General features: G+C 43.9%; 5 protein-coding genes across 5 annotated transcripts in view; all 5 read left to right on the forward strand.

Moving 5' to 3' along the window:
• Positions 1-277, forward strand: part of LOC127214306 (trypsin V-A-like) — a 10,114-nt gene extending 9,837 nt beyond the window's left edge. Inside the window, 1 exon segment of the mRNA XM_051174697.1 lies at positions 128-277. Within this exon segment, the coding sequence (XP_051030654.1) occupies positions 128-277 (150 nt within the window).
• Positions 278-7,645: 7,368 nt separating this feature from the next.
• Positions 7,646-12,188, forward strand: LOC127214307 (trypsin-like). Its single transcript, XM_051174698.1, has 5 exons — positions 7,646-7,673; positions 7,757-7,982; positions 10,281-10,534; positions 11,059-11,195; positions 12,019-12,188. Exons 1-5 carry the CDS (start codon positions 7,646-7,648, stop codon positions 12,163-12,165), a joined length of 792 nt encoding a protein of 263 aa, XP_051030655.1. The 3' UTR covers positions 12,166-12,188.
• A 3,672-nt stretch (positions 12,189-15,860) lies between these two features.
• LOC127214308 (probable inactive serine protease 58) lies at positions 15,861-22,940 on the forward strand. Its single transcript, XM_051174699.1, has 5 exons — positions 15,861-15,900; positions 16,596-16,749; positions 18,800-19,050; positions 22,085-22,230; positions 22,693-22,940. The coding sequence occupies exons 1-5, from the start codon at positions 15,861-15,863 to the stop codon at positions 22,840-22,842; spliced, it is 741 nt and encodes a 246-aa protein (XP_051030656.1). The 3' UTR covers positions 22,843-22,940.
• A 3,365-nt stretch (positions 22,941-26,305) lies between these two features.
• Prss58 (serine protease 58) lies at positions 26,306-30,823 on the forward strand. Its single transcript, XM_051174618.1, has 5 exons — positions 26,306-26,366; positions 27,908-28,046; positions 28,247-28,503; positions 30,421-30,560; positions 30,645-30,823. Exons 1-5 carry the CDS (start codon positions 26,327-26,329, stop codon positions 30,792-30,794), a joined length of 726 nt encoding a protein of 241 aa, XP_051030575.1. The 5' UTR covers positions 26,306-26,326; the 3' UTR covers positions 30,795-30,823.
• Positions 30,824-42,587: 11,764 nt separating this feature from the next.
• On the forward strand, positions 42,588-51,192 carry LOC127214332 (DBH-like monooxygenase protein 2). The gene is made up of 13 exons (XM_051174735.1): positions 42,588-42,875; positions 43,971-44,117; positions 44,601-44,762; positions 44,997-45,080; positions 45,846-46,013; positions 46,211-46,313; positions 46,466-46,632; positions 47,486-47,577; positions 47,831-47,927; positions 48,063-48,122; positions 49,742-49,872; positions 50,575-50,692; positions 50,950-51,192. The coding sequence occupies exons 1-13, from the start codon at positions 42,588-42,590 to the stop codon at positions 51,190-51,192; spliced, it is 1,860 nt and encodes a 619-aa protein (XP_051030692.1).
• The last annotated feature ends 2,695 nt before the right edge of the window (positions 51,193-53,887 follow it).

Here is a 53,887-nt window from a genome sequence, read left to right on the forward strand (position 1 = left end):
AAGGATAGTCAGTGCTTTGTGGAGGGTCAGGGGACAATAGTACCCTGGGAACATGAAAGAACATCTCGAATCGGATTATTCCTCAAGGTATATACCCAAGTCTAAATATTTCATCTTTGTTGCTCAGTATGATTCTGGCGGCCCTGTGATCTGTGATGGACCACTCCAGGGTGTTGTTTCCTGGAGCGACGGCTGTGCTTCGAAAGGGAAACCTGGTGTCTATGCCGAGGTCTGCAACTACTTGAATTGGATTCACCAGACCATTGCTGAAAACTAAGTGCCTTTATCTCTTCAGGAATCACCCCCTGGTGACCTTCCTTCTCTCTCTCCAAACTATGTGGAAAAGAAAACACTTTCCTCTGCTCTGGGTCTTTTCAATCTTGATGCTAGAGTGAGAAATTGGGCGAGGTTGAGCAATAAAAGCAAGTTTGGGTGTTATTCAGTCATTCAATGCAGCCTTCTCAGACAATTTCATCGCCACCTGTTGTGTTCCAGACTCTGTGAGACAGTGAGCCCGAAACAGGGTTCCCTTCAATAAAATTACTCTTATTATATCAGACTAGTCAAGGGACAAGATTCTGTTACAGCACACATTGGGTCACAGTATAAATATAAACATTTATATGTGCTCATGACTTTCCAAAAAAGTAGAATTAAAATCTATTGCTAAATAGATTTTCCTGTTCCTACCTGCAGTGTGATATAATATTCACTTTGTCTTTCATCTTCAAACCAGCCAGTGTTTTGTGGAGATACCAGAAGCTAAAACTCAGGATTTGGAAATGTTTAGACAAGATTCTTGCATTTTCCGATTTCCCCTTCTCTTGGGTGTCAGTCCTCTGGGGTCCTCCTGTATACCAGTGCCCTCTGGAGAATTGTTGGTGACAGTTTTCCAGCTTTGCCTGTGGGTGATTTATCTAAGACATCACTGCACCACAGTGCTGTGGTTTGGTTTTTCTGGTCATTGGCTACTTAGATAGAGCTGTGCTTATTGTTGGTCCCACATCACTGGGATGTTATGAAGGACTGGGAGTCACTACTGTCTGCAATGTTTGAGCAGGCAAGAGATGCTAAAGGAGCTGTGTTCAGACGATGGGGAGTTCACTCAGGCCAAGGCTAATACAAACAGATACTTTCATGAGAGTTGCAAACCTACACTACATGAAAAATAAAACCGAAACTTTAGAGATCAACAAAAGGGTTCAGTTTTCACAGATTTAAATCAATGAACATTTATATCAAGCTTTTTCACAAAAACACCCAGATAATCAAAGAAAACCCAGCTTGTAAAACTGTTTAGTTCTATCAGAAAGCTACAAAGAAAATGGGTGTAGATACAAAGAAAATATGCAGTATGTAAGCAGGCTGAATGCACAGGCATAAATGTGTCAGATTCTAATGGATAACAAGCAATATATGCATGTATATTAATAATGAACTTATAAATATAGATCTGTGTATTTTCAAATTTCTGGGTCCCTCCAGAGATCCTAAGGTTACTTCTAGACCAAACATTATAGTTTCACACTTATCAAGTATATTAATGGCTTGAAATACAAATACGATCGCTTTAAAATAGAACAACGGCCATAAAACGTACTCATTTCTCTTCATACGACAGACACACAAGAGACCGCAGCATTGTGACTGTAACATTTATAACTTGAGTAGATGAGTTCCCCAGGTAAACCTTCACCTCATTTCCATACAGGAGATCAAAATTTAGTTTTGGAACCAGCATCATTGTACTTTCAAGAAATCATGGCCCAGAGAAGGATTAGACTGGGAAGTACCAGTTCAAAGCCAGTCCAGGTCATACTTAAGACTCTATTTCCAAAACAAACAAACAAACAGTTTTAAAAGTCCTTTTGTTATCTGTTCAGTTCCTACAAAAGCTTATCATTTTCACTAACCAATCACACAGAATCTTGAAGTTTTAATATTCTCAAAAGCATATTCATCGAGCTAGACATATTGCTCAGTGGTGAAGGGCATTTACTGCTCTGTGGGTTCCCAGAACCACAATTCCCGTTCCAGGGTATGTAAACACTCTGCTGACCTCTATGGGCACCCATACATGACTTCACATAGAGAAAGACATACATACACCTACTGAATCCATATATGTTCCCAAATGATAATTCTAATAATTAATTGCTACCAATAATAAATATACACATTCTTTAAGTGTTTCAATCTTTCATAGTTCATTTAAACTCTTATTGCATATTATATTTTTGCTTTTCTATTATGGTATCTCGGTGAATATAACTTTCTGAGAAGAGTCAAATCATCTGATTACTTAACATAATCCCATATCTTCAAGTTACTAAATATCTTTAAGTTGTTGAGGATTTTATTTGTGAATAGGCATTCTGTGTATATTCTGTGTATATTCATTAAATTTATCTCTTTGAAGCAATTCTGAACCCTAAATGAAACCTCTTAAGGCGTTAAATAAATCTAGGTGGTCATTGTCCAGGTATTTTGTTTGTTTTTCTGATTCTACTGTTTATTAAATAAATCTTTAAAATAAAAACCTATATGCACAATCATCAGTGATTGTTTTATTTCCATTTTGCAATCCTTACCTAATGTTCTGAGCCCATTGGCTTATGTTATATAAATTGTTTCAAATCTCTGAGGTAAACGCAAATAACATTTCCAAGTTAATTCCAGTTTCCTGCTGTTAAGCCTATGGACAAGAGATGATCTCTGGAATTCCAGACGCATCTCTTGTCTGTTACACTCATCATCAGAGGTGACCACACACTTCAGTTCCCTTTTTCTCCCGAGTCATCATTTCAACACAATCCTTACTGCTGCCAGATAAATGGATAAATGCCTGCCATCGCCTATATTTGCAGTCGTAGCCTGCAAATAGATTTAAAGTAGAAGTCACGCAGCAGCCGGGAAGAAATCCATGAAAGAAAGTAATTTCATGGCTACCTGTGTGGTAGCCTCTGCTGCCAAATTGATCGCTTCCCATGGGCGGGGCATCATAAAGCCGTCTGTGGTGAGAAGAGGAATCTCTCCTGCCTGTATTTGGTGGAATCTTGGTTTCTGGCTCAACCAAAAGAACACTCATTATTGTCGATTCCAGGCATTTGGTTGGCAACGTCGGCTGGAACCAACATCCGCTAGAATTCTCCTGTTACCTAGAGACTCTTCACAGAGACTCGGGGCACTGAGTAGGGAATCCGGGTCTTCAATGTCATCATAACCCAACCTTTCAACCTGTCTGGATTGCTGGGTTCACGTGGTGAGTGCACCGCACTGATGTCTACTCATCTAAAGAACCCCTACAGTGTGGAGGGTGGCGATTTGGGAAGATGGCTCCAGCTGGCAGTGGGTTCCTGAGCAGCTTCATGGAGCACAGGGAAGAAGCCATTTGGAGGTTCCAAACACACACTGCCATTGTTACAGCCACAAACTGTTGACATGGTCCTTCCAGGTCGTTCTTTCATCCGCGCAGCTGACCGGGGTGGGGACATAGGCTCTCCCGGACCAGTCCGTCCCCTCAGCCACAAAGTCCCCTAGGGAGATGGTCTTCCCTTCTTATCCGTCCCTTTTGCTGAAGCCATCATGCTGTGCAGGTATTTTTAAGGTCATCTCTTTAAATAAGAGCTCTACCACATTAAGTATATTGATCTAGTATAGCTACATTTTTTTTAATTAAGCCAATAGTATTAGAGAATGTACTCATTTAAGTTATTCTAAGTTATACAAACTTTGGAGAGCACTTTTTACATTTCCAATTACAGGTTTGTTTGTTTTGTTATTGTTGTTATTTTGTTTTGCTTTTAATCTTTAAGTCACTTAAGGCTATTTAAAACCTGTATGAATAACATTACTGATTTCGTGTTTTACCAAGATTCCTGATATTTTTCCAGGCTTGTGACTACTTAGAAAAGAAATTCTTACTTTGGAAGATTTTCAATTTTTTTTACACATATAAGTATTTTCCTGCATGTATGCCTGTGCACGATCTGTGTGTTTGATGCCCTCACAAGTTTGATAAGGCCTTGGTATTATCTGGCAATCAAACCTGGCTCCTCTTGCAAGAGTAGCAAGTGTCAAGCCACCCTTTCAGTCCCAGGAAATTAGTCTCAACATTGTGTTCATCAAAACATTAAAACATGTGAAGTCTTTTAAACAATAAATTTGTAAACAACCATGATTTTGCAGGATTCTTCCACATATCTACAACCAGATATATGCAGGTCTGATGTCTTAATTTTATTAAGTTTTAAATTTTTATTTATTAAAATATTACGCAAAGATTTGGGGAGTTCCAGGTACATGGGTTTCACTCATTCAAGTAGCAATGCTTGTTCTGCTCTGTGCAATGTAGACTCCATGTGGACCTTCAAAGTACAAAACGGCCACATGAAATATCTCTGACATTCTGACTTTGGAAATCTTATGTTTAAAATATTTAAACCTGATCTACATCTGTGTGCCTTGACTAAGCAACCCTTTCGTGGCTATCCATAAGAGTAGGAAATACGGTTGCACATCAGTGAGTCCTCTCTCTGCATTCACCAACACTGTTGCCTACACTCACGTGAAGTCTGTCTTAGTTACTTTCCTGATATCGTGATCGAAACACCCCAACAAGAACAGCTCAAGGGAGAATGGGTTACTCAGGCTCACAGTTCTAGCATGGACACAGTCCATCCTGGAAGGGAGATCAGCAGTCTGGAGGCAGAGAGAGGACAGGACCAGGCACTAAAACCTAGAAGGCCAACAACCCAGTGTAGGCTCCCATTCCTAAAGGTTGAACAACTTCACAAATGTCACCACCTCCTGGGTATCAAAGCGTTCAATCACTGCCTGTGGGGAATATTTCACATTCAAACAGCAACAAGGCTTCAGGCCTTGGTTTTTGTCAATGTGGGTGACCTCCTATTTTATACAGCCAGTGATTCTAAATTTCACTACAGATGTAGAAAAGTGTGTATGTGTGTACACATATATATATATATATGTGTGTGTGTGTGTGTATGTATGTATGTATGTATGTATGTATGTATATATATATTATCTCTATATAGCTGCCATGCTAATAATCTCTTATTGTTTATTAAATAAAAATATATGTGCTCTGTATATGGGCCTTCAAAAGTGAAATGCTTTGAAGAATACTTTAAGAGATTTTTGTACTCCAGACCGAACTTGGGAGTGGAGTGAGCCCTGTTCAGGTTCCCATTCTTGTGCCCTGAACTGCTTCAAAATAACTAGAAATGGCCAGGGATTGTATACTATGTGCAGTACTATTCAAATAATTAAAAGGGTTGGTCACTGAGAGAGGACAACTGTAAACAAATATAACTCGTTATACTTTATACATTTTTAATCTCTTAAAATGCAAACATGAAATCAGGGTTTATGTTTTATTGACAAATTACATCACCTTTTAAGCCCAAGCAAAAATGTAAATGCATTTATGAAGGGATAAAAAGAACAACTTGATCTTCAAAGTCTGTCACATCATTTGGAGCAGGGCCTAGGCCCTCTCCCGTGTGTCTAGGCTGAGAGAGTGTCCGTATACCACAGGTTTTATCAGTGATTTCTTCAGAGAAAGCTGTTCAAAGGGGAGATGTTATCATAAGGTGATGTCACACCGCCCATGGTGGCACACAGATGTAATCCGGACACTCAGAAACCAAAAACAGGACAATGGCACAAACTGGCTTTGAACTTGCTGTCTAGGCCAGTGTGATCTCTAATGCAGCCCCCCTAACAATGAAAAGAAAGCATGAATGTAAAGAATCAGAACTATCCTAAGTCTTTCAAATGAATGAATCAGCATTTAATTGTATACTTTGTGCCTAGAAAATCACCAACTGTGAAACAACCGTTAGCTCCATACCAAGTGTACAGGGTTTAACATAGTCCTTTGGGCAAAGGTTCACAACAAGAACCTTATATTGTTATCTGGGAATCCAGAAACATTCGGCTTTGTACTGTGAGCTAAATGCAATAATTCCCACCAGATTTGCAATTTCCATTCACATATCCTTCTAGGAAATCAGGAAATGCTTACAAGAAGTCCTGCATTATCTTTCATCGTTCACAGACTGTTTTATCTTTTTGTTTTTTTCCTTTTTCTTCACTTTACAGGGAAATCCCTTTTCTGGCACCTATGGCCCTGAGTGTCAATGACAAATCTGGAGGTATAAATAGCTGTGGGAAAAAAACCTTTATCCTGTTGCCCAGTGCAGAACGAGTGAGCAACCATGAAGACCTTACTCTTCCTCATTCTCATCGGAGCTACCGGTGAGTCCTTCAAAAGAAGGCACCAGAAGAGACACACGTTACGTTGCACATAGATGTGTGCTTTGTGTTTAGGAAATCAACAACGCTTGAAAGTAAAGTGGTTGAAAGGCAGGGAAATTAGTACGTAGCATCTGTGTTTACAAAAGACTAAACTTTTAAGAGAGGGATGTCATGGGGACTGTCCCATGTATGAGGCGTAGAGATGCATAATGAATTCTGGACTTCTGGGCATGCTCTCTAAATTATAGAAGAAAAAGAACAAGATGTCCGTGTAAAAGAAGTGTGGGTCCTCATCTGTAATAACAGAGTTACTGATAAGACTGATCTGTGTTCACCTATGAGTCTGTGAGCATGCAAGCCTGAGTTTCCTATAGACTGAAGGGCTGATCATTTACCACGCACAAGGGATATGACATGCCAAAAGTAGCTATCATGTCATAGCTAAAACCTTAACCTCTGTTTTGAAAAACATGAATCTTCATTGGTATAAAGCCTCAGGCCATTTGGTTGTGAGAAAAAAAAGAAAGAGGGAATAATCTATTTCAGTGTTAGTACTACCAAATTTTTGTCACTAAACATTAACTTTTCCTACATTGAACTTGTACAGTTTACTACAACTATCTATATGCTTAAAGACTCCCTTTCCAAAATTAAAACTTTAAATATTAGAGAGCAAAGCCCATTATTTCATAATCAAAGGCATTCATAGCTATGAGAGACCTTAACAAATGCACAGGTCATAATTTTCAATGTTACATGCAGTGATAAGCAGTAGAGAAATAAGCAGGACAACAGGAAAGATTTGGGGGCAGGCACTGTGATGTTCTGTAAAATGTTCAAAAAACACTGTAGGCTAAATCCAAAGAAAAAGTTGACAAAACAAAATTTCAAAGCAGTTACTTCCTTCAGAGCGAGAACATCCTCAAATGGTTACTGTAGACTCCATCTCTATTACCTGATAGAAACAGCAAGTCCACACCAACACTTTTCCAGTCATCATAAACATACACAGCCAGCAAGTCACTTACTTGCGTTGGTGCTGAGGCTGATTATACATTTGAGATGATATTTGTACCCTAACTAGTGGTTTTAGGACATTCATCTTCTGAGCCTCTGCTGTGTGTGAACGCCCTTACGTGTGTGTGTGTGTGTGTGTGTGTGTGTGTGTGTGTGAAAATGTGTATGTAAGAATGAAAGATTCATTGAACCTAAAGCAGTAGCTAATGGTGAATGTTTCCTGTGTAAGAAGATTCATAGGAAAGGCATAATACAACAAGTTATAAAAATATCTATATTGAAATAAATAAAATACAAAAAAAGAAAGCAAACAACTACCACCTAATGCCCAACATTTTCTGATTTGATGGCGACACAGGGCATGGTCACCTCGTGTGCGGTTAGTCTTTATATATTTCATGCATGGAATTTCATGACATATCTATGTAACAGAGTTTCTGTCTCTTTTCCCCAATAGCTGCCATCCCCACTAATGAGACGGATTACCCCATTAATGAGAATGATGAACTCACTAATACAGTTGATGACCTCACTAATGAGATTGATGGCATGACTATTAGAAGCTACACATGTAAGAACAACTCAGTCCCCTACCAAGTGTCCCTGAATGCTGGCTACAAGCTGTGTGGGGGGTCTCTTGTCAGTGACCAATGGGTACTGACTGCTGCTCACTGCTATAAGCCGTAAGTATCCAACATTCACACTCCTAAATCTAAGGCCATTTTCTCCCTTAGCCTGCAGAAGAATAAACAAGAAAAAGGCAGTTACCCTTAATGGCTAAAATAAATTTTGTATTTTTCATTTACTTTGGGGGAGTCACATGTGGCTGTCAGTGGACAAGTTCCAGAGTTGTTGGGTTTTATTTTTCTTCCACCCTGTGGGTCCCAGAAATCAAACGTAGGTCATAGGCTTGAGAGCATGCCCCTTTACCTACTCAGCAATTTTGCCAACCCACTTAAAAAAAGAAGAAAGAAAGAAAGGAAAAGAAAAGAAAAATCAGAAGCCAGATGTCTAAGTGGTCATAGGAATTTTATTAGTGATAACGAATGTTGCCCTTGGCCTTACAGATATTTTTCTAAATAATGAAGTAGTTTAAAAACCCAAAACCATATATGAGTGAGTACATACAATGTTCCTCTTTTCGTGGCTGGGTTACCTCATTCAGGATGGTTTCTTCAAGTTCCATCCACTTGCCTGCGAATTCATATATGGATTTTAGACCTAGAGGAAAGGATCGCCAGCCTATAATTCACACCGCCAGAGGAACTAGGATACAAGGAGGTTCCTAAGAGACTCACATAAGGTCCCTCACATAAGGGGGGAGGAACAAGCCCTCCAGAGCACATGGGGAGGGGGCAGTGAGTGGAGAGAACCTGGAAAAGAGAAGGGGAGGAGAGGAAAGCACGTGGGACCAGGAAGATTGACTCAGGGGAGGAAGGAATAGAAGACAGAAAAGAAAGAGAGAGGGAGAGAGAGAATACACAAAAGAGGGAGCCATTATAGGATTGAAGAGAAAACTAAACCTAAAGAAATGTCTAGAGACTTACAAGACTGATCCCAACTAACAATTTGAGCAACCGTGGAAAGGCTACCATAAATGCCCTTCCCTGATAATGAGATCAACAACTAACTTATCTACCATCATGGAGCCCTCATCTACTGTTGGGAACAGAAGCAGACACCCATAACTAAACACTGAGCCTACCTCCTGGAATCCAGATGCAGAGAGGGAGGACAAGACCACGCTGCAGAAACACACAGAGATAGCTGACTTTAACAAGGAGGAGCTAACGGCCCCCAGAGTGACAGCTGGGAATCCAACATGGGACGGACTCAGCCCCCCTGAACATGGGTCTCAGCTAGAAGGACTGAGCAGTCTAAGGGCCCTCATACAGTGGAACCAGGATGGATCCCTGGTGCACAAAAGGACCTTGCAGGCACATCCCCCATGGAGGGACACTCCCTTAGCCTAGAGACAGGAGAGAAGTCCTAGTCCCTACTTTAAATGACCTGACATATTTAGATGCCCTCCTGGATGGCATTGCTACATGTGGAGTGAGGGTGAAGGGAGGGGAGGGGAGGGTGGTCAGGGTGCATGTGAGGGGGGCAGAGAAGGAAAGAGAGTGGGAGGGAGGAAGGGAGGGAGAGGGAACTGGGATCAATATGTAAAATAAAAATAAAAATTAAAAAAATTATAAAAAAAACCCGAAACCATACACATAATCTCAGCAATTGTTTCTCAGCTGTGATCATAAAGATGTCATATGAAGTAATGCAATTTACCATATTTATATTACAACATGAAAAAGGAGAATTTGTTCTGTGCTCTAAATATTTTCTGTCTCCCTTCCTCGCTTCCCTAAACTTTGAGACCTCAAACAGAAAAGATATATTAATATTCCATCTTCCCCATTGAGTTCATTCACTCTTCCCCAACCCCATTTTCACCTCCGATGACTTTGTAGGAGGTACTTTCCCTATCTCCTGCCTTGGATCCCCGTGAGGTGGTGGGCTCTGGGTGTGCACTGGCCGTGAGGTGGTGGGCTCTGGGTGTGCACTGGCCGTGAGGTGGTGGGCTCTGGGTGTGCACTGGCCGTGAGGTGGTGGGCTCTGGGTGTGTACTGGCCGTGAGGTGGTGGGCTCTGGGTGTGCACTGGCCGTGAGGTGGTGGGCTCTGGGTGTGCACTGGCCGTGAGGTGGTGGGCTCTGGGTGTGCACTGGCCGTGAGGTGGTGGGCTCTGGGTGTGCACTGGCCGTGAGGTGGTGGGCTCTGGGTGTGCACTGGCCGTGAGGTGGTGGGCTCTGGGTGTGCACTGGCAGTGACGCATAAGGAACTCTCTAACTGTGGCTAGGACAGAAGTAACCGGGACTACCTAAAGCAAGAAGATAGGGTTTGTGTTTATGTTCTTGACCAAAGATTGGAGGAGGGGGAAGAGGTCCAAGAAGGACACTTAGAAAACTGTTGACCCTTGCAAATATAGCCAAATACAGGTTCGTCTGGGAGAATTCGACAGTCACGAAGCTGAGGGTAGTGAACAAATCATTAATGCGGCCAAGATCATCCCCCACCCCAAGTACAACAATGATACCACCGATAACGACATCATGCTGATTAAACTGAACTCGCCAGCCGCCATCAACTCTCAAGTGTCCACTGTCTCTCTGCCAAGCTCCTGCCCATCTGTTGGTACTGAGTGCCTTGTGTCAGGCTGGGGAGACACAGTGAGCATTGGAAGTAAGTGTCACCTAGGCCTTAAGTTGCGAATGTGAGGAAGCCTAGAAATGGAAGGCAGGTCAGTGTCACCTGGTCCAAATTCTCACTTTAAGACTCGGAATATGCTTTTCGGGGTTTAAAAGATTGTTTTGCTGACAGAGATCATGTAGAAGATGAAGTAAAATGTAACTATTAGAAAGACGTCGGTGAATTTTAGCATGATTGGTGATAACCACAGCGTTAGATACTGTGGGGGGAACATGGAACATTAGGAGATTCAGTTCAGCCTGGAGAACGAAACTTAGAAAAAGGAAGTCTCTGAACTTCAGATCTGACACCCTAGAATGCATGTCAAAGAAAGAACGTGTTGGTTAGAACTATTTGGAAAATCTTCTAGGAAGGACTAAAACAAATAAATAAGCCTCCCAAACTACGGCCTAGCCTAATTGAAAGACACAGGAAGTATTACGAGGGTGAAGAGAGGGTGGGGAGAAGTAACCCGGGACACTGTGGATGCTTTTGCATTCCTGCTCTTCACTCCACAGACATCATCTCTTCAGATCTCCGTTGTCTGAATATCCCCATCCTGTCGGACCCCGTTTGCCACACTGCCTACCCACATCGTATCACAAACAACATGTTCTGTGTTGGCTTCCTAGAAGAGGAAAAAGATACCTGTCAGGTGTGTTCCTTTCCCTCCCCTGTCCAGCCAGTCAGTCTCACGGCTGTCAACACATCTCTCCATAGGAAACGCAGAAGGCTGTAATGTAACTCTGTATCTTAGCACAGGCTCAGTGGACGAAGCACAGGGACCACTGTTGAAATTTTGATCCTCAGAATCCCTGCAAAAGCTGGCAGGCATAGCAGCTAACCTTGACACTGACACTTGAGAGGCAATGGCAGGGCTCTCCGGAGCAAGATGAATAGTAGAGTACCAGAAATCCACACGTTTAAGTGCAATGATAGACTCTTGTCTTGAGAAATAAAAATGGAGCACACACATGCATGTCCTTCCCTGTACACATACACTGACAAAAACACAGACGCACGTACGCATACACCCCATGTGCACATGCAAAATTAAAACTAATTATTTTTCCTGAGGTTGAATCTGGAAGTTGGGGAATAGCTTTAGCACGTACTGTAAGTTCTCTGTTTGTGATGGTTAAAAAAGATTGTCCAGACAATACGCACAGCCAGACTTCCGGGATGTGTTGCAGGGATCTCGTGTTGAAAGGGAAGAGCTGATGGGACACTCTTAGACCTCTCCAGTCTTCACCCTTTATAGCCTTCACAGGTCTGTGTCAGAAAGAAGTAACACAGTACAAAATCAAGTATGTTAGTGATGTGGTAACGATATCATGTGCTAGATTTCCAGGCGTAGAGTGGGTGCCATTTGAGGGACTTGAGGAATAACCCCAGGATAATGAAGAACCACATCAGCCCTCCCATTCTCTCCCCTAGGTATCAACAAGAACGCTGACTATCTTTTTCTTGTTGTTCAGTTTGATTCCGGTGGCCCTGTGGTCTGCAATGAAGAACTCCAAGGTATTGTCTCCTGGGGCACCAGTTGTGAGAAAGGGAAGCCTGCTGTATACACCAGGGTGTGCAACTACCTGGACTGGATACAACAGATCATTGAGGCTAACTAAGTATCTTTCCCGAGCCACCCTCCCATAGTGTAACTAAGTATCTTTCCTGAGCCACCCTCCCATAGTCAACTAAGTATCTTTCCCAAGCCACCCTCCCATAGTCTAACTAAGAATCTATCTTTCCGGAGCCACCCCCATAGTCAACTTCAATTTCCTACTGTGCCTGTGCCTGAGATGGGCACGGAAATAAAAACATTGTATTCTGCCACTTATTTGTCTACATATTGTCTTTGTTTGGTCATGATGAACTTTCTCTTCAAACTTGTGAAAGTAAGGTGCCATTTTCTTCAGCGTTGCAGCTACTGATAAACTGACCAGATTCCAGTAATCAATAAGTTCCTGTGCAGGGCAGCAACCATAATTAAGCTTAATGAGAAAAAACAAAACAAACAAACAAAAAAAAACCATAAGCAAGCTTTTTTTTTTTTTTTTTTTTTTTTTTGAAGAAGGTCCTCATCAGGATAAGAAAATCAAAAGATAATGGGGATGAAATTCAATTGTATCATACAGGATAAACAGGTTATATTCAAGAATATATATCTATAAAGATGTACATGTACGCATGCAATAACAATTAGCAAAAAGAGAAACCATGAACTTGAAGGAGAGTGATGAAGGGTAATAGGGACTGTTTGGAGGGAGAAAAGGGAAAAGAGAAATAAGTATATTACAATACTAAAATTAGAAAAAATAAAATATAAAAACATTAAACACATGTATAAAATGGTTAAAGAATAAAAACGTGTCAAAAGGAAAAAGAGAGTGAGCAGAAAGTTGAGCTATTTTATGGAATTTGAAGGATTCTTTCATCATTTACTTAGCATAATCAATAAAAAAAATCACTGATCACTTGACATATGGGAGACTATGAAATATTGCTGTTGTGAAAATGAGGAAGGTTACTATAACCATTACCTTTTTAAAAAACAATTATGTATTTCTTAATATATCAGAGAAATTGTGTTACTGTGATCATTTATGTTGTACCTGTCATGCAGCATAAGTTATAAAACTTAATGATGCCAAAATGTAGTTAAAAAGCCAATTGCCCAAGATGATTAATTTACAATAAAGATAGAACAAATCCCAGATTGGCCTCACCCCCAAAGCGTCGGTGCTTATATGACAGGGTTCTGTCGCTGCCTTTTTTATCAGTTTTTCTGTTTACTTAAGCCTCGCCCACCAGTATGTCCACATTCTCCAAGATCTTGCCTTCCAAAGGTGTATTACTACTTGACATGGCTTCAATGTTGGATGCTTGTTTGGTGAAATTTCAAGGGACTAAGGCCTAACTAAAGGAAATCTAATAGCATTGAAGGTGTATCTTTGTAGAATTTACGCCATCCCTACTCTAGTCTCTTTTCTACTGTTCCTGTCCACACTTAGGTGCCACATGCTCCCATTACCATGCTGCCTCACATGACCCAAAGAGAATGTAGCCCCAAACTGTTGACCTCTGAAACCATGAGCCACTATAAATTATTCAACAAATTACCTTAGGTATTGATCCAAATAATGGAAAGCTGATGATCACACTACTAGAGTAGCCATGGTCTCTGGTAATAATCTCTACCCCTATAACCTCGTCCCACCAAATCAGCCTAGATTATGTGCTAAATTAACTAAGGATAAAATTTTAAGTGGTGGATGCATATACATTTAAAATCTAGGTTCCTAAGGTGGTGGTTATCTGTGTGTTGAGTCCAGCCTAAAAATGGATATCTCTCTCGACCTCTCTCCTTTAACTCTTTCTCTCTCTCTCACACACACACTGTACACACACACACACACACACACACACACACACACACACATATATATATATACATCTTTAGTTCCTTATTGACTCTCAAGTATCATTCATTACCTCGCCAATCATTCAAAGAAAGGTCTGTTGTAAAACTACATGATTCCTGTGGACATCTAGAATGACTCAATGGAAAGGAAATCACCCTGGTGATAAGATGAAATTCTCGTTGATGATGATGATGCATAAGTCAGCTCATGGTAACCATCACAAAACACCAAAACCAAGGGGATTTTTTAAAAAGCACAAATATCTCACAGTTTTGGAAGCTGCTGAGCCCGCGATCAGGGCGGTGGAGCATCTTGGGAGGACTGGTGTCCCGACTTTCTGGTGTGCCCTCTTGCAACTGCATCCTCATGTGGTCCCATGAGCTACCTCGGATACTTTCACCTCGTACACACTCCATCGTGGGAGCTCCACATTCCCCGTCTAAATTAAGCATAATTACTTCTCAAGCCTCCTCCTTTTTTGTACCATCCTATCTGGGGTTAATATTTTAACATGCAATTATCAGAGGAATACAAGCATGCTGTCCACAGAAGACTCAGGATAGGTGGTGTGCAGGAAGATGATTACACCATTACTCGCAGTCTAAGCCTTTTTAAATTCTTGCCGATATTTGACTAGATAATCTCAGAGTTCAAGTGTAACATTATTATTGCCCCTAAGATGAAGCTAAAGAAATCTTAACTGTGGAGCCAACAGGCTGATACATTTACAATCACAACTAGCAACAGTATCATTTCCTCAGTTGTCACTAAACTACCTTTTTGTTTTATTGAGAGGAATGAGAGTTGGAAAGGAGAAATAGGGGGAGGTAGCTATGAACATATTTCCTTATATAAATGTATAAAACTCTCAATGAAAAGTAGAGAGGGTTTTAATAAATCGGGAAACTATGTCAGATTTTCTCATAAAAAATAAGATGGTTCATTCTAGAAAATTGCAATGGACAAAATAACAGAGTGAAAAGGTAAGGAAACTTTCTTCATTTACCCAATCAAGTAATGTCAGTAGGGTAGTTTTTGATCCAAATTTTTATTGGGGTGAGGAGGATTAAGAAAGTTTTTTTGATGGAAAAATCCAGAGTCATGGTTGTTTCACAATCAACAGAAAAACCCTAATTAGCTAAATAGGAACATGTTTAGATGGGTCATTTTAAGGGAATAAACTTTCTTTCCCCATTATTTATGATGAAAAATAGTTAGGAAGTTCTGAATGTATGTGGCCTGGCAAGAAGATAAAAGCTTAGGGATTCGTTGTAGGGGAACAGGGGAGTACACAAAGTCATGCTGAAGTGTGGATCCGTTTCCCAGTCACAGACCAGTGAGAGGTTTCCATAGTCTTTGCTAGGAGTCCAGCTCCCAGGTAAAGCACAATCTAGTCACAGGGAATCTGGAGAATTCACTGACTTCTGTAACAGCTACAGGCTCCTCAACCAACACAAACGTCCGGGAAGGAGTCTGAAGAGTACCGGTCGCTAAGTGTGTACATCAATGTTTTCAGGGCCTCTGGAGAAGGCAAGGAGACTCTGCGAAGGCAAAGGTAGCCAGGGAGGCAGGTTAAAGTTACTAGCCGGAGGCTGGAGAGACAACAAATAAAAGCCATGTCACAAAGAGGGGAGGGGAGAGGTGGGCAGGCACATCTGATCGGGGAGGGTTTTAGTATCACACTTCTCCCTCCTCTCTGCAGCCACATCAAAATCAGATCCTGGTGACTCCCATACGCCTTGATAGATTGGATCTTGAGAAAATAGTTAGAAGATTTTTATAAGACCTTTGCCTTTTCCTCCTACCAAAGTGTTTTTTCTTCAGCCATTCTGGTCAAGTTCCAAGGGACAATTTACAGTGTGGCCACCTCGCCTGCTGTGGTGAGATCATAGCTTGCCATGAAGATTTTTATCATCCTCACTCTCTTGGGTGCAGCAGGTGAGTTTCCAGTATAGTTTCTGCCTAGGGTGAAATCCAGATCAGTGTAGCAGTGGTTGAAAGGTAGAGTCCCTGCCCATACCTTATGGGATAGAGTGCTAAGTGGGGAATCGTTCCAAAGATAAAATTAGCTACTGAAGGAAATAAAAAAGGAAGACTCTTAGGTCATATGTTTTCCTGTCAATATATTCTCTGGGGCCCTGTGATGTCTTGGAGCATTTTGAGTACCCTGCCCATGAGACTTTACAGAGACATTCCCAGGAGCTCCTCAGTAGGCACTTGTGCGAGTCTATAAATTTGAATTTCTTTGCTCTTTCACTATCAAAGTCAAAAGTATTTCATTTATACCCCAATTATTGGCAGAAGTTAATGTTAAGAATCATTTTTAAAGTATTTATTTATTTTGTTCATATCCCTAATATACAGTACTCCCAGAATTTTTGATCAGCATCAGATGAGTCCATGTGTTAGTATTAGATAACTTTGCTATATAATTCCATCTCAACAAAGAACAGTCATTAGTTTCATAACATGTATAGTTTGTATGACACATTGTTTCGTATGAATTTTTTTAAATGTCAAAAATAAAAGCCTTGGTATCTTTGAAAAGTGTTGGTTAGACTAAACTACCCTAACCGACCCCAGCTTACTAAACTTTTTGGTTTTGTTCCCTCCCCCATCCCTAATCTTTCTAGAAGCCATTTTAGGAGAATACCAGGACTCAGAGGAAAACTTACCAGATGATTTTAACATTCCTTACATGGCCTATTTGCAATCCAGTCCAGAGCCTTGTGTGGGGACCCTGATTGACCCCCAATGGGTGCTTACCGCTGCTCACTGTTCCTTACCGTAAGTGGCTCCTTAGTCACGGGAGCTAGGAGGGATCTGTGCTATGGTCTGGGAAGCTACATGCCATGGAATTAGATAATCCAAGATGATTAAATCTCCTTCCATCTTACCCACTTCAGTGCAGAAATCAGTAAGCAGTCTTAGAAGGCGTATTTCAAATATTCATCTATAAGCCTTCACGACTCATTTATTAGGCTGTTTAGTATAAGCATTGAGGGAACAAGATAGAACCAAGTTTTCTTCACGGGGCTTACACTCTGATAGCAAGAAGTAATCCATAGCAGAGAGAAGTCATCAAAAATAAAGAATAAAACAGGACAGCAAGGCGTGGGCTGTGGGGACAATGTATGGATAGGATGTACAAAGAAGGCTCTCTAAAGATATGAGGCCAGCGTGGGGAAAAAAAGTCAGCTCAACAAACGAAGCCTAGAAATGTGCCAGGGCAAGGGAACTGCATTCAGCAGTGTCTGGTGTCACAGAGGAATGAGGGTTTTAGAACCCTGAGGAAGCAGGGTTGACTGAGGGTGTGGGATCCGGGAGGCGGTCATAGGAGGAAGCTGAAGACAGAGACCACACCCTGCAGGCAAAACAAGAGAAAGCAAGGATGGTCTGTATGACGTAATGCACCTCTTCTCGAAATGCACTTTTTCAGTCATCTTACCGCAGTGATGTCACAAACAAAATGATCACACAGATTAACGGTCACTCAAGCAAACGCTGCCCCATCCTAAACTCCACGTGTATCGATGAAACGTCTAAGCATTTAGAATGGCAGGGAGCTTCGCTTAGGGCTTTAGGGTTTCGTTATCAGTTACATTGTAAGTGCATACTTACAAGAAGGAAAAAAAAAAAAAAGTCCCGACAGAATGAGAAGAAAAAAAGTAGCTTTATGTCCTCTTTAACAACTGATGTGTCACTACACACTTCCTCATCTGCTACAATTCTTTCTTATTCTTCTTTCTAAATGTTATTCTATAACCAGGCATGCATTTGTTTACATGTATACATGTATGCCATGCAGGGTCCCCATACGAGGAGGAACGTTGTGTTATTCTGAGAATCTCGGGATATTTTGTTGTTGTTGTTGGATGTCAAGAATTCATTGAGGAGGTGGAGAGACAGCTCGCAGTCGGAAGGACTTGATTTGATCCCATAGCGCTCACATCACCACAGAGTTCACCAGCATCTGTAATTCGGGGTCCCAGGGGAATTTAGTGTCCTTTTCTGGCCCCCACAAACACTTTCACATGTGTAGTGCACATACACGCACACAGGCAAGGCACTCATACACACAAAATAAAAGAAAATATTTTAATTATTTTTAGGAAAAGAAAAGAGGACACATTTAGTGATGGGAGTCTGACCCAGAGCTTCAGCTTCATCTCACACATCACTCAGCCATCTGGTAGTTCAAGGCCAGTTTGACTCAACGGAGACTGGAGGCTTACCCTGTACGTTAGGACAGAAACACAGGAAACAAAAGCAGCTCACATGATGGCAGGGTTCACAATCAGACTTCCCATCACTACTGTGGATGGAACGGATTGCCTTTTGGTATGCTGCATGCCCAGCTTCCTTGTGACGGGCATCTGAATTTGCCTAGAGAGTATAACAGGAAATGATTTGTTATCGCTACAAAACTTCTCACGGGGATTCGGGGATCTAGGATCAATGTAGAAAATGCATGGGAAAAAAATAACTATCTAGTCTTGAGAGGAGCATTGGATAGGCTAAGAATGTTGGAAGCAGTAGTCACAGGTTCCAACCTGCCTGAGTAAATGCGGAGTATACAAAGAGCTATGGGCTGCTAGTTCAGGTTATCCAAATCTCAGAAGAGGAGCTATTGAGGATCCTGTTGATACCTGATCCCATGCTGGTCATTCCACATGCTTACTGATGACATAACAAGCGTGTAAGCTATTACTGTATACACAGTGTCTCACTTCAATTATGCAGCTGGACAGTAAAACTAAGTTGATTGGATCAGGTGACTTCCGACATCACGTGACTGTTTCCTCTTCCATCTCTCTGCCTTTTCCTTTTCCCCAAGAGCTAAAATCCGACTGGGAGTTTATCAACCCCACATCAAAAATGAAAGAGAACAGACGTACAGTTATGCGTTGACTGTAGTCCATCCTAATTTTGATGCGAATTTCCGGAGAAATGACCTGATGCTGATAAAACTCTCTTACCCTGCTACTATAAACATGCACGTGGGAACTATAGCCATAGCCATGGAAGCGATGACATTTAATGAAACCTGCTTTATACCAACATGGACCTGGAATAGTTACAAGAACTGTGAGTGTTTGACTATTCTCTCCATCTTGGGGAGGTCGGAGCTGGGAAAAGAGGTGGCTGACTATGCTTGATAGAAAGAGGAAATACAAAGTTCTTTTTTTTTTTAGGATCTATTTTTTATTTAAATTAGAAACCGCCTTATTATTTTATGTATCAATCCCAGTTCCCTCTCCTTCCCGTTCTCCCTGTCCCCACTGACCCCATCCCATCCCTCTTCTGTTCCATAGAAAGGGTGAGGCCTGCTATGGGGGGGGGGGGATCATCAAAGTCTGTCCCATCATTTGGGGCAGGACTGAGGCCCTCCTCCATGCATCAAGGCTGAGTATCCCTCTGTGGGGAGGGGGCTCCCATTGTCCATTCATACACTAGCTATAAATGTCCCATTACCAGGGTCCCCACAGACTGCCCAGGCCTACCACCTGTCACCCACATGCACGGGCTCTGGTTCCATCCTATGCTGGTTTCCAAGCTGTCAGTATAGTGATTGCCATCAAGCTTCTTGCTCATTAGATTGATACAGGGAAGCTACTCTGACAGCAACAAATAGGGTGGGCATTAATTGCCCCATCTCTAAAATATTTGAGAACTGGAGCTGGTAAACTAAGTACAAAGGAATTAGAGAGACCTGGGAGTCCCTACTGATAAAGATGGCATTGGAGGTGAAAGGCGGGCTTGCCAAAGCGTACCATGCATTTCTTAGGAAAAAGAGTAGAAAACGCAAAGCAGACCTTTCTTTTTGAGAAAGGATGAAGGATGCTTTCAACTTCTCTACCGCAGAATCCAGCCTGTGTCCAGTGGTCCCCGAATGACAAAGAAATGTTTGAAGGAGAAATGGACTCTCTTGCCAGTGCTGGTCCCTTACAGAGTGTAATTTTCATAACTTGCGTCAAAAGTGAACGTTCCTCACCTCTGGGTTAATTATTAGAGCATGCTTGCAGTTACGTCCCTAGAGAGACACTCCTCATGGGAATAATCACAGTCCATAGTGTAAGCACACATCCCTCTGCCTTACGGGACCAACTTGGGAAAAACAGAGTGAACTGATTGATATCTGAAGGAGTGTCTCTTCAAACGTGGCTTTCTTGTGTCCTTCCTGGCTGTATAGTGACTGCTTAGTTGTTATGCTTATTTTCGATTTTCTCAAATTTAGTCAGGTTTAAATCCAGCTTCCGGTGTCTACACCACAAAACAAAATGAGGACTTTCCAAATAAATGTATTTTTCACAACACGTAAAATACAAAAGTGTTGGGTTTTCAGTTTTTTGAAATGTTGTCCTTTAGAAACGAACTGATTAGGAATCTAAGTGTCTAAGCTTTCTAAAAAAAAAAGCAAACAAAAAGTACATTTCATGTGGGTTTTGTCATTGACTCCTTAAGCTTTGTTTGCAGTAATTCCATCACACTTTTAAAAAACTAATTTATTAAATACCATTTGATTGTTTGTTTTTGTTTTGTTTTGAGAGGGTTTCTCTGTAGCTTAGGGGACTGTCCTGTAGCTCTCTCTGTAATCCAGGCTGGCCTCAAACTCACAGAGATTCACCTGCCTCTGCCTCCCAAGTGCTGGGGCTAAAGGCATGAGCCACCACTGCCCAGCCTTAGGTACCATTTGAAACAAATGGAACTACACTACATGAAGATTTTATTTTGTCAGATCTGAGTATTAAAATAACCACAACAGACTATCTCTAAAAGACTTCTCCTACAAAGTTCCCACAATCTATAAGGAAATCTTTATTTCAAGTAACTCGAGTTGCTTTCACATAGCTTGTTAAAAATAAAATACACAAAACTGAGCATAACTTCTTTCTCCCTCTCTTCTGACTTAACATGTTTTGATCTATTCTACAGAACACTATCTTGCTAGATAAGCTATCAGCCTTTTAAGTACCATAGTGCTTAGCTTGGCAAATTGATGACTTTTTTTCTTACTACTCTTTAATAGAGATTAAAGTACCTAGTCCCTTGGTTAAGATCCCTGTACCCAGACATTACAATACAGTAGCAACTTCTGTGATGGAGACGAACAATATGAACAAACGTGTATGTGAATTTCTATATAGATACACATACACCAAAATAATCATTTACAAATGATCACTTTATAGCCAAGAACAGCATCGTAATGGCCATTCAGAGAATGAGGAGAGACATGTAATAGCATCTCCACAAAATTCGATTTGCAGCTTAAAAGTTCCTAATGACAGTACTCTACCAAACTTTTCTAGGCTCACTTATGTTTAGATACACAAGTCATTATCACTGTAGGACAATATCCACTGCAGTAACATGCTAAGCAGGATTATAACCTAGGAGGGAAAGATTAAAATACAGCTGAAATAGGTAGTGAGTGCTACCATCTAGATTTGTGTAGGTATATATCGTCTAGTGATACAATTCTCCGAACACATCCATCATTAAGTGAAGCATGACTGGACGTGGAAGCATGGCTGGTAGGATGACTTATCAGGTAAAGGCACTTGCCACCAAAACTGATGTCCTGCATTCAATCTCCAGAGCCTACATGGTGGAAGCGAGGATTGAATCCTACAAGTAGTCTTTTGACCTTCACAGGCCCACCATGGCATAAGCACATAGTTACACACACACACACACACACACACACACACACACACACACACAGTGAATAAATAATATATATTTTCTCAAGAGGTAAATACAAAGATGATGGAACAGATGCCCAACAAAGGGTTGTCGTAGGGATTTTGGAAGCCAAAGTCTTTGTTCTGTTTCTTTGTGGGCATTTATAACCTCCATACAATTGTTTCAAAATTTCTGGACTATGTACAGTAGATAGAACTATACTATACATCCAGTGATGGGAAGATGAAGAACTTTGGGATCTGTTTTTCCAACATGTAAATCCTGCCTGAGGAACTCTAGGAAGGATTTGGAGTGTCTACAGGTATCTGCATTGGATAGTTTCAGGGTTGAATTGATTCACAAACTAAGGACTTGTCCCAAGGCCCATTCATCAGAACAGCTCTGAATTTCATCTGTCTTTCCTTCCCCACAGTCAGTGACCCTGACATCCTGACGTGGACAAATCAGTACTCGCTTTCCCCAAATGACTGCTGGAACGTGCTCCAACAACAGAGACAAGAGACAAGGATGAACATCATGTGCATAGGACAGTCACCTAATGTCATAACTTCAATTAAGGTATCTTTCCTTTACCCGTGCGAGAAGACAGCACAGAATCTGTTAGAAGAAAGAGGTATGGTTGGTAACTGAAGCATCACATACCAAAAAGACCTCCCGCAGAGCGGAGGGCAGAGTGCTGAAGTCCCTCTCTCTGCTGCTCACTCTGCAATGTACTCCATTCCCCTCCCCATCTCGAGAGTGGAAGAGATCTGGGGTAGACCATTTGTCCTTCCCATCTCGAGAGTGAAAGAGATCTGGGGTAGACCATTTGTCCTTCCTCCTCTTTGCACTCAGGTTAGATAAAATCGGAACTACAAAGGGAGAATATACAGCAGACTGAAGCAAGAGTTATCCCCTCTCCCATGGAGCGAATGCATTCCCCCAGATGATGTTGCCACTGTTACCTGCCGTATCTTAGTATTTACTCTCCATCCACGGCAACAAAGTGACATTGACAACTTGTCCTCTTTTCCTGCTCAGGAGGTCTCTGCTGCTCCAGCCATCTGCAATGGGAGGCTTCATGGAATATTGTCCTGGGGGAAAGCAGGCATAACCAAGGGAAGTGAAGGCTTCTTCACCGAAATTCATCCCTATGCGAGATGGATCTTGAAAACGATGCATTCCCATTGAGAAGCCGTATCGCTCGGGGTAGAATAATGCAACCTCTACAAGGAATTAAAAACTCTTCAAAACCCAAAACAACCCAATAAAATGACACCAGAAATTTACGACTCCTGCTTTCTTTTTCATAATGTAAACTTTCAGAGTGATGAGAAATTTGGTAACAAACGATTTGTTCATTTATACAAAAAATGATCAGTCACCAGTTTTTCTAGTAGATTCTAAGCATGCTAAAGGGAAATGAAATGTGTGACTGTGTGACTATGAAGTGACAAATGCAAGAGGAGCCTACTGTTGTCAGGGTTTTGTTTGTTTAATTTTTGTTTTGTTTGCTAAATGGTCATGTCAAACTGCGTTCTACAATAGACTTGCACAGCTTTCAACCTCCGTCATACAAATTCCTTTTTTTGTCTTAAATGAGGCATTTGTCTCTCTCTCTCTCTCTCTCTCTCTCTCTCTCACACACACACACACACACACACACACACGAACAAAATCAAGTCAGTGAAAAATAAATGTGCTATAGTGATAACGATCTCATCATCAGACAATGAAAATTGGTACGTACACAATTAAATTCTCCTCCGCTGTGAAGAAGAGGGGCTGGGGTGTTGTGGTTTGAGTAGGAATGGCCCACACAGGCCCCTCATACACTTGAATGCTTGCTCACCAAGGGAGTGGGACTATTAGGAGGTGTGGCCTTGCTGGAGTGGGTAAATCTTAACACATGTCTCCCCTTCGTGCTGTGACCTAGGAGATCAAAACTTCATCTCTCTTCCCGCTAACTAACAAAAGCCCAACAAAGTATCATCGCATGGTATGTATTTGTACTATTTGTATGTTCATACCTCAGTTTCCCCAATTTCGCCAGTTCAGGCAGGCAGAACTGAGTGAGGCACTCTCCTCCGTTTCTGAGAAATCGTCAAAGGAAGCAACTATCCATTATGTAACCAAGCTCCCAGAAAAAATGCATCTCCTGTGCTTACACGTTACAGGTCCCTGGTTGTCTTCTTTGTTGCTGGCAGAACACTACAAGTCCTTACACCGTACTGATGAGGAAGGTTGGCGACAGCTGGACTTTGCCTACATCATTTCTTTGCCTGTAGGTTTCACAAAATTGCTAACACCTGTGGGTGTAGCAAAACTTAGAGATCAGACAATTTATCCTTACACATTAACATTGTCTTGTTATGGAATCTCTCCTTAAGCATTACCATCACCACCCTGCTATACACAGTCACTCCCGGGCTGTTCTGTTAGAAGGCACTGCCCATGCTCAAAGAAAGAGGATCACAGAGAGTAGAGACATGGAACTTAGAATGTGCACGCTACAAGAGTCAACGGATTTGTGTTAAGTACTGAAGTGTCTCGGCTCCTCTTTCCTAGATGATGAATACAGAAACAACTTTTTAATTTAAATAAAAAACAATCTTATTTTACATACCAATCCCAGTTATTTTCCCTTTCTATCACCCCATTCCCCATATTATCTCCCCACCCCGCCCCTATCCATTCCTCAGAGAGGGTGAGGCCTCCCATCTGGGAATCAGCAAAGTCTGTCACATCATTTGGGGCAAGACTGAGACCCTCCCCACTGTATTAGGCTGAGCAAGGTGTCCCTCTATAGGGAATGGGCTTCAAAAAGCCAGTTTATGTACTAGGGATAAATACTGGTTCCACTGCCAGAGGCCCCATAGTCTGCCCAAGCCCCCCGCCCCCCAACTGACGCCCACATTCAGAGGGTTTAGTTCTGTCTTATGCAGGTTCCGCAGCTGTCAGTCTGGAGTCCCTGAGCTCTCCTTGCTCAGGTCAGCAGTTTCTGTGTGTTTTCCCAACATGGTCTTCACCCCTCTGCTCATCACTCCTCCCTCTCTACAACTGGATTCCAGGACTTCGGCTCAGTGCTTAGGTGTAAACCCTTGCTTCTGCTTCCATCAGCTACTGGATGAAGGCTCTAGGATGGCACATAAGGTAGTCATCACTCTCAACAGAGGGGAAGGGCATTTAAGGTAGCCTCTCCACTATTGCTTAGATTGTTAGTTGGGGTCATCCTTGTAGATCTCTGGACACTTCCCTGGTGCCAGATTTGTCCTTAAACCTATAATGGCTCCCTATATCAAGGTATGTCTTTCCTTGCTCTCTTTCTCTGTCCTTCCTCCAACTCAACCTTCCTGATCCCTCATGGTCTCCTCCCTTTCCCCCTCTCTCCTTCTCTCTCTCCCAACTCCGTCTCCCTTCTCTGCATGCTCCAAATTTCCCAGGAGATCTTGTCCCTTTCCCCTTCTCAGGGGGACCATGTGTGTCTCTCTTAGGGCTCCTCCTTGTTTCCTAGCTTCTCCGGGGTTGTGAATTATAGGCTGGTTATGCTTTGCTCTATGCCTAATAGCCATATATGAGTGGGTCTGTCTTTCTGTGTCTGGGTTACCTCCCTCAGGATGGTTTCCTCTAGTTCCACCCATTTGTCTGGAAATTTCAAGATATCACCGAGTAGTACTCCATTGGGTATATGTACCACATTTTCTTTATCCATTATTTGGTTGAGGGATATCTAGTTTGCTTTCAGGTTCTGGCTATTACAAATAATGCTGCTATGAACATAGTTGAACATACATCCTTTGGATCTATGCCCAAGAGTGGAGTTGCTGGGTCTTGAGGTAGATTGGACAAAAGCCTGTGATACTGTGATATTTGAAGGAGCCTATGAGACCCCTTTCCTCACATTTATCTGAATACAGATGTTTTAGCACATGTGTGTTACAAATATTATTACCTAGCCTATACCGTACACCACTTCCTTCTAGCTCTGAATACTTTTGTTAATACCCATTTTTTTCACTACCCATCACTTCTCTCAGCTTGGGAGCTCTTTGAAGGCAGAAATGGAAACTTTGAAAGTATGTATCTCCAACAAAAACAAAACCAACCAACCAAAAAAAAAAAAAAAAAAAACACTTTCCAGTTCTGGTGAGGTCTATGCTGTTTAAAACCATGGCTTCTTGTTTAAAAATACTCCAATTAGGGATATCATGATAGCTCAAGGATGGCAAAGAGACATTGCGTACGCTGCAAGGGCTTGCAGTACCAGCGTGCAAATGAATACCAGTGTCACAAAAATGGCCTAGCATCATAGAGACAGGAGGGGTCTGTATCACACACAGAGCTCAGAGAGCAGCCTACCTGCCCAAGTCAGAGAGCAGGGGCCTGTGGAGGCATCGTGAACAACTCTCTTGAATTAAGTAAGTTTTTCAGAAGGTCAAAACTCAGATCTAGAGAGTGTGAGAGACCAAGTTCAGAGTTAGTTGTTCCTTCCCTCCGATACCACTCTGTACTCTAACGGGATTACCAGCGCTGCCGTGGAAATCATTCATCGATTTCCTTTTCTCTCCTAGATATCTCTCTTGGTTTGTCACTGATATTTCATATCCTTCTCTCTTCTTTATGTTTTACAGAGACACTTAGCTAGATGCCATCTCATAAAGAGGCTTTCGACATCATGATGTTTGTCTTCTTCTGCGTTCTTTCAACCCTGCTTGGTGAGTACCTGCGCACCTGTCTCTATTTCCCGGAGAGGAGTCCTTGGGAAGGCATGGAAGACAGAAAAATGTCAGAGGCATCTTTTCAGACGTAGTGGATGACTGCTTCTCTCTGCCTCTTGGCATTACCGCTGTGCCTACCCAGTTTCGTCACCCGCTGTGACAACACCTGCCTTCTGCACTTCAAGTTGATTGCTTATGTACTCTGGGGGAGACATAGACATTGGCACATCTACATGAGGTCCATTCCACTGTAGGGGTTATAGACTGGGGATATGGGAGGAGGGACATGGGGTGGAAACTTGAGGGAGCAGGTTGGGTGGGTTGGGTGCTGGAGGCTCAGTGGGAGGTAGGACAGAAGGAGCGGCGATGAAAGACACGTCTTTGATAGGGGAACAGTTTTGGGGTTAGGGAGAAACCTGAACTAGGGAAACCCCTAGAAATCCATTAGGATGACCCCCAGTTAAGACTCTTAGCAATAGTGGAGAGGATCTCTAAACTGGCCGTCTACTGCAATCAGATTGGTGATTACTCTGCCATCAGAGGAACTCTATCCAGTAACGGATGGAAGCAGATGCACAGATCTACAGTGACTGGGGCACTGGACTGAGCTCCAGGGACTCTGCTGAAGAACGGGAGGAGGGATTGTTCAAGCCAGAGGGTTCATGATGGGAGAACCCTCAGGGGCTGCTGACCTGGGCTCATGAACCAACAGTTGGGAGGGCTCCGTGGGACCAACGTCGGCCCTCTGCATGGGTGTGACAGTTGTGTAGTTTGATCTCTTTGTGGCGCTTCTAGCAGGGAGGTCAGGAATTGTCACTGGAGTTGGCTGCCTTTTGGAAACCTGTTCCCCATGCCCAGCCTTGACACAAGGGAGGAGCTCCATCCTGCCTCAACTTGATGTGCCATGCTTTGTTCAAGCCCATGGGAGGCCTGTGTCTTTCTGAATGGAAATGGAGTGGAAGGGAGAGGGAGTTAGATGGGGAGCAGAGAGGGGTAGGGTGTGGTGGGTGAGGGAAGGTCGGGGTGGGGGGGTGAACATCTGGGAGGAGGGAGGGGAAACTGTGGTCAGTATGTAAAACGAATGAAAGTTATTTAAACAAAATGTCTGAAAAGGGCGAGGAGCCCACGTGCTGTGGTAAATGTGAGAGAGTCAGGGGACTAGCTTGTGGGGAGGGCGCTCGCCTGGCATCTTTACCTGTGTGCTTGCTCTAGGGGAACCAAACCCAGGCTGTCAGGCTTCCTCAGCAAGTGCCCTCTCCACTGAGCTTCCTTACAGACCAAGGAAACTCACATTTCAAACTGAGGATTATCTATTTACAACTCAAATGGCGAACGATATTTCATTTTTAAAGTAGGTGTTTCTATCCCTTGTCAATTTCTCCTGAACAAAACAAGTCACTTCCTTAGGAAATTTGATTTATACATTTAAATGCGCTTGAAGAGGAGGGTGCGATAACTTGGTCTTTGCTTTGAGCTTAATTTTGTCTTCAGGTGTTTCCTTAGTGATTCATGAAAATACCCTCCCCCTCTCTTTCCAGGTGCCTTTGCCTATAACCCAGACCACATAGCTGGGGCCACTCCCCCCTACCTGGTCTACCTGAAGTCTGAATACTTGCCCTGCACTGGAGTCCTGGTCCATCCTCTTTGGGTGCTCACAGCTGCGCACTGCAATCTACCGTGAGTGATAAAAACCCCAGACCATTGCTGCTGTAAGAGTCCTCAGGTTAGATATGGACCCAGCCACCAGCATATGACTTTCAGTGAACGGGACGTAGAATACCTCCGGGGAACGTTCACTGGGGAAGGCTGATCAAGGTCCATATGATTGATTGCAGAAGCGTTGATAAGTGCTTTCATGGGCATCCCTATCATTCTAGGAAGCTCCGGGTGTTTCTTGGGATCACAAACCCAGCAGACATCTCCGAAAAGAACGTGGAGGTGACCGGCTACGAGAAAATGATCCATCATCCGTACTTCACAGTCTCGTCTGTTTCATATGACCTCATGTTAATCAAACTGGAGAGAATAGTTAAACTCAGTAACCACATAAAAACGGTCGAATTGCCGCAGCACATCGTCCCTGTGAATACCATGTGTTCCGTCTCCACCTGGGCCTACAATCTGTGTGATAGCAGTGAGTTCTAGGCGCTGAATGATGAATGATGACTTCCGGCTTTGCTGGGATTCTCTCACAGCCGGGCTTCCTTTTACCTCCTTTTACCTCCATTACCTTTTACCTCCATTCTTTCATGGGTTTGTTTGTTTGTTTGTTTCAAGCTTATGCAACCCCTTTTCCTCCTCCTCACCGGAAGACTTCCAAGCCTTCCCTCAGCTCTACCTTTCTATCTTATAAATTAATGTTTACTTGTAACTATGAAAGAAGTAATTTTAGTGAGAATACATTTATACGTCTAGGCCTGGCTCGATGTGTAGCAGAACTTCCCATTGTCTGTCTCAGGGACTCGATCTTCTTCCCTCTAAAATGAAACACAGCACTTTATCAAAAGTTTTCATGCCATTTCAGGCGATGAGTGAGCTCAAATCCTTGAAACCTGAAACTCGTAAATATCAAATATAAGATAAATCCATAATATCGTGGCAAGTCGACAGAGCACTACTAGGTATGCTTGAAAAAAACAAATACCTGAAGACTAGGGAGAAAGAGAATGGGAAGAAGCTTATCGCTAGATACATAGCCGCGTGTTTGAGTGTAGAGAAACCATAATAAATAACAATATAGTATGTACTTGAAAAACAAAAAAATTCCTAGAAAAAAACAAGTTTTGAATGTCGGCATATCAGCACCAGGAAATGGCAACGAGAGTTATATTTGCTAGGTATAAAAGAGAAAAATGACTTCCCCGCAAAAGAAGTTGGACCTTATTTTCGTTCCTCAGAAAAAAAGCATGGGGCTGTAAAAGTTCTGTTATACTAGAAAGCAAAGCAAAGGAGCTCAGTGTTTGTTTTGAAAATTAGAGTCATTTTCAAATAAACATTTAGCAGTAAACACACATTCAAATTAAGAAAAGTAAAATCTCAAAATATGGAACATTCCCCCAAGAATCCCTTAGCAGAGCACCTGTAGATAGATTTATAGTTTCATTATTCTCATTCTATACCAGATTATAAATAGGTTCTTTTTGTTTTGGGTTTTTGTTTGTTTGGGGGAGGTTGTTCTGTTTTGTTTTATTCTTTCTTTCTTTCTTTCTTTCTTTCTTTCTTTCTTTATTTTACATCCTAACTAAAGTTTCCCCCTCCTTCTGTTCCCAGTCCATCCTCCAATTCCCCCTCTGACTCTCTTCCACTACCCACCCTCCCCCTTAGAAACCCTTTCTTTCTCTGTGCACCATTAGAGGCTGACCTGGAACTCACTCTGTAGACCAGGCTGGCCTCGAACTCACAAAGGTCCACCCAACTCTGCCTCCTGAGTGTGGGGATTAAAGGCGTGCTCCATCACCTTCTGGCCCAGAAACACTTTCTGATGGGTATGCATGACTGGCAATGCTTGTGAGACTTTGATGTGAAAGAAACTACTTGAATTAGAAACCAGAATACAAGGTGTTAAATCCTACTATACCACCTAGTCTGGTTGGTTTTCCTTTTCTTTTTCTAGTGTCTTGGGTAATATTTTTAATTCATTATTATGATTATTATATTACTTACTTATCAGATAATTATTTTAGCCACCTGACAAATAAGAAATTAGACTCTGCATTTCTAAATTCCTTCAAGCTCTAAAACTTGTGTAACAAAAGACACTCTCCAAATGTTTAAATTTCCAGACAAATGTTAAAGCGATTTGTTCTGTTTCGTTGCAGGGATGTCTCACATGTACAAATCACCCTCCTGAGGAGAGGGACATTTGCATGACAGCAAACTTTTAATTAGATATCTCCTGTGTGCTTAGTGTCTAAACTCCCCGGTTCTCATTTCTCAGAGTTTGGACTCTTTTCCCTAATAATAGAGCAAGTGTTGACAAAGGAGGAAAGCAAAAGGAAGCTTTGGTACTTAGGAGAGCTGATGTCACCTAAGACTTCTCTCTTCCCTCTAGCCAAGGATCCTGACTCACTGCAGACAGTGAACATCTCTGTCATCTCCAAGGCTGAGTGCAGCAATGGCTACAAAGCCTACGACATCAAAGAAAACATGATCTGTGTGGGCATCGTGCCAGGGCGGAGGCTACCCTGCAAGGTAAGGTATTCTCGATGCCTCGTTTTCATCATTCAGTTTCTAGTCTTCTCCAGAAAAATGACCTGGTTCTTTCTTTCCTGGCAGGAAGTGTCCGCTGCCCCAGCGGTATGCAATGGCGTACTTTATGGGATCCTGTCTTATGCAGATGGCTGTGTTCTGAGAGCTGATGTTGGTATCTATACTAGCATCTTTCACCTGATGCCCTGGATTGAAGACACCATAAAAAATAACTGAGCTCCCACAACAGGAAGAACTCGCAGAACTACGTGGAGAAAAAAAAAAACTTGTGCCCACATCTGACCTCACAATTAAACAAATGGGCTCCTTGGGCGGTGATGAGCACTCCAGGTTCTACTTTAGCACACTCAGTGACTTAGCAGTTACTCACACAGCCCTTTCTCTCTCTCTGTCCCATCACCGGAAATGGGAAACTCAAGGGTTACCATTTCTCAAGCCAGCTGGTAATAGAGTTATTGAAATGGGGGGCCAATTTACGATGATTTGGGAATATCAGACTCTACTTCTACCACCACCAAAATTAGGTGTTTTCAGAGAGTTAACACATCATTTGGGAAAAGGTCGTCTCACAGTGAATGAGATAACAGAGGAATCGATCAGAGTAAGGCCTTAAAGACAGGACTGTGAGAGTCACTGCATTAAGTCCCATAGCCACACAACTCCTTTTTAATTTATTCATTATTTTACATCCTGGCTACAACCCCCCCCCCCCCCCCGTCCTCTCAGCTTCAATGCAATCCTCCTCCTCCGCATATGCTCAGAAAGGGACATCAGCAAAGAATGGTACATCAAACTGCGGTAAGATCAAACACGTTCTCCTGTATTCAGGGTGGACAGGGTGATCCAGAAAGAAGAGTAGGTCCCCAAGAGCCACACAAAGCACCGAGGACAGCCCCTGCCCCCATTGCCAGGAGACCCACAAATAAACCGAGCTATGCAACTGATACACATATGCAGAGGGCTTAGGTTGGCCCCATGCAGGCTCCCTGGTTGTCGGTTCAGACCCTGTGAGTTCCCATGAGTCTAGTAATCAGTTTCTGGTTTCTGTGGGTTTTCCTGTGATGCCACTGACACTACCACACCCCCCCTGCTCCCCCCCCCCCAAGCTCCGACAATCCCTCTCCTCAACAGGACTCCCCAAGCTCAAGTTGGGCCTAATGACCACACAACTCTTAGTACCAGACTTGGATAAAGTTCAGTCACTCATTTGGAATGTCTACTTGCAATGAAAGAGGTTAAAGTTCTAAGATCACTGGAGCTTAGAACAGAGTCAACTTTGCTGGCATAGATTTGCCTCTTGGTGTTTTGAGGCGAGTTATTCAGGGTAAAGGGGTTCCGTGGCAGCGTCCTGCATCCGGGTCATTACATGTTGCTCTCATGCATTGGCTGCGTCGGCTGCCTCATTCTCATGCACTGACTGCCTCAGGAGCTCTGCTTCATCCAGGTTGTCCTCAGCTCACTTCCACAGCTCCAGCCTTGGCCACAGAGTTCCAACTGGCAGGTTTTCGTGGGGGAGTTCTGTTCGGCCAGTTGAAAAGCAGAAGCAAAGAGGATCTGTAGCCACTACAAGTAGACCATCGGCGCCTTTCAGTACAGAAAGCTCTGAGGCTAAACTCCTCCTCTCGGGGGTAGTAAAACCTCCGAACTGAGAGTTCCTGGAACTAAAACTGTGTGTGAATTCCTAAATGCAAATGTGAGAGCGTCGCCACCATATATGTCTTACCAAGCGAGATTTTAGTTACGGAGAAAACAAGAAGAACTGATCTCATGACATCTTACCATGCAGAAATGTTCTTCAGCTTAAACAACTACCAATACTGCTGCAGAGGTGTCTGGATTTCACAGGTCTGGGTGTCATCCGCCTGTCTTACCATAGGCTCTATAAACTCATTGACTTCCTCTATTGGAGATAAGTTTGGTGAGAAGGGATGTAGATTGCCTAAGTCATGAAGGCAATTCAATAGTGGTATTGATTAAGGGTGGAAAAATACAAACCCTCAACATACTTCTCTGGCCCTATGTTTTACTATGGTTTAAGATGAGACCAGGAACACTTCTGGGTTGGGAAAACGAAGACTAAAGCCATGCAGACTAACTAGTATTAACACACTGAAGGCACTCAGATCTCTGTCAAGGACAGGATGGGAATACATATTACATTTCCTTGTATCCATTGTCTTAATTCACTTAGCAGTTGGGTTTTTTTTTTTTTTTTTTTTTTTTTTTTTTTTTTGTGGGACAGGAAACAAACTTTCAACTTATATAGATGTCTGGTATTGAACTTTTTTCTACATCCTCAAATGGTAGAATGCACAATGATAAAAAAAAACATAAAAAATAAAGGACCCATTTAGTTCCTTGGAGCCCCTCTATAAGATGCTACTCACATCCATGCAGATGTAACACTACCACACTTCAGGTGAGAGTCAACAAAAATCTTGGGGAAGACACAAATATTCAAATATAGCACTTGACCAGAGGAGAGATTATTTTAAACTACACAAAATCAGAACCACAGAGCCAATGGATATTATATAATTAGGCTAAATATGCTCTGGTTTCATTTGATGCAGAATGATAGAAGAGTCCCTAAATGTAAAAAGAGAGGGATTGTTGCTTCAACTAAGGACTGAGCTAAGAAAATTACAAAGCAAATAGTTTGTCTTTGAAGCTACCTTTAACCTTCTTGGTTACCATCTTCATGGAAATATGTTCAACAGTTCTCCAGTTCCCACTGGATACCAATGGTCTCTTGTTGAACCAGAGACTGACCTCATTCTAAAAATGTATTTCCTCAATTTCCTTACATCTCTGATTAATCATCTTAATGTTCACTCTCTTAAGGATGCAGCCTTCACATAGCAGCATGTGAGGTGGTTCTCAAGTGCCACCTACCTCAGTGATGTAGAATTATTTCTTCAGAAATAGTTCTGATTCCTTAGATGTTGGAGCCCAAAGGAAAAATAATGGATTTTGGGGGGGTGGGGAGAGGAAAGAAATAGAGTTGATGGGAGATGTCATTCTGTAATATGTTTCTCTTATTCATGAATAAAGCACTGTTGCCCAATAGGAAAACAAAATGGGGGACTAGGACACAAGGAGGATTTGAGGAAGTAGTAAGGAGGATTCAAGATGGAGGACAGAGAGAACAGAACACCCGTCTCTTTCTGGTAAGATGAGACCACGTGGAAATACTTAGATTAATAGAAATGGGTTAATATTTAAGACAGAACTAGCCGATAAGAAACTAGTAACTGGCCAACAGCTTTAAATCAAATACAGAGGTCTCAGGGTGTTAATTGGGGCTGGCTTGGCAGTGGGAAAAACCTGCTCATCACATAATGATTTTGAAGATGTGTTTCAGAGGATCACCTTACTCATGGCGGTGAAGGTCCGTTTGTAGTGAGATATTCACTTTGTCTCCCTCTGTGGCACTGACCACGCCCATTGGGGGTGGAGCCAGGTGTAGTGAGGTAGTCCTTCTGTAGCACTGACCACGCCCATTGGGGGGTGGAGCTATGGGCGGAGGTGACCTGAGGAAGGAGGTCGGAGGGGGCCAGGAAGGTGCTCTTTTTCTGGCGTGACTTGGACAGGAGAGGATCGGGTTGAATTTCCTGGTGTTCATCTGTCTAGGTTGTAAGTTATTTCTCCCTGAATAAACATCTATTCGGCCTATTTGTTTATCCTGATCCTTATTTACCGCAATAGCCAGGGGCGGAAGTGACCTGTGGAAGGAGGTCTGAGGAAGATCCAGGGAACGCTCTCTTGCTGGAAGGACTCGGACAGGAGAGCATCCGGTGGAACTTGCTAGTGTTCATCTGTCTAGGTTGTAAGTTATTTCTCCCTGAATAAACATCTATTCGGCCTATTTGTTTATCCTGATCCTTATTTAACCGCAATATCTGTTTATGCCTAATATGGATCCCCTTATACCCAGAGCTCAGTCACTTTTTCTCAGGCATCTATGAAGCATGGAACAGCTTGTTGGGTGATTATCTTGGCCTCTTCTCCCCTCTACAATGCAGGACACACACCTGATCTACTTAAGCTGCAAAGTGTGATCTTCACATGGTCTCTGGCCTCACCTGCTTTTCCTGGTACATCCCCAACCATGTTAACAGGTGCTGCCTCTCAGGAAAGAGGCAAAATTGTTCCCAAGGATGTCTTCCTGCCTGCTCCCATCATCCTGGCAGAGACAATGCAATGAAGGACTGATAATATTGTATTTAAAGTCAGAATTGCTTTGTTATGTGCAAATAACTAACAAGTGTGCAAAAAAGATATTCAGCTCCTCAGCATTGCTAATCATAAAGGAAATATAAATCACACCATGATGAGATACTTCTTCATCCCGGGAAGAAAGGCTCTGGTCAAAAGGAAACTAGATAACAAATGCCAGTAAGAGTGTGGAGAAACAGGACCCCTGTAAACTACTGATGCATCTGTAAATTTATAAAGCCACTACTCAGAAAAATATGGAAGCTTCTCAAAATTTTTCAAATCAAAGTATCATATGGGACAACTATACTGCTCTTGAGCATGGATCAAGAGGAACTGGGGCCAGCTTGACAAAGAGACATCTGAACTACCTTTTTTTTTTTTTTTTAACATCATTATTGCTATAGCCAAGAACTAAAAATTGGGTTTCAATAAAGTGAATGGATCAAAATGTATAGCACATACACACAACATAACACCATTCAGCCACACAAAGAATGAAATGATGGTTACCAGGGGCTGGGAAAGTAAGAACGAAGGAGAGGAAGGAAGATGCGGACCTGTGAGAGCTCTGTTCATATAGGAGGAAGCCCCATTGTGTTATTGCAACGCACGGTATCAGCACTGTGCGTCTCAAAACCCTCAAAGAAAGAACTTGGATGATTTTACTATAAATGATATAAGTAATTCAGGATATAGATATAGTTAACTTTTAAACCTCTCAGAATGTATATGAGCATTGAGTCAGTACCTCATTCACATAAGTTTAATGGTTTCAAAAGACAATTTTCTAATATATAAGCACAAATGTATAATCAATATATAAGCACAAATTTATAATCCCAGCACTGGGGCAGGGGGAGGGGAGAGAGGGAGCTGAAACAGGATGAAGAGGAAGTCAAGGGCAGCCTCAGGCTGCATGAGGTTAGCCTGGGTTACGTGAGACCCTGTCTTTAAAGCTTTAAAATCAAAAGAAACATGTGTTTTTTGGGCACTCTGCTGGCAGCGTACCAGTCTAGGATCAGAACCTGCACAGGTTCAGTGCTGTGGTCAGCTGTAAGGTTTCATGTTCGGAATCTATGGTTGTACTAAGAAAACACTAGGGAAGGGATCCGTACCAACGCCTTCAGGGACACGAACTATCAGAAGGCTTTTGCTCACAGGCATCCCAGTCTCTCGTTGGAGCTGCAAGTCTTCCAACTCCAAGTGTCCCATCTGTGGTTCGTCTTTACCTCACATGCCTGTCCCTTCCTAGACACAAGCACCTAACTAGCTCCTGCTATCTGAGCCCCCTCCCTTCCGTCCTTTAGTTATTTAGATAGATAACTGAATCTATCTAGGACCGTGGCTCTGATTTTTATCCCGATCTGATCTACCTGTCCTAAATTTCCCTCCTGATTTTGGACGCAGAACATGTGGAACGTGGGTGTGAAGTCAAGTCATCCCGTCACCAGGCACACATTTCGGTCGTCATTTCCATCTGCTGCTGCGTGTGAGTGTGAACACGTGTGTGAAAGAAAGCACTGGGGTGTGGAGATTGAGTCCAGACCACAATCACAGGAAAGCAGTGAAAGCCACTGTGAAAGTCGGAGCTGCAAAACAGTCCTCCAAGTGTAGCTGGCACCGCATCTGGGGGAAAAGCTTCTGTTTCCACCACAGACAACATTCTAGAAAGAATGCCAAGGAGTCTCATTAAAAGTGCCCTTCTCAGGACTGGAGAGATGGCTCCGTGGTTAAGAAGGCTAACTGGTCTTCAGAGGTCCTGAGTTCAAGTCCTAACAACTATGTGATGGCTCACAACCATCTGTAATAAGATCTAGTGCCCTCTTCTGGAACACTGTGTGCATAATAAATAAATAAATCTTTAAAGAAAAAAGTAGGGAAAGAAGGAAAGGAAGGAAGGAAGGAAGAAAGAAAAAGGAAGAAGGAAGGAAGGAAGAAAGAGTTCTCAACAGCACAGTTTTAGGACATGGCCAGGACTCGGAGGTTGAGTTAGCCTGCCAGCTCCAGCATGAGGTGAGTTAATGTCTCAGGCAGAAAGATCTAAAGGGACAGATGAAAGGGCCAGATTTTGGAGCAAGGGAACCCTGCTGGGTCTACCAAATAAACTTCAGCACCATGAAGAATTATGGGTAAAGGGTGCCCTCTGGTGGAATTATCCCTTTGTTCTCCACAGAGCAGGGAAACCTGGACTATCAAAGAGGTAGCATTAATTTTTCTTGGTGATTCCTCCTGGGCATAGCTCCTAGATGCCCACAGCCTACCTCAACTCGATCCTAGGCTCATGTTAGCTCACTCTAGGTCCTCTCTCTCTCTCTCTCTCTCTCTCTCTCTCTCTCTCTCTCTCTCTCTCTCTCTCATTCTTCCGCCCCCTTTCCCTTTCTTTCCCTCCCTTTCTTTTTCTCTCCTCTCCCTTCCCCCTCCACCAGCCAGCCAGCCTTGCTCTGTGAGTCTGAACTTCCTCTTGCTATGGCTATTTGACTGGCTTGACCTGCTCTTTGCTCTGTAGATAACTTTGCTTAGGTTGCAAATCCAGTTCAAACTTGGGCTTTCGAGTCCAACACTGACTGAACTCTAAACTCTAGACCCTTATATTTTTCTGAGAGGCTTATTTTCTAAAGGATGAGTTCAAATTAGCTCAATGTGAATATATCTCTGACTTAGAGTAAGTGGTAATCAGTATATATCTCTATCTCTCTGTCCCCTGCCCCCCCTCTCTGTGTGTGTGTGTGTGTGTGTGTGTGTGTGTGTGTGTGTGTGTGTGTGTTCGCATGTGTGTGTGTTAACCAGAGTGTGGATTTTGGATATTGAACCTATGTCCTCAGGGTTTCAGGCTTACAAGACAGATAGATACTTTGCCAACTAAGCTATTACACCAGCTCAATGTGATTTGTTGTTTTGTTTTGTTTTTAATATTTTCTTTAGGCAGAGTCTTTATCAGTTTTTGGTGTTGTTTTGTTTTGGTTTGTTTGTTTGTTTGTTTAACTGTTTTGACTAAACTGCTACTTTGCAAGGGAAACAATCTGGATTTAGTAGTTTCCCAGCTGGAAAGTCTGACATGGGAAGGAGATTTTAGTTTTCTTTTGTAATTACTTGCTATGTTAAATGGCAGGTGAAACAATATTTTCCTTAAAATAGCATAATTAGTACAAAATAAATTAGTCTAATAAAAGGATCCAAAGAACTTTAAGATTGGGTTTGTAAGGTCAGAGTGGGTGTAATAAGAACCTGGGCATCATAGAAACAAGGGTCTTCGTTTTCAGGGTGTGGTCCAGCGTTTCTCAACAGTCCTAATGCTGACACCCTTTAATGCAATGCCTCATCCACTGCTACTTTATAACTATACTTCTGCTACTGTTGTGAATCATAGTGTAAAAATCTGTTCTTTCCAATGGTCTTAGGGGACCCCTGTGAGAAAAGCGTTTGACCCCAGAGGATTAGCAATCAATGTTAGGAACCACGGGTGCAGTCGGAGATGCCTTTCCTTCAGTTCAACCAGTGTCGATCTGAGGAATTTCTCTGGGTTTTAAGTCAAGTCCGCATTGGGAACAGACACTGGTATCACCTGCGGCCTGCCTTACGCTATGCACACGGGGGGATGGGGGAGCTAACGCCTAGCCAGTATTTCGGTGATGATCTGCACCCACGCCACACTGAAGACTCCTCCCGGACTGCGTTACACAGTTCTCACAGCTGCCTTCTGGAATTGCTGCCTACATCCAACAGAGTCGGAAACGGAAGTGCAGAAGATAAAAGACATCTTCCAAGCTCACAAGCGAAGACCCAAAGTCTGCGCTCTGAGCTCGCCAAAACCTGAGGTTAAGTGACTGTGTAGCTCAGGCAGAGAAAGAACAAGCGGTAAATCGGGAAGAGCCCATTTCTCCCCAGGGCAATGGGATGGGGACTGAGTCTGGTTAGAAAGGAAGAAGCAAGCGTTGGAAGGCAGCGTGGTCTGTGTATGGGGTTTTTGTTCCAAAGCCCCAGCAGAACTTACCACTGTGTCTGTACTGCAGGTGCAGTACAAGGTTCTGCCGTGGGTCATGTTGGCCACTTGGAGCCTCAGCTCTGTATCACTGACTCGTGTGGCCAGGTAGTCAGCACCGGGGACAGATTTGACTTCTTTGTCCCCAGAACTCCCCAGAGTGACCAGCCACTGTAGTTGCTGTTGAAGATCCTGCTGGAACCAGCTCATCCAGGGGTACTGGGAATCCTTCAAGATACAGCGCAGGGTCACAGCTTGACCACGTCGTACCAGACCCCACCTAGGCTTCTGCTCCAGCAAAGTCACTGCGGAGTCTGAAACACAGACAGGCCAAGATGAGAATAGGCAGACTGGAAAACCCCAAGTGTAGCCAACTGAGCTAAATCCAGAAGGAAAGCCGGGAGTTGTGCAAACACAAAGCGGCTGAGAGCAGAAGCCCTGACCACGGAGAGAGGCTGTGCCAGATGACAGTCTTACAGGAGTTAGGGGCAGCTTCTCTGCTAGCCAAGCTAAAGTGGCCTCCCTTCCTCTCCCTCCACCCTCTGGCTTCCTCGGTTACCCTCTGACCTGTAGCCACAGAAGCCGTGAGTACAGAGAGGCAAAGAATGGAAACCCTCCACATCTCTGACCCGGCATGCTCTCTCCAGCAGGGCATCAGGAAAGAGAGGAGAGTCCAAATCAGTACGGTGGCAACCAAAAGCTTAAGTGCTGGGACTGGAGTTCCAAGGGCTTGACTTCCTCAGGAAACTGACTGCAGTAGCTCATCTGCACGGTGCAAACCACATTCTGAAGCCTGCACGCTTTCCTGTCGTCTGAGCTTGACTATGCCCTCTCTCCCACACCCCCCTGGCACACCGCACACCCACGAAGTAACTCAGCGAGTCACTGGTCCCTGAGCCCTCTCAGTTGTGACTGAGTGGAAGTGCAGGGTTACATTAGGCAGTGTGACAGTGGACGCTCATCTATCTCCAATTGTCTGCCTGACTCCAGAAATGCAGATGCAAAATGAAAATAGGAGCTTTGTCCGGAGTAAAGGAAAAGATGCCCCTTTTTGTAACTGACCTAGCAGAAATAAAGGTGTTATAAGAAGCACCTGTGTCTTCCAATCTATCGGGCTATTGAAAAAAGGACCCCAAAGAAGTGGGAATTTACCCAGGAATCACATTCTGGCAGAAGGAAAAGGTACCAGCCAGAGCAGAAACTTGTCTTTCCTGGAAAGATATTTCACACAGCTCAACAAGCCTAAGGAACGATGGGCCAAAGTTGGGCAGGACCACAGTTTGACCTAGACTGCTTATCCTTGGCTTCCTAAACGTTAATCTCGATTCAGAATACCAAAGGACTTGAGGGGCGTGTTCACTGGCTATCTTTTTCTCTTTTCTCCATTGTGTCCATACTAAGTAAGTCTTTTTTTCTACTTTTCACTACTGACTTGGCTCTTTTAATTGGCTTGTTAAGGACAGGTGGACAAAGCCAACTTGGGGTGATAGCTTGTTAGGTCTCAAACCCAGCACAAATGGCTAACTGAGGTGCCTATTTAACAAACACAGACCTGGCCTCCAGATTCTCCCAGCATCCTTTGGTCCCTATCTGTTACTGAGCATGACTGGCGTTTCACACCCCCTACCCGAAACTTCTCTAGCCCAGGGACTGGGCTGTCCTTCCCCAGCTACCCTGTATACTCCAGACATTTCCCTCCGGGGCTTTTCCCCTTCACCCTCCTCACTTCCCCTCTCCTCACATGGCCGGGCTCAGGGTCACGCTCACTCTGGACTCTCCTGGGTGCCTCTGGCTGTGATTTCCCTCATATCTATAACAAAAGACTGCTCCATACTGTGGGAAAAGCCATGGCCCCGTAATATTTTATCGTTTAGCTTTGACTCTCCCCTTCATTTTTCTACAGCCTTTACTTCACAAAGAGTGAGTGCTTCAAGCCTCTATAAACCTCCCTCTCTCCCTCTCTCCCTCTCTCTCTCTCTCTCTGTCTCTCTCTCTCCAGATAAGCTCCCTGTGTTCCATAAGAGCCAGGAAGAAGAGGGTGGAGAAGAGATCCCTGGGTCTGAAGTCACTGGCTCCTAGCTCTTCTCAGAGAGCTGTTTCTTTCCTAAGGCCAGCCAAGCAGACTGCAGGATAAGAGACCCTGGGACCTTCTCGGTTTACTGAGCTGTATGCCATGCTTCCCCCCCCCCCACTGACCCTTCTTCAGCTTAATCCTCTGAGATTGGAATCAGAGCGGCTCCTATGCTCCTGTTATCTGCCTGTGTAACCTTCCTGCCTCCCAAGGTCAGTCCCTCCAGGGCTCTGCTTGTCCTCTCTTATCTTGCCCAGCTTGCAGCGCTGAGCCAGGTTAAGCCTCTTGCTTCCAGATCAGATGGCTAGCTAGCTCTTCCTGGCCTCTGCCGAACCAGTGTTGGAGGTCATGGTTGCCTCCTAGGGCCTTTTCTCCACCACCACCAACTACATCTTAATTGCTACTCAAGTGCACACACAATAGCCAATAGCTTTAGCAGTTTTTTTGAGCTCAATAGGCAATTCAAAGACTTTTCATGCACGTAGTGAAGATATCTCCAGCTCAGAGAGCATCTTCTCATCCTTCTTTGGACTGAACTTCTGTGTGTAGATGTGTGGTCTCACTAAGGGTATATGTCTTCACTGTCGTCCAGTGAAGGTAGGCAGTGAGGGTCTGATGAAAGGATTTATCTCCCCGAGTCAGTTATATAACACACCAGGAGACGTTAAATCTTGCAAAGTACAGATGTCTCTTCCTCCCTGAGAAGCAACCAGCAGATGACAATAACTCCTTCCACTATGGGGCAGGGTCACAGCAAAGCACTCAAGAGTCTACTGTCCTGTGAATGTCCCCGTGGCTTGAGAAAATCATGGAAAGTGTGACAAACAGGCAGGAGTCCTTGTAGTCTCTCCATTCACCCCCACTGCTGACAGGGTGTGTGGCCATGCCCTGCTTCATACCCCCACCGACTTATCTGAAAATTAAATGGACTGGAATTGTTACACAATTAAGAAAACCTGGCGTTTCATTCGGCTCTGTTATTCAAACATTCCCTTTGGGTGGAGACTCGGCTAAGGCGGAAAGCAGCTCATGCCTGTGGTACACAGAAGGGTGAAGCACAATGTGTCCCACAGACAAATTCATACTCGCTTCTCATGCTTTCTCCCCCCCCCCCCACTCGCTGCTCTTCTGCATGAATTCCTGAAATCATAGCTGCCCCAGGCTTGTGCACACAGGATGAATAGTGCAGGTCCCTGCAGGAGACGGAAACCATAGCTCCCCCCCACACACACACACACCAAGACCTCCCTCCTGTACTGTCCCAGAAAGCCGAAAGGATATGCTTACGTTCCTCTTTACCCGTTATACACGTAGACGCACACGACGGGCAAAGGACATAAGAGGAGGTGTAGACCTGAAGACTATTGTTTACTGAGGGTATTAGCGGGGTTGACATGGAGGAATGGGGGGAGTGAGGCAGAGAGCCGCCTGGACTCTACAGGTTCTCACTGGACGTGACCCTGCCGTGGAGTTGCTATGGAGGACCGCGTGACTCTCTTGATAACTTTGCATTAGGTTCCTGACTTAAGATGAGACAATCCCACTCTGAGTCCTCCCTGGATCCTTCTGACTCGGGTCATGTAAGTGACACCACTCCGTACACAGTAGATAATCAGATCAGAAGGGGCCTGGCCTGTCCCTCCCCCATGGCACCGTGCCTGACACAAGTTGAGATGCATATAAGCCCAGAGCTCTTGAGTGTCCATCTGCAAGAAGGATGTTCCGGGCTCTGGGAGCCATGGCCTGTGTTCTGTCCTTCAGACTGATCTCATTTTCAGTGCTGGCAGCTTTTTCCCAAGGCAAGCGCCTGGGCCCTACATCTCCTCTCCGCTATTCCAGGTTCTTAGACCCTTCCCACGCTGTTTTCCTGCGCTGGGACTTCGATTATGAGGCTGAGGTCATCACATTTGAGATCCAAGTCCAAACAACTGGCTGGGTCGGCCTGGGCATCACGAATCGCTACACCTTTGTGGGAAGTGACCTAGTAGTTGGAGGAGTCCTTCCTGATGGCAATGTCTACTTTTCGGTAAGTCTGGGAATGGCCAACTTCTGGGGATAAGTCCTTGTGTTGGGCTGAGGATGGCTCCATGTCCTTAGTCTCCAGCTTCCACCCCAAAGATGAGTTCCTTCTCTGGGTTGAGGAAGGCCGTGTGTAGGAAAGCATTTCATTCTCCAAACACACCCAAGCACACTCAACTCTAGTTGGCTGTTTCTCTCTCCCTACAGAGATGCTCCAGTGTTGTCTGTTAAGACTTTTAAGAAACAGGAAGTCTTATCCTGTAAGAGTCTAAATTACCACTAACCTGCTAGAAGCAGAATAAACTCAGGTCACTGCAGAAAATTCAAAGCTATTAGAGATAGTCTATACTCAATATCCTTTAGACCCACTCAGGAGGACCTCAGTATGGAACTGTCTAATAATAGCAAGAGAAACAATATCACCATTGTTCTGAATTCTCTTCATTTTACATCCCATAGCACCTCTGAAGTAGATTACTATAATATAGTGGTTCTCAACTTCACTAACCCTGCTGACCTTTAATAGGTTTCCTTGTGTTGAGGTGACCCCCCCACCATAAAATTACCTTTGTTGCTACTTCAAAGCTGTGCTTGCTACTATTGTAAATTTTAATGTAAATATCTGCTATGCAGGATATTTGATATGTGGTCCCTGTGAAAGGGCCGTGCCATGCCCAAATGGGTCACAACCCACGGGTTGAGAACTGCTGCTATAATCTGCCTTTTCACTTAGACACTTAGATTGTGTCTAAGCTCACAATCACTGTCCTTATCTGCGCTTATCACACTATCGCAGCACATTAAAATGCATAATGAGAGCTTCGTGAGAAAGGATGATGAATGGTACACATCCTTCAGAGAACTAGTTAGCTTCCAAAGGCCTCAATGAAGGGTTATTAGAACTCATGAAGCTAATATTTGAAATGAGAATAGTAAAGCCAGGTGATGAAACTCCAGCACACATGCTCTGCCCACTCTGAAAACATGCCCATTTGTGCAATGGAAGTAGCTGGTGTCTGCCATTTTAGCATACACCTGCTGTCCCAAAGCCTGATTGTTTGGGATTCTGATTCTTGGTTCTTAATGATCACTGCTGACCCAGGATCAGCACCTTCTGGATGAAGACACCTTAGAACAGGATGGGAGCCAGGATGCTGAACTCCTAAAGCTCACAGAAGATTCTATCTCAACCACCATGCGCTTTTCCAGGCCCTTCCGATCCTGTGATCCACACGACCGTGACATTACGGTAATATGTGGAAAAGAGAAAATAAATAGTTAGCCACAACCAGCTTCTCCAAAGAAAGTATAGCCACCTCAATCCATGCAGCCAGTCACAAATTTATGAAACTACTTCCCTTTAGTCTTCCTGGGTGGCTGACCAACTGAATCACCTCTTGAAAACTCCAACCGTTAATTGGCACGGCCCAACCCAATGGCTAAATGCCCATTCTATTATCCCCCTCTTAAAGGACTCTAACCAATTCCACTGAACACCAGTGTTCAAATTTCAAGTCTGGCTCAATCTTCTTATTCTTCATGTGTAAAATAGCCAAAAAGGAAGAATGCTCGACAAACGAGTAATCTCGTAGACAGAACTGAAGCCAAACTAATCTTGTGTGGAGTTACTCTCATTCCACTGAGTAGATAGGTGGCATGTGTAGAACCCTGGATGTGGGTATACCCAAGGTGCTTTTGAGAACCAAGTCCGCAATGCCCATGGTACCCGCAGAGTGACACCATAAGGATCCTGGCTGCCTATGGCCTAGATGACATACCGAAGATGAATCGGGAGCATACCTTTGTCAAGTCCATCTTCTTGCTACAAATGCTACAATATGATGGTCAAGATGCCCCTGAAGACACCATCATCCATGACTTGGCGATCAGCAATGTAAGACCCCCCACCACACCGCCCATCCGCCTCTGCCTATTTCCATCTCTCTGCTCATTCCAGACCCCTCACATTACACCCAGTACCCACACATTCTCTCAAGTGAGTTACCATGAATGAGTTCCTTTGGCTGTGAGGAGCACCAACCTAGCTCCCTAGCCTGTCCTCTCCCCTGCTTGGGGGCGGGGGGGTCTTCACTCCCATTCCACTCAATTTTTGTGCACCTTTACCCAGTTCCTCATTCCAGAGGATGACACCACATATGCCTGTACCTTTCTCCCGCTCCCCATTGTCAGCAAGAAGCACCACATCTACAAGGTACGTGAAGCAGGTGGTGAAGTCTGCCAAGGCAGGGAAGGCACTGGTGCGAAGTGATGGGCGTGCTGGAGTCTGGTGATTGAAAAGGTTGCTGTGAGGAGATAGCAGGGAAGGAGATGTGGGGTGGGGCCAGGTGGGGCCACATAATTTTCTGGGGCCAAAACTATATTATTTAGGTGGAGGGGAGTCTAACAGAGGACAGTAATTAATAAGTTTTTTTTTTTTTAAAGAACAATTTCAAGTTCCATCATGACCCAGAATTGTTCCCTTTTAGCAAAGGAGTGGTCAAAGTAAGGAAGGGATGTGGCCAAGCGCAGTCAGAAAGTAGGAAAATTCAAGCCAGGGTGAACTCAAACTTGGTAATACAAATTGCACTTGAGTGTTTTCAATTTTAATTTAAGTCAAGCACAAAAAAATATGACTTTATAAGTTCAAAAGAACTGATTTCTAAAGGCTGTGGATACGTATATGCAAACTGTGGCTTGGCTGAGTTCACTAAAGAAAGTCAGAACCCTTGGAAAGCCATTGGTGAATTAGCACTGCGTTGTGCTCCCAAGAAATGGATTTAAAGAGATGGGATGGGGTAGAGAGAAGAGTCTAGTAGAGCTTAGGAGAGATGATAGGTTTTGGGGAGAGAAACAGATTAGAAGGAGAAACTCAGAGAAGTGAAGAATGGCACAGCTTTTGGAGGGGCAGAGGAGGAAGGGGGAGAATAAGAATTGACAGAAAACCTTAACCATTGTGTACCCTCTCTTCTCTGCTCAGTTTGAACCCTTGCTGGTGGAACGCAATGAGACGATGGTGCATCACATCCTCGTCTATGCATGTGGCAATGCAAGCGTGCTTCCCACAGGCATCGGTGAATGCTATGGGTCGGACCCCGCCTTCTCCCTCTGCTCACATGTGATCGCAGGCTGGGCTGTCGGGGGCCTTGTGAGTCCTGACGCGGCGGTGTTTCATGACAAAGGGGTGCATGCTGTTAGGCAGTGGGCTGGCTGATGGAAGAAGACCTGGGGGGCATAGACGTTCTGAAAGTGAGGACAGGAAACCGGGGAAGAGCCACAGGCTGGACTGACGCATGCCGCGTCTAGGCTTTTTCCCATCACCCCTTTGTTTTCCTCGCTGCGCAGAGCTATCAGTTCCCAGATGATGTAGGCATCTCTATTGGAACCCCCTTGGACCCTCAGTGGATTCGACTGGAGGTTCACTACAGCAATTTTCAAAACCTTCCTGGTGAGTGTCCAAGGGACTTACTGGTGGGGCTGACTGCTCTGCATTTGGCGATATGTGGCACACATGCCAGATCCTTGTGGTCACAGCCCGTCCCAGCTCCCCCGAACACCGCGATCCACTCTCAGTGAGTAGAGTGTGTCTTTCTACTCTAGGTATACGTGATACCTCGGGGATGCGACTGTACTACACCTCACACCTTCGCAAATATGACATGGGAGTCCTGCAGCTGGGCATCTCGGTTTTCCCTATTCACTTTATACCCCCGGGCGCTGAGGCTTTCTTGTCCTATGGGCTGTGCAAGACAGAGAAGTTTGAAGAGGTGAAGCTGGGAGATGTACGGTCTTTGAGGTTCCTTGCTCTCCAGCAGAGTTCCTGTCTAATCCCTAAACTCACGATCCTGAGCTACAAATTTGAAGCGTGATTAAAGCCTGGTGCTCAGAAAAGTGACGAGCACGGATTGTGCGAGAGGGGGGCGAGTCAGTGCTTTAGGGGCAATAAGGACAGGATGGCTCAATGGAAATAAGGGAGTGGGTGGGAACATCTGGAAAAGGGGGGCAGGGCATCAGAGGGCAGGGTAAGGCGCTGGAAATGCTGTGTCTGGGCACGGCAGAACCAATGTAGCCATGACTTCAGAGCAGCAGTGGACGCCTGCAATGAGCCAACTCAGGATTGGTCCTCTCAACTGTCAGTCATGGATCAGGGTTTATGGGGCGGGGCCTACCTTTCCCTGCTAAATTATTGACTACTGATGGATCAGGGGAGAAAGATAGCCAGTCATTGTGCATTCACTGAAGAGCCCGGCTGTATCCAACAGACGGTTCCAAACCCATGGTCTCACAGGTGATACTAGTTAAACTCAATGAGTAGCCCACAAAAAAAAAAAAAAAAAATGTGAATATGAGAGGGGGATTGTGGGGAAGAGGATGGATAAGGGTAATAAAGGTAGCAAAGAGATTAAAGGGGGAGATGTAGTTATCAGAATATATGTCATACACGAAGCTGTCAAAAACAATAAAATTTAAAGACAAAAAAAATTGAGAGCAATGGAAAGTGCTCATAAGTGCAATTTCCAAATAGTGCAAGAAAAAGATGATATCAAGAATCAAGAGAAGAAAAATAAAGCTAGAGGTCAGAGTTCTTGGCCAATCAGGTGTGTCTTCTCCTTGCTGCAGATGAATGGGGCCCCAGTATCTGACATATATGTATATGGCTACTTGATCCACACCCACTTAGCTGGCCGCTCCCTGCAAGCTGTGCAATACAGGTAACAGAAAAACTAAAACATCCCCCTCCTGTGTATGGGCGTAGCTACAGATTCTGCAAGGTGTTACATCTGCTTGAGAATGGGGAGGTAGACTGGAAATGAGGGGAACTGGCTATGAACGAAGGATCTTTTACGTTCATTTCATGGGATATTTGCATTCACAGGATGAACCCACATAGTGCATCGTTGTTGGCCAGGGCCTCCCTGCGCTTCATCTTCTCATTTCTGTCTGTATGCTCTTTCCTACCTCTAGAAATGGAACCCAAGTCCAAATAATATGCAAAGACTATTCTTATGACTTCAATCTGCAAGAGACGCGAGACTTACCTCATCCTGCAGTGATCAAGCCGGTGAGACTGAGAGAGAGCAACAGTTGGAGCAAGGGGGAGAGCAGCAGGATCGTATTCATTGTTAGTCCAGAAAGTTCTAAGACCGCACCAGCCCCCTTTGACTTACTCTCCACTCTCATGTTCCACTGTGAATAGGGGGATGAGCTGCTGATAGAATGTAACTACCAGACGCTGGATCGTGACTCCATGACTTTTGTAAGTGTCTTTCTGCACAATGGTGTCAATGACTGTGGTCTGAGAGCTGCACCCTAGCTTTAACTGTCTAATAACTCTGTTCCAGCGTATGCCTTCCTCTTTTTTGTGAGACTTTTCACATTCTTACACTTCCATGCATCTAAGATAGGGAAAGATTGCCTACACTTCCTGTCAATGACCCACAAAGACCATAAAAGAGTATGTTACGGCATCTCTGTCTCTCTCCTCCTCTAGGGAGGAGAACTTAGAGTCCTTACTGCCCTGGGTTTAATGTCAGTATAACCATTTAGCAGTTTTATAATGTAGACAGAGTATTCAAAATCTTGACTATATTCTAAATCCATAAAGAAAGAACAATAAAACTTGCTCATAAGATTGTTGTGATATGCTGGGCAGTGGTGGCACACGCCTTTAATCCCAGCACTCCAGACACAGAGGCAGGTGGATCTCTATGAGTTCGAGGCCAGCCTAGTCTACAGAGCTAGTTCCAGGATAGGACAGGCAAGGTTACCGGGTAATGCAGTCTTGAAAAAGACAAAAAGTATCACTATGATAATTGGTTAACATGTGTAGAAAAATGGGATCATCATGTCTCTTGTAATAAGTAGAAGTAAGTATACATTCACTTAGTGCTAACTATTGTCACCATGATTAGGAGGAACTGCAACAGTTTCATACAGGGATAAGTTCCATGCTTCAGAAAGGGTTGCATGCTCTTTAGGAAAGAAACACAGTCATACACATCATTGTAAAAAACAAGGTAGAAGACATCAAAATGGAAAAATAGGTATTAAAGTGCAGGGATATCTCAGGGAGCATAAGATGATATACGGATCATGTGGTATCAGTAAGTTGGTCCTGCTCTAGACACATGGCAATGTAGAGTTCTGGAGAAGGACAGAAATGAGAAAGCCATCCATCATCAGGAATGCAGGAAGTGTGCGTGGAGAATGATGAGTATGGCTACAGGTTAAGCAGTGAAGTAACTGAATGAGGCTGAATGATTTGACGCACAGAAGACGCTGCAAACTCTCAGACAGCAGGCTCAAACTGCCAAATCATTTGCCAGACCAATAATGGAAGAGAATAGATAGGCTGCGATTTGTTATATGCAATCAACTCATTTGCCATCAAATAAATTATCATAAAGACAGTAAGAGGTCACTGGAGTTCTTTGACTAACTAGGCAGATGAGAGGGTACAGGATCCAGGGTATATTATGCTTATTACATTATACCATACACAAATGATATGGTGCAGTAGAGAAAGAGATTGCAATGCAGGCAGGTGGGTGACTGACACTAAGTGCAAAGCAGGGAGTCAACCTCAAAACCTCAACCCGGGTTGGAGGGGAAGAAGGGTAGCAGTGGAAATGTAGAGAGTGAGGGAGAGAGGTGGGTTTTTCTTTTATAAATAATATCGATCCTTGTGCAGTGACTGGAAACAGAAGGGAGGAAAGGGAGAGGCGTGCGAGGGCACCGGGCGGGCAGTGCATTCTGTGTTTGGGAAGGCAAAGGGCTCTCCGGGTGAGGGACAGCGTTTGCAGTGTGTTGCTTGCCTTTCGCTTCTGTGCATGTCTTTGCATCCTTGGCTTTCTCTCCCTCTCTCACCTTCTGCAGGGGGGTGCCAGCACCATTAATGAGATGTGCCTCGTCTTCTTCTTCTACTATCCCAGAATTAACATCTCCAGCTGTCTGGGATACCCTGACATTATCTATGTGACCAACGAGCTGGGAGAAGAAGCATCAGAGTGAGTCGTCCTAGAAGCTAAAACCCACACGTGTGGGAAGGGATTGAAAGGACCCGGGGAAGGGACAAAGGGAGTCTCAGTCATTCCCCCTAGGCTGGCGAGCCGGGAGCCCTCAGAGGGTAGCCTAACGCCCCCTGCAATCCTTGCCCTTGCTCCTTTCCGTATTGGTTCAAAAGCTCCGAACACTGTAGTTTTGTAAGTTACTGTGTCAGTAAGGGCATTCAGAGGAGCAGCGTCCCTTATGTACAGATTCCTGTCTTTCTGGCTGCACTTGAGAACTGGATTATACTCATGCCCCAATCTTTAAGTAAGTGCCCACTCTAATAAGACTTTAAGAGGCCAGAAGAAATCTTTCTTAACACACACACGCACACACGCACACGCACACACACACACACAAACTTCAGGGCAACTGCAGGCTCTCTGAAGCCAACCCACCAAACTTTCAAACCCTATGGCACCCACATGAAGACCCTCATCCTTAAATAGCAATCCCTTTTTCAACGTTCTTAAGTTCTCTTTGATATGTTGCTCTCACTGAATACACTAAGAATGTCAGCTTAATTCCACAACGTCCTGTGTAGTTTATGCCATCATGGAACACTTGCTATGAAAAATGAAGGGTGCTTTTCAACCTGTTTTGTCAGAGTAGCAAGTCAAGATTGCTGCCGTGTGCCCCTGCCCTGACTCTGTTATCCACAGGAATCCCATGGAGAACCTGATGGTCCTTAACAATGTTGAATGGACTCCAGAGAACATTAAGAAAGCTGAGACAGCTTGCAAGGAGTCCCAGCAGACAGTGTTGATCAAGACCATTGATGTGCGTGTCACAGGAGATACCCCTTTGCGAGGTTGGGGTGATGGAGTTGGGCAAGACAAAGGATGACAGAAGCAAATGACAAAATAGGAACCCTGAATTGGAGAAGGGAGCCTGAGGAAGGGAGCAGAAGGGCAAGCTGTCGCTGCCCAGCACTGTAGAGGTGGTTGGAGCCTCTCAGTTAGCTTGTGTGTTGGGTGTGATAAAGTTTCCAGGACAGGGATATGTTTGAGTTTACTCATTTGTCCCATCTCCTGCAGGAGGATGTAGAAAACACAACAGGTTGGATTCCTGATATTATCCCAACTCCTCGAGGGCCGTGCTTAGAGTCCTCTGGAGGCAAAGTGGAACCTCAAGACAAGACCCCTGCAGGCTTCAGGGCTGCACCCACGGCCCTCTCTGGCTCCAGCGCCGCTCCCCTGAGGCGCCTGCCCCTCACTGCCGTCTTGTCCCTGCAGGGTGCAGTCTCATGGCTCCTTGCTGTGCTACAGACTGGAGTATGATCCTGTCTCCTTCTCACGCCACCCACTTCCTTATCGCGAACTGAACTTCAGAAACAACCCCCCGGTGTAACGCCTCTAAACGAACTCACTCTCTGTGTGCCACTTTCCGTAAACCATGCCGTGATGCTGCATGCAGGCCCTCGGGCTTATCCACAATTCACTGTTCAAGTTATTCTCAGAGCTTCGGAACCACTGATACAACCACACATTTTCTGAGAAATCTGCCTCCAAGTCTGAGTATTGCATGATGGATTCACCCCCCCCACACACACCCAAGAATTTTAGTGCCCTGTTTTCTCTCAAATTGATGCTATGAGTAGGGTGTGGCTTAGGTGCAGCGGAAGAGCAGTGCAAACCCATTGGCGAGTGCATGATCCTGGAGAAATCTATTACTTCTCTTTTCTAGTGAGATTTTGTGCCCGGATCTTTCTGAGGTGATGTGAGTATGTTATAGGTACATGAAAGAGCAAAGGGCAATTTTTTTGTAAAGGAGGAGGTCCTGTGTGCGCAAGGAGAAATTTTGAAGCATCACAGTAAACAGAATTCAACTTGCTTCCTTTGGCATTGTCTTTCATTTGAGTCTTTGGTCCCTGGGAAGCAGCTCGGACGCCTCTTGAACTGCCAGGTTAAAGCAATAGGAGCTTTTAGTTGTCCCAAGTACAGCTCTTTTATTGTTCACACTTCCACATGTTATATTGTCACGTGTAAGTCATTCAGTGTGAAGAACCTATCTGGGAAGGCAGATTGAACTGAGCTCCGAGGACAAGTAAACAGCCAAGTAGAGAAAAGTAAGTCGTTAGCCTCACAGTGTAATACTTGTTCAAGATCTCTATGTGAGCTGGGCGGTGGCGGTGCATGCTCAGGAGGCAGGGACCATTGGATCTCTGTGAGTTCAAGGCCAGCCTGGTCTACAAAGTGAGTTCCAGGACAGGCTTGAAAGCTACAGAGAAACCCTGTCTGGGAAATAAAGAAAAAAGTCTCTATGGGGAAGGAATAGACTAAGAGTGGAGTTTTGGTGATTACTAATAAGAGAGGTGCTCACTTGGGATTTTCTGAAAGCCATGCCTATTAATTCTTAGTTAGACTTAAAATACTTTGCTAACTATGAGTCCCCTTGCTCATTATGTCTTCGAGAAGTCACTCCTACCCTGGATGTCCCACGGTGTTCAGCAGGATCGTAATCCCCTGGGGATCAAGAGTATGATTTCAGTAAACGCCACCTCACAGCACCAGGGTCTGTGTCCTAACATTTCAGGCCTGCTTCTTGGTGGAATGGTCCCTTTTCTCGCACTGGAGAAGTGTACTGAGAACATGAGAAATGACAAGTTCATTGTTTCAGCTATCATTGCTGGAGTATGACAATATTCAAGGTGCTCCGCCCTCAGATTCTAAAAAAACAACTCAGTTCCTGAACTGGTCAGAACCAGTCCCAGCCTCTTGATATGTAAACAGGTCTTGCCACCTTAATCAAAAAGAGGTTTCCAAGTGTGTCTTTAGGGCATCTTCCTAGACCGCGTGTAGTAGCGGTAGGCAAACTTTTGAGGAAGTACTCTGCCACATGCTGAGGTTCTGGAAGATATGGTAGAAGGAAATTTTATGGGGTGGAAATTTTAAACCATGTGGGCCCTTAAAATCTATTGTCTCTGTTGTATTTTATCTAGGCACACTAAAAGATATTGGATTTTTTATTCAAGGGGGACAATGAGGCAGATTATCTTTTTGTGAAAGACATTATTAGAAGAGTTATTATTTTCATAAATAGAGAGAAGAGGCTTTACTGGCTTGTAGTCAGTCAGCCCATCTCTGATTCTAAGAGGGTGTAGTGGGAGGGTAACCCTGCATTCCCAGAGAGAGAGAAAGGAATCTTGCTAACTTGTGATTTAGAGGATGTGAGGTAAGTAAGGAGAAAGGGCACATTTAGTTAAGGTGTACTAATCATAGGGGTGGAAGATATACCATTAGTAGCCCTCTGATGTTTTCAGCCTGGTACCCTGGGCATAGAACTTCTTTGCAGAAGCTTATGGTATCAACTATAAACCCAGACCTGGCAAAAGCCCTTGAGCTCACTGGCCAGCAAGTTTTCTTCATTACTGAACTTGAACTTCATTGAGAAATCTTGTCTTAAAAATAAGGTGGGAAGTGACTAAGAAAGACACTCTATATTGATCTTGGGCATCTGCATGAACGAGCTTACACATATGTACACACATTCCAAACCAAAAAAAAAAAAAAAAAAGGCAAACTTTCAGTACAACAACCCACCCCTAAGCTTATATTGCCAAAAACACAGCACAATGGACTTCCCTTAGTGAAGGTCCAAGTAAGACAGCCCATGGCATTCTATAGAGACAATTATGAGTTTGGTTTGGGTTGGAAGGATAAGGCAAGAGCCATGCAATCCCTAACATAAGGCTTTGTCTTTGTTCAAATAGCTATAACTTGTGGGTCAAATTCAAGAAACAAGAATAATTGATGAATCTATGTTCTCCACATGGACAGCCACTTAATTATTCAAAACATAGCATGTATGTTACAGCCAGTCAGAAAGCCAAGGTGGTATTTGTAGAAGGGGAAGGAATGTTCAAGGAGAGTAAATAGAAAGTTCTGGGACTGTTGTTGGTATAACTGACCAACGGTAGAAACAGGATACCCTGTAAACCTAAGAAAGTGGCTTTCAATTTCTTTGGTCTCGGTA

The sequence above is a fragment of the Phodopus roborovskii genome, unplaced genomic scaffold (assembly GCF_943737965.1).
Source record: "Phodopus roborovskii unplaced genomic scaffold, PHOROB, whole genome shotgun sequence".
Classification (NCBI taxonomy): domain Eukaryota; kingdom Metazoa; phylum Chordata; class Mammalia; order Rodentia; family Cricetidae; genus Phodopus; species Phodopus roborovskii.

What these genes read in the sequence shown, in the direction of transcription:
- LOC127214332 (XM_051174735.1), top strand. Translation starts at nt 42,588, where the DNA reads ATGGCCTGTGTTCTGTCCTTCAGACTGATCTCATTTTCAGTGCTGGCA. An exon ending in ATGGCAATGTCTACTTTTCG is followed by an intron (nt 42,876 to 43,970) that starts GTAAGTCTGGGA and finishes CTGCTGACCCAG; the next exon opens with GATCAGCACCTTCTGGATGA. An exon ending in ATCGTGACTCCATGACTTTT is followed by an intron (nt 48,123 to 49,741) that starts GTAAGTGTCTTT and finishes CACCTTCTGCAG; the next exon opens with GGGGGTGCCAGCACCATTAA.
- LOC127214307 (XM_051174698.1), top strand. Translation starts at nt 7,646, where the DNA reads ATGGCGACACAGGGCATGGTCACCTCGT. An exon ending in AGACACAGTGAGCATTGGAA is followed by an intron (nt 10,535 to 11,058) that starts GTAAGTGTCACC and finishes TTCACTCCACAG; the next exon opens with ACATCATCTCTTCAGATCTC. An exon ending in AGGAAAAAGATACCTGTCAG is followed by an intron (nt 11,196 to 12,018) that starts GTGTGTTCCTTT and finishes CTTGTTGTTCAG; the next exon opens with TTTGATTCCGGTGGCCCTGT.
- LOC127214308 (XM_051174699.1), top strand. Translation starts at nt 15,861, where the DNA reads ATGAAGATTTTTATCATCCTCACTCTCTTGGGTGCAGCAG. An exon ending in GCTGCTCACTGTTCCTTACC is followed by an intron (nt 16,750 to 18,799) that starts GTAAGTGGCTCC and finishes CTTTTCCCCAAG; the next exon opens with AGCTAAAATCCGACTGGGAG. An exon ending in CTGGAATAGTTACAAGAACT is followed by an intron (nt 19,051 to 22,084) that starts GTGAGTGTTTGA and finishes CCTTCCCCACAG; the next exon opens with TCAGTGACCCTGACATCCTG.
- Prss58 (XM_051174618.1), top strand. Translation starts at nt 26,327, where the DNA reads ATGATGTTTGTCTTCTTCTGCGTTCTTTCAACCCTGCTTG. An exon ending in CGTTCTTTCAACCCTGCTTG is followed by an intron (nt 26,367 to 27,907) that starts GTGAGTACCTGC and finishes CTCTCTTTCCAG; the next exon opens with GTGCCTTTGCCTATAACCCA. An exon ending in GGCGGAGGCTACCCTGCAAG is followed by an intron (nt 30,561 to 30,644) that starts GTAAGGTATTCT and finishes CTTTCCTGGCAG; the next exon opens with GAAGTGTCCGCTGCCCCAGC.